General features: G+C 35.8%; 5 protein-coding genes across 9 annotated transcripts; 3 read left to right on the top strand and 2 right to left on the bottom strand.

The window, feature by feature from the left end:
• The first annotated feature begins 24,731 nt into the window (after window positions 1–24,731).
• LOC136202697 (probable lactoylglutathione lyase, chloroplastic) lies at window positions 24,732–31,075 on the top strand. The gene is made up of 9 exons (XM_065993472.1): window positions 24,732–25,145; window positions 25,749–25,953; window positions 26,054–26,178; window positions 26,384–26,448; window positions 26,614–26,826; window positions 26,980–27,027; window positions 29,159–29,266; window positions 29,433–29,573; window positions 30,869–31,075. The coding sequence occupies exons 1-9, from the start codon at window positions 25,010–25,012 to the stop codon at window positions 30,908–30,910; spliced, it is 1,083 nt and encodes a 360-aa protein (XP_065849544.1). The 5' UTR covers window positions 24,732–25,009; the 3' UTR covers window positions 30,911–31,075.
• A 1,676-nt stretch (window positions 31,076–32,751) lies between these two features.
• LOC136202467 (probable RNA methyltransferase At5g51130) lies at window positions 32,752–37,273 on the top strand. The gene is made up of 8 exons (XM_065993107.1): window positions 32,752–33,282; window positions 33,360–33,474; window positions 34,263–34,310; window positions 34,861–35,068; window positions 35,591–35,678; window positions 35,761–35,826; window positions 36,658–36,726; window positions 36,797–37,273. Exons 1-8 carry the CDS (start codon window positions 32,941–32,943, stop codon window positions 36,884–36,886), a joined length of 1,026 nt encoding a protein of 341 aa, XP_065849179.1. The 5' UTR covers window positions 32,752–32,940; the 3' UTR covers window positions 36,887–37,273.
• Window positions 37,274–37,467: 194 nt separating this feature from the next.
• Window positions 37,468–44,484, bottom strand: LOC136202465 (casein kinase 1-like protein 3). Of its 5 annotated transcripts, none has more exons than XR_010674444.1 (17): window positions 44,169–44,484; window positions 44,036–44,076; window positions 43,761–43,830; window positions 43,523–43,671; window positions 43,333–43,428; window positions 43,158–43,228; window positions 42,923–42,984; window positions 42,698–42,761; window positions 42,446–42,530; window positions 42,238–42,364; window positions 41,780–41,862; window positions 41,548–41,605; window positions 41,043–41,158; window positions 40,692–40,879; window positions 40,402–40,583; window positions 38,504–39,136; window positions 37,468–38,134 (listed from the first exon to the last, which is right to left on the bottom strand). XR_010674444.1 is itself a non-coding variant. In XM_065993106.1 (15 exons), exons 1-14 carry the CDS (start codon window positions 44,242–44,244, stop codon window positions 40,700–40,702), a joined length of 1,278 nt encoding a protein of 425 aa, XP_065849178.1. In that variant the 5' UTR covers window positions 44,245–44,484; the 3' UTR covers window positions 40,163–40,583; window positions 40,692–40,699. The 5 variants fall into 5 exon arrangements, 1 of the variants encoding a protein (XP_065849178.1); XR_010674446.1 differs by having other exon boundaries at window positions 37,468–38,933; window positions 39,075–39,136; XR_010674443.1 differs by having other exon boundaries at window positions 37,468–39,136.
• A 3,480-nt stretch (window positions 44,485–47,964) lies between these two features.
• LOC136203713 (uncharacterized) lies at window positions 47,965–48,606 on the top strand. Its single transcript, XM_065994924.1, has one exon. It carries the CDS (start codon window positions 48,105–48,107, stop codon window positions 48,519–48,521), a length of 417 nt encoding a protein of 138 aa, XP_065850996.1. The 5' UTR covers window positions 47,965–48,104; the 3' UTR covers window positions 48,522–48,606.
• Window positions 48,607–50,224: 1,618 nt separating this feature from the next.
• Window positions 50,225–54,181, bottom strand: LOC136203712 (probable xyloglucan endotransglucosylase/hydrolase protein 26). The gene is made up of 4 exons (XM_065994923.1): window positions 54,010–54,181; window positions 53,244–53,344; window positions 52,457–52,650; window positions 50,225–51,258 (listed from the first exon to the last, which is right to left on the bottom strand). Exons 1-4 carry the CDS (start codon window positions 54,179–54,181, stop codon window positions 50,850–50,852), a joined length of 876 nt encoding a protein of 291 aa, XP_065850995.1. The 3' UTR covers window positions 50,225–50,849.
• Window positions 54,182–71,893: the final 17,712 nt, after the last annotated feature.

Genomic DNA, 71,893 nt, shown 5'->3' with positions numbered 1-71,893 from the left:
TGCTGATTGACTTTAGACTCCTTAACTTTGCTTGTGCCTTCATAGGTTACTTCAAGCTTCTTACAAATCTCCTGTGCTGACTCACAACCTGAAATCTTATTGTATTCTGCAGCATCTAAAGCACAGTGAAGCATATTTATAGCCGAAGCATTATTTTGTAATTTTCTGAGGTCATCCTCTGTCCAGTCAGCTTCACTTTTAACAATTTTCTCATTGTTAACAGTTTTGTATGGCACATGTGGACCTTGAACAATTGCAAGCCATGCACTCATGTTTGTGGCTTGAATAAAGTTCTTCATCCTATTCTTCCAGAATGTATAATTTGACCCAAAGAATAGGGGAGGTCTAGTGATTGATAATCCCTCAGGGAGTATCTGTGTTGTTTGGTTCCCGGGAAGGAAACGAGTGCTATTCTCACCCATTTTTCGGGATCAGCTCAAGATTGTTAGATCTTTGAGTAGTGAGCTTAAGCTCTGATACCACTTGTTGGTCCCGTGTGATTAGTTCCAAGGGGGGGGGTTAGGAACTAATATAACTTTTTCGTTTTTAATTTGATAAGCTGACTTATAAATTTTTATGAGTTGGTAAACTCAGCTTTTGGTCAGCTTGGTGAGATATGTTTCAAGACAGCTTTAGTCAGATGTTGACTAAGATTGTTTTCTTGTAAGTTAGGAATTGACACTCTTGGAGGTCAGCTTCTAACTTGGCACCACTATTTACTTAGGGTCAGCTTAGGCAATTTATATGCTGAGTAAATAGAACAAACAACACATGCAATTTATATATATATTAAGAGAGAGTTTATAGATTACTCAGTATCACTTATCCTGGTTCGGCCTCTCTGCCTACGTCCAGTCCCCAGAGTCCTCCGGGCTTTTTGAATCCAATACTGAGCTCTTTAACGGTAGAGCACAAACCGAGTACAAGGCAGTTGAATATGCAAGAGTACCTTCTTCTATTCGTCTACTCAACTCTTACTAAGTGCTACAACCCAGCACCTAGATTTCTCTACCACTGAATGCTTACAACCAAGCACTCAGCACAACACTCTCAATATTACAATTGATAAACACTTATTCTCTTTTCAATAAAGAACACTTTAGAAGATTACAAAGAATCACTCTAGCATTTACACAGGGAATAGAAAGTTTGGTGTAAGATCTTTCTTGTATTTGAGTGCTTTGAAATTGTTTCTTTCTCTCTTGTATTTTTCTTTTTGTAAATCAGCAATGATCCAAGGATTTTGATTGTCCTTATATAGGAGAAAATCTGGAATTGGATCATTTTGAAATGATGTAGCCGTTAAGGTTAAAACGGCTCTTTTAGGGGACAGGTTCTGGTCAGCTTCAGACTGTTCCGGCCATTCCCTTCCTTTGCATTTCCTCAGACGTCAGGTTTGTCTTCTTACGTTTGGCTTGTCTTTTTGTGTCAGTTGTCCTTTACCAATAATCCATTGACCCATACATCTTGGAATGTGTCTTCTGCGTATTTCCAAGGATTCAATTATTGGTCCAGAGGGGCGGTAGTCGTTGTCTTTTAGCAAACGTCTTTTTCATGCTGTCCTGAAGAATCACTCAACTTCTGTTTCATAAAACCTTGTTATTTGTAATTTCCAAGCTGAGTATTAGTTTAGTCAGCTCAGCTTCGTGAGACAGTTGTTGTGGGCGTGTATATCTTTGTCTTTTGATGCTAAGTTTGATTCCACCCAGCTTGATACTTTGGGCTTCTATGCTGACCTCTTCCTGTCTTACTTTTTATATTTATCTTTATTTATATTTATACTCAACATTGAACAAACGGATTAGTACAATTAAAATAAAGCACATAAATTTAATTGTCTCTTAATCATGGATGATTTTGTCAAACCAAAATCTTGTGGAAAGGTGTTTCAACAGAAGTTATGTCAGAAAATGGATTTTATTGATTGTGTTGAATGACTAGTACTACATGATATTTGTTTTCAGGTATAAGATGCAAAAATACTCCTAACATCTAAAATGGTACAATTTTACTCCTAACATCTAAAATGATGCAATTTTACTCCTAACATCTAAAATGGTGCAATTTTACCCCAAAAGTTTGCATCCCAAAGGTAAAAATGCTCTTGGCTACCATCGGTAGAGGAACAATTGCTCTTGGCTACCAACATTAGGAGTAAAATTGCACCAATTTAGACTTTAAGGGTAAAATTGTCCCTTCTTGTAAACGTTGGAGGTGTTTTTACACATTTTTTTTATATATATTTACTTTGTGAACAATAACTTTTTATATTTTTCTTAATTGCATTATTTTTGTAGTTTTTTTTTCTGGTTTTTTATTTTAATAATAATTGAACTTTTGATATTATTTTAACAATAATCCCAACAGCTTATATATTCATTTACGTTACATATTGTTAAATAGTGATATTGGTCTATGTGTATAATATTATTCTGTTATTAGTGATATTATTAAATAGCACTTGACTTCTTAATCCTATATTTTTCAAGTAACTATTTATATCTCAAAATGCTATATCATGTCATCCTAAATATGATCAGAGTTCTTACATTTTTTTTATTATTATTGGTTGAGTATTATATATGTTTTTACTTATTAATAGATTCTTTTGAGGTGTGTAAGCATATTTATTTAATTGGGATGTCTTGTTACATGTTTTAAATTTTAGCTAGTTAGTTTGGTAAGTTTAAGTTTGTGATACTTGATTGTATTAATTTAAACCATATAGGTTTAATACAATGGCATCTAGAGATAGAATGTGGATGTATAAGAGACAAGTGGCTAATGGACTACTTGATCAACAGTTTATTAGTGGGGTGGAAGAATTTGTTAGTTTTGCAATTACTAAACATGTTTTCATGAACGGGAATGAGATCAAATGTCCATGTAGAAAATGCAGTAATCGTCTATTTAAACATGTGGATGATGTTAGGCTCCATTTGTACAAGTGGGGGATTGTTAAAAGTTATTTTGAGTGGATTCATCATGGGGAACCTAATTTTAGTAGTAGCTCCAGATGACCAAATGAGCATGCGTATTATGAGAACCACGATCACCATGAAGAACCAATGAGTCCTCTCCATCAAATGATCCATGATGCTGCTGGGCCCAATTTTGCTATAGAAATAGCAGAAGAAGACCCCAATCCGAAGTCAAAATCTTTCTTTGACCTCCTACACTCATCGAATGAGGAACTATGGGTTGGGTGCGAGAACCATTCTGTTTTGTCGATGATGGCACGCCTGTTGAATATAAAATCTGAGAATCATTTATCTGAAAAGTGTTTTGACTCCATTGTAGAAGCAATGAAGGAAGCGCTACCACCTGATAATAAATTATCAGGGAGTTTCTATGAGACCAAAAAACTAGTTAGGGGACTTGGTTTATCGGTTGAAAAAATAGACTGTTGTCCAGAAGGATGTATGTTATTTTGGCGGGAGGATAAAGAGTTAACTATGTGTAAGTTTTGTGGTCTTTCGCGGTACAAACCGAGAAGAGTTTCAGGTAAGAATAAGTTAGTTCCATATAGAAGGATGTTTTACTTCCTTTTAACTCCAAGGCTTAAAATATTGTATGCCTCTAAAGCGACTGCTGCTGATATGAGATGGCACCACGAGTGTCATCCATGTGATTCAGAGGCATGGAAGCATTTCAATGAAATAAATGAATCATTTGCTGTAGAGCCTCATAATGTGAGATTGGGATTATCTACTGATGGCTTTCAACCATTTGGGCAATCCGGTCAACAATACTCTTATTGGCCGGTAATAGTGACTCCTTACAATTTACCCCCATGGATGTGCATGAAAGAGCATTTTATGTTTTTTACTGCACTTGTTCCAGGTCCGAATAATCCAAAGGAAAAAATAGACGTGTTTTTACGAATTAATGAATTAATCCTTGATCTTTATATTGGATAACTGAACTTGATCAATTTTTCATAATGTACTTGAATCATTTGCGTGAATTACATCCTCATTCAAGTAATTCGGCAATTGAATTGGAAATGGAAAAAATTTTCTATTCGTGGTTTATGAATTATGTAAGTTTGAACTCAATCGCATGTAATTTCAATAATTAATTCCTTCATACGTGACCAATCTTGTTATGTTTCTTAATATGGTCAAAACAATCTTATTGAGAACAAGTGCGTCTATGATTTGACATACGGTCCTTTGAAAGCAGTAAAGTCATTCAATGTTTATTTTGCCAATGGATATAGATTTCACACTACAAGTCATGCTAGAAATCGGTCGTCTTCGAATAGTGGAGTTTGCGTAGTAGGAGATGGATATGAATATTATGGAAGTATCGAAGAGATTATAGAAGTTGAATACCCTGGTTTACTATTAAAAACAATAGTGTTGTTTAAATGCAATTGGTATAATCCTTCACGAACATCGGTGTAAGGATTCATCCACGTTACAATATTGTGGATGTGAACATAAAGCGAAAATTCAATAATTTTGAACCCTTTTGTCTAGCTTTTCAAGCCAAACAGGTTTATTACGTTCCCTATCCAAGTTTGACACGTGATAAAATTGATTGGAAAGTTGCATGTACTGTAAAAGCTAGAGGGATATTTGACATACCGAATAACAAGAAGGTAGTAGGCCAAGAATATGGGGCATTCCAATAGGATAATGTGCAATTAGTTGCAGTTGAAGTGTTTGATGTAGATGATCTTCAACATCTTCATGATCCAACTAATGAGTTTGTAGAGTTGGAAGATCAAGAAAATGACGAAAAAGAGGATTTTGAATTCAACTCCAGTTTTAAGGATGACTTGGATGACAATGAGGACCTTCTCGAATATATTGATTTTGATTAGTTTTTTTTTTCTTTTTGAAGTGTTTTTTTATCATTTTTATTATGAAGAATGAGTGGTTTTTATTATGTTATCACTTTTAATGCATTGTTGTATTTTTAGATTTCCATTAATATTCTTTTATTGGAATTTTAACTTCATTGATGAAAGTAGTTATGTTCATATATACTTGTGTTGTGGAAGTATGGTATTAACTGTCTATACAGGATGTCAGATCATGGATCTTCACATTCTAATCAAAGCCCAAATGAACATAGCCCTGGATCATCTTGTAGATTTGATAGATCACACTTACCGCCTTTGTATCGTCAAATGGCTCTACCCGACTGGTTGACATAAGGTGTAGAGACTATATTGGATAGTGGTAGGGATGTTCCTACAAGTTCTCCAAGAGCATGCAAGTATTGTTATTTGGATAATTTTTCAAAATTTTTATTTTCTTTTAATCATTATCAAATTGCACTTATTATTGTAAAATTGACGTGTGATATGTAATTAGCTCAAAGCCCATCTTCTAGTTCTGGCCCTTCATCAATTAGAGCTCGAGCTGCTTCTGCTTCTAGTTCAGGTATTTGCTTTCTTTCATTTGGAAATTCTTATATTATTTTAGGGTTGCTATGATATGTTATATGAGTTTGGTGTTTATTAATATAGAAACGAGTTCTACTGATTTATATTCTGCATGTTCAGAAACATGTCACTTAGGACAAGAATAGATATAACACAAACCAAGTGTACAATGCTTTTAGAAAGAGGCTTCAAAAGAGACATGGTGATGTTTTGTGTGAAAATCGGCTGAAAAGAAAGAAACCTGGTTTTGTGAGTGATGCAATATGGGAAGCATGGACTAGTGCAAGGGATTCTCCAGAATTTAAACAGAAGGGTATGCAGAATGCACTAAATAGACGTGGGGGTGATGACACACAACCTGCTGGAGCCACACATACAGGAGGATCAATCTCACATTCTGAAACGTTGTAGCGTATAGGGCAGCTCGCTTCTTGTTCAATCGGTAACAACATGGGGTTGTCTATAAAAACAAATTCTTATTCATGATTCATATTACAGGAGCCTATTGATAATACTTCTTCAATGTTTGAATGTTCCAGCTATTGTCAAAGACCAAACCGTCTAAAGAGGCTATTTTATAGGCTCCATTGTGGAGGACAGTATCGATCTTGTACGGCCCTTCCCATGACTGTCTGAGCTTGCCATGAGCTAGCAGGGATTGGGCAGCAGCGGCGTCTCTGAGCATAAGATCTCCGACTTGAAAAGTGCGGGGACGAACCCGCCTACCGTGGTATCACGCTATACTCTGCTTATGGGTCGTGATGTACAACAAGGCAGTAAGGCGCTCTTCCTCTAAACGCTCACTTGCTTTCTTCAGCTCCGCATTATTGTCAGCCTCTTCGAAGGTGGTCTGTCGAGGAGAGCGAAGGATGACCTCAGATGGTGCCATTGCTTCTGCCCCATAAGTGAGGAAAAAAGGAGTGCGCCCTGTGCCGGAGTGCGGGGTTGTGCGGTATGACCACAATATCGCCGGGATATGGTCAGGCCATGCTTGACCCTAGTCGGACAGGCGCGTTTTAATTCCTCGCAGGATTGTTCGGTTGCTTACTTCAGTAAGGCCGTTGCTCTGAGGGTGTGCTACCGAGGTGTATCGCCCTTTGATGCCCCACTCTGCGCAAAACTCGCGGAATTGACTGCAGTCGAACTGCCTCCCGTTATCGGTGATGAAAGAGTGAGGGACTCCGAATCGGTATATGACTGTTCGCTTGAGGAAGCTGATTACGTTGTTGGCGGTTATCTTGGCGATTGCTTCAGCCTCGATCCATTTGGTAAAGTGATCGACTGCCACCACTACAAAGCGCTTCTGTGCTAAAGCCATCAGAAATGGGCCGAGCAGGTCAATGCCCCATATTGCAAATGGCCAAGGTGTGATAATGCCTTTGAGTGGAGCCGCCGGTGCATGATGAGTATTGGCGTGTAGTTGACAAGCCTGACAGCTACGAACCAGACGCATTACATCGAAATCCATGGTTTGCCAATAAAGCCCCTGGAGCCGGGCTTTCTTCGCAATCGTCCGAGCGCCCTGGTGCGAGCTGCAAACGCCCTGATGTATTTCCTTTAGATAGTGATCCCCTTCCTCTTTGGATATACAGCGCAACCAAGGGTGTGTAGCGGACTTCCGATAGAGTAAGCCATCATGCATTGCATATCGCCAGGAACACCGAACCACGAGGGATGCCTGCGTCCGATCTTCCGGCAGTATTCCATCTTGTAGGTACCTGATTATCGGACTTCTCCACCCGCTTGCTGCTGCGTCCTCTGTGTCGATCTGTAGCGAGCACTCTGTGTGAATGGCTGGGGCCACAGCAGTGTCGATGAGGGTATGCGGATCACTGGATTGCGCGCCCGCTGTGAGAGCGGCAATGGCATCCTCCTCTTCAGTCTCTTCACGTGGGACAAGTATAAGGTCAAAGGTTACTCCTTTGTCTTCGAGATCCTTCAGCAAGGATTTGGCGAGGGCCAAATATTGACACATCATCGGGTCCTTCGCCTTGTAAGCGCCACTGACGTGGCTAACGACTAGCTTAGAGTCTGAATATACCGTCAGATGTCCGTTTACAATTGTTTTGGATAACCGAAGAGCTGCGACCATGGCCTCATACTCTGCTTGATTGTTCATGGTCGGGAAGTCGAGATGGATGGCATACTGTATTCAGAGATTATTAGGTCCCTGAATTGCAATGCCTGCGCCTGCCTGTCCTGGGCCGCAGGATCCGTCCACACTCATGGTCCATATGTCGCCGTTGTAAGCTTTTATCAGCGTGGGGCTGCTGGTTGATGACCCGGTAAACTCCATAATGAAATCGGACAGCACTTGAGCTTTGATCACTGTGCGAGGTTCAAAACGTATGTCAAACTGGGATAGCCGGACCGACCAGTTGGTGATCCGATCGGAGACTTCTGGTTTCTGGACTGCCTTTTTGAGAGGGTAATTGGTCCTGACCACGATCGTATGCACTTGGAAATATGGTCGAAGGCGCTCGGACGCCTATGTGATGGCGAACAGAGCTTTCTCAACCTCGGAGTATCGGATCTCAGCACCCTTCAGGACCTTGCTCAAGAAGTAAATCGGGTAGAGCTCTGGTTCCTCTTCTTGAGTTAAAACGACTGATACCATTTCATCGGCGATAGTGAAGTATAAAATAATGTCCCGTCCCTGCTTTGGTACTGACAGTAGGGGGTGGCGAGGAATGTTTTGATGGCGCTGAACGCCGCCTGGCAATCCGTAGACCATATGAAAGGATGCTCCTTCTTGATTGCTCTGTAAAAAGGTAAACATCGCTGCGCCGAGCAGGAAATGAACCGTCCCAAGGCGATAATCCTTCCGTTGAGCCTTTGAACTCCCTGTAAGTTGCGCGGTGCTTCCATTGCTAAGATTGCCTCGATCTTTGCGGGGTTGGGTTCGATACCCTTCTCAGACACCACGCAACTAAGGAATTTACCGCTACGAATTCTGAAGAAACATTTCTCCGGGTTCAGCTTGAGGTTGTAATAACGAAAAATTTTAAACACTTCCGCCAAGTCACGCGGGTGGTCGCTTTCAACAGTGCTTAGGACAACCATGTCATCGATGTATACTTGCACAGTATTACCGATGAGGTGAGCGAACATCTTATCTATCAGTCGCTGGTAGGTGGCCCCCGCGTTCTTCAAACCAAAAGGCATGACGTTGTAGCAATAAGTGCCTTCATGCGTAATGAAGGAGGTTTTCTCGGCATCGGCCGGGTCCAGAGGGATCTGCTGAAAACCAGCGATGGCGTCAAACTGAGATAAGATTTTCCGACCAGCTATCTGGTCGAGAAGCTGATCTATGTTAGGCAGCGGGTAAGAATCCTTGGGGCATGCTTTATTAACATTCGTAAAATCTACACACATGCAGTACTTTCCGCTGGCTTTCTTTACAAGTACGACGTTAGAAAGCCAATCCGGATAGTGGACCTCGCGAATAAATTTTACAGCTAGTAGCTTCTCGATTTCTGCCTTGACTGCAGCTTGTTTGTCCTTCACTTGCACTCTCATCTTCTGCTTTAGGGGCTCCACGGAGGGGTCGATGCTCAATCTGTGCGTTGCTTGCTCGGGTGAGACTCCCGTGATATCCTCGGTGCACTAAGAGAACACGTCTGAATGCTCCGATAGAACGGCCTTGATTTCGTCGGCCAAATGGGGCGTGAGCTTGGTCCCAATTTTCACTGTCTTGGTGTCCGTGATGGCGCAATCGCTGACCGGTTCAATTGGTATGGGATTGTATCCCCTCATGTCCATCAGACCGTCTTCCAGGTAAAGCGATGTCCGAGGTTGACTAGCCTCCCACTGCAATTTTTTGGCTAGGATGCGATCTCCTTGGATGGTGATTCTGTCATGCTAGACCGGCAAGGTCAAGCATAATTCGGAGATATCAACCGTGGCCTTTAGGTTAGCCAGCAGAGGTCTTCCGATAATGGCATTATAGGCCAAGGGGATATCGACCACCACCCATTCTGCGGTGTCCTCTACTTCTTTATCGCCTTCGGCAAAGACTATTGACAGAGAGATGACTCCCTTTACTGGGACTTCAATTTCCGACAGGCCAACCAGGGGGAAAGTTCCGGCTCGGAGGGCTGTGTGAGCATTCCTCATGGCGCGGAGCGCCTTCCATGAGCAAGTTCACCGAGCTTCCTGTATCCACCAGCACTCGATGCGTCTTAAAACCGGCGATGTTGATGGGGACAACGAGGGCCTCCGAATGGCTGGTCCGGAGTGGTGGCTGCAACGTCAGGGTCTAATCAACTGCTTTTCTCTTTCGGGAGCTCTTCGGAGGCGTACAAAGTGCCGGTGCTCCCTCCCTTATGACGTGGATCTCCCCGTGGTACCTTGGTCGCTTTGGTTCATCTGCACGGCCGGCGTCCCGCTGCTTCGGGCTCTGCTCCCTCTGCCTAATTGCCTTCGGTGGCGCGCCTTGCTCAGTTATCCGCTCAATCTCTTTTTGGAGTTGGTAGCAGTTCTCCGTGGAGTGCCCGGAGGATTTGTGATACTTGCAGTACTCCTTCTCTACACGGGCTTTGACTTTATCGACCGGTGGAGCCGGGTGTGCAAATTGGCGAGGCTGGCTCTGAGCAGTATAATGCACCTCCTTCCCGCGGGATCGGTCCCCTCTGCGCTCAATATTAGCTCGCTCGACTCGAGCTGGGAAAGGCATCAGGGCCTCCTTGCGTGCCCGGCCTTCGTCACGTGCCTCTACGGTCGGTCTTCTATTTTCCTGTTTGTGCGTGTCGCCTCTGGCCTTGTGTCTTTCTAACTCTTCGTACCCTGCGGGCCGGTCGCAGTCGTCATACCGGATGAAGGTTTGTGCCATGGTCATGAGCTTTTCGAAAGATCTCGGCATCTTTCGGATACACTTCTGCTTTAGGAGCTCGCATGAGGTTCCTTTAGCCAAAGCATCATGAGCCACTTCGAGGTTGAGGCCCTTGACCTGTGAGGCCATATGGTGAAACCTGGAAAGAAAGTTGCGCAGTGGCTCAGTTGCTCGCTGCTTGAGCCCGTTGAGGTCTGAGCTGATCTTCCTTACTTTAGCTGCCGCGACGAAGTGGGAGAGGAAAAGGTCCTTTAGGAGATCGAATGAGTCAATTGATTCCGGAGCGAGTCCTCGATACCACTCTTGCGCACTAGATGAGAGTGTGGTGGGAAAAACTTTGCACATGATGTCCTCGTCTTTTGAATACAAGTTGATGGTACTCATGAAAGATGCCTCGTGGTCGTTCGAGTCTTTGGTTCCCGAATACTGCGATAGCCGAGGAGCCTTCTAGTCTCGTGGGAACCTTGTCTCGATGATCCTTTGTACTAGCGGTGTTTTACTGGAGGTGATGCTTCCTCCCATGATGCCCCCGAGGGCCCTCTTGTCTATAAAACGCTGGATCTTCAGTTCCAACATGTCTTCGTTACTCGCGGCCGCTGTCTCGTCGCGTCGCGCACCGCTCTCTCCGGCCGTGGCAGCTCCGGCGCCTCTCCCTGCGGGGACTCCAGGTCCTGAGGGCTCCCTCGGAAGCATGCCTTCTCTTTGTATTTCCGCTGCTTCTTTGAGGTATTGCCAGATTTTGGCGTTCTCCTCCTGCAAGCTTCTCTGTTGATCTATGATCTTCACCTGAGCCGCCGTATGAATAGCCTGAGTGGTTTGAAAACCTTGTATCGCACTGAGGAGCTGTGTGGTATTGTAAGTTTCTTCTTCTTCAGGGCTCACCTCCTCCATCAGTGGTCTCAGGTTTCTAGGGGAAATTGGGATGGTCGGTATGGAACGCTCGACGTTAGACATGGAGCTAGTTGCTCCCACTTCCGGCGCTTTCGTCGGAACAGACTCAGTTGGGGTTTGCATTTTGCTGGACGCTCCGAGGTCACTTGTAGTCCACGATCACCGCACCAAATAATCAGGATACGTGGAATAGTGATCCGGCTCTCTTCGGGAAAGATTCTTGTGCTCTCCGATGATCGTCTCTGTGCGGGGAGCGGTTCCTGCGTATACTCCGACGATCAAGACAATTAGTCGCTCTAGAGAATTATATATTTGCTGAAAGAACGAGTTAGATAGTATGTTACCCGGCTCCTTGTCTTGGTTCTCTCCTCCTTATTTATAGTGAGTCCATTTGGGCCCTGCTGGGCCTAATTGGCCAGTTGGGCCCTCAGTTGATCTTCCGAATCAATATATATAGTTTTATCATATATAGCTTTATCTTAGATCGGACATAATATAGTTACATTTAGATTTTAGTATAATGTGGTAGGATTTTAAATATTTTTTTTATCTAGATCGAATATACAGTTTTGTGAATTTTTTTTATACACTGTTTTATGGATATTATTTAGTGGATTTCTTTTTGATACACTGATTTGTGGATTTTTTTAAAACGGTTTTGTCAATTATGGTTATTTTCATTCTGAATATATATAATAATATTAATATTGACAATAATATTAATATTAATTTATCATATTATAAAAAAAATAAAATTTCAAATGGAATTTCATCAGTAAATAGTCGTCGGTAATATTATTTGTAATTAAATAATAAAAAGTATAACATTATCAGCGGTTTCCGTTGGTAAATATCCGTCGGAAAATATTTTTACCAGCCAAAATCCATCACAACTACATGGTCGGTATTCGAAATTTAGCAACAGAATTTACCGATCGAAAATTAAGCTGGAATAAATCTCCGACGGAACTAAATTTGTCGTTGGTATGCTGTACCAACGACTCTTTTACCAGTGGAATTGAGTCCGCTGTAATCCATCGGAAATGACCTTTACCAACGGAAATTGCTGAATCACCGACGGATGTTTCTGTTGTAAAACACGTTTTTCTTGTAGTGTTATAAACATTTTTAGAAGCCTTTGAATGCCATTTTTTTAAAGATACTGTTCAAAAGCTTGGTCTACTCAATTTACTTCGAGTTTGAGAGAGAATTGTGTAAATTTTCTTTTTTCTTTTTTAATGATTTTATCAATGAGAATGATGAAAATTCATTTTTTTGGTTCCTTAGTGTTTAATTCTGTTAAGATAATTCAAAAAAAATATAAAATGATAAAAGTAAAAATTGGTATTATTCACGGTACTTTATCCATTCCCAATCCTACTTATAAATTTTGTTAAGGCTTAATACATCATTTGTCTTCTGAACTTGTCCAAAAAGCTTGATTGGTCCCCTAAATTTTTAAAGTGTTCCGATAGCTCTCTGAACTTACATAAAATATTCAGTTAGCCCCCTGAACTTGCATAAAATATAATCAATTGATCATTCGGTTGCAAAAAAGTAAGTTAAGTGCGGAAGATGTATTCCACGTGTCTTAGAATGTTGTTACATAATTAAAAAATAGAGTAAAAATGAAGTTATCATTTGCTCAACTGTAAACCTTGTTTTCTCTAATATTACAACTGCAATATCCCGATCTTGATTATTTTACTTTTTTTAAGACGTATACAATATATTTTCCGCATTTAACTTAATTTTTTGCAACTGAGTGATCAATTGATTACATTTTATGCAAGTTCAGGGGGCTAACTGAACATTTTATGCAAGTTCAAGGGGTTGTCGGAACACTTTGAAAGTTCAGGGGGCCAATCAAGCTTTTTGGACAAGTTCAAGAAGCAAATGATGTATTAAGCCTTTTGTTAAAGAAAAAACTTCTTCTAACATGGTAAAATGATATAAAAAAAATCAAGAATAAAAGCACAATTCATGAAAGCAAAGAAAATTTATCACAATAAAACTTGAACTACTATAATTAAAGGTTGTACTGTAAATGAAATATAGTACTTTTCTTGTGTTTCTCTCTTGAAAAAAAAAAATTACTAGCTTTTGGTTTGAGAAGGAAGAAGTAAGTCCTTTCATATATTCTACCCCCATATATTTGGTTTTAATTTTTGTTAGGTGATTTCAGTTTATATTTCTTCATATTTATTTATTTTTGTCTAATTTGCATATGTTATCTATTTATATATTTTTCGGATTCACCACGAGCGAAAGCGTTTTATCTTATATGTATATTACTAGATCTACATTGTTGCAGTAGGAAGGACTTAGACCCGATCTACAAAATGATTTAAATGATGAAGATTGTAATGCAACTATATTTTTATGCGAATTTAGATTTGTAAAAACTATGTTATTTATAGTTTTTTTTTTTTTTTTTTGCTTTAAATGTTTCTTTTATAGTGTTTTTTTTTACCTTGTGATCTTCCTTTGCTAGATCTTATATCGATCTTTTCCTTCCCTGGATCTTATATCAATCTTAACCCGAATTTGTGAGTCTTATTTGTCTACTTTTTTTTAATGTATATTGCATTTAATAGAATAATATACGTTTACAAAGAAAATAAATGTTACTATCAATAGGGCTAGTCCTGACAATTTAAGAGCTCTAGGCAAAATAAGTAATAAAAGTCTCTTTAATATAAAATTTACTAGTTAAATTGTAAAGGTCGAACATCCATTTTATTTTTTTTATCAATGAACTTTTAGAAAGAATTAAGCCTTCCCGTATGATTTTATCACTATTAATATTAAAAAAAATAACTGTTATATGTATGTAACACTAATTTTTTTTCTAGCCTCTCCAGCCTTGAGTCCTAGGTCGGTGCACCCCAAACCTAGGCCCAGGACCGGTCCTGTTTATCAATAAGAGTTGATCCAAATGATAAAGAGTTGAACTTCTGTTATAATTTAGCCTTTATTAATAAATAATTTATAAATTTTAGGGATAAGGTACCAAAATAGGCCTAAAATATAGCATCAATTTAGGCATCACGTATAAAATAGTATCAATATAGGCTTAACGTTTACAAAATAATACGAATTTAAGCTTAACGTTTTAAAAATATATACAATTTAAGTTAAACGTCATAATTAAATTAATCATATTATATTCTTTCCCTATATAAATGTTATCTTTTTATTTAGTTCTATATTCTTATTTATTATAATACAATTAATTAGTATTCTTGCCCATTAAAATCTTATATTCGTTTTTCATGACTACTAAATTTCATTGCTCATGTAATATATGCAAACTAAAAGTAATTGAATATCCACAATATTTCGAACACTGACATATATCAATATTATTTTAACAAGTGTTCAAAATATTGTGGATATTCAATTACTTTTACTTTGCATATATTACATGAGCCATGGAATTTAGAAGTCATGAAATTGTTGATGAAAAACAAATATAAGGTTTTAATGGGCAAGAAAACTAATTAATTGTATTATAATAAATAAGAAAATAGAACTAAATAAAAGATAACATATAAAGTTAATAGGAAAAGAATATAATATGATTAATTTAATTGTGACGTTTAACTTAAATTGGATATATTTTATAAACGTTAAGTTTAAATTCGTATTATTTTGTAAACGTTAAGCCTATATTAGTGCTATTTTGTACGTGAGGCCTAAATTGATGCTATATTGTAAGCCTAAATTGATATTATGTTGTAAACGTTAAACCTATATTGGTGCTATCTTGAACGTTGAGTCTAAATTGGTACTTCCCCAAAAACCTTAGGTCTATTTTGATACCTTATCCCTAAATTTTATGGTTTGACTGACTTTGAGAGTGTAGATACCTATACTCGAAAGGAAAAAAAAAAATTACATACAAAATGAAATTTACCAGATAGATTGAATCACCTTCTTTCTCAAATTTCAATTGATACCCACCCCGACAAACTAATATATTTATTCAACTTTCAATTTATAGTTTATAAGTAGTATTTAATATTTATATGTGGTTCATCATGATTTACAAGTTGATGTTTCATTGCTTTCCATTTGACCGACAAATTTTATAGATCTATTTTTTAAATAATTTAAGTTGTTATTTTTGTTTTTGTTTTTAGAATAGCTCCAAAGTATAACTTAATTATAAATTGCATAAATTATTATAATTTTCTATTTATATTACATGGATAACGGAGTAGGTAAGATAAGGACTCCAAATGTCTACAACTTCAACGGAGTGGCCCAACATTAATCAAATAAATCAAGCTCTTAATAGAAACTGTGTGGGTTTTTTTTTTTTTTTTTACTATATTAGTGATATCTTAAAATCAGCGACGGAACCAATATTTAAGACTTGGAGACTAATTTTAGTTTGGTAGTTTATGGTAATTTTTTTAAGGTCCTCTCCATTAAGATTGGGTAAATTTTTTTTAGTCTCCAATATGATAAACTGTTTCGTTTTGGTATGGTGACTAAAAATTAAAAGTGTCTAACGTGAAAAGCGTAGACATATTTAATTTTCTATATGTTCAACGCTGATTTCCTAAATTAAAACATTTAAATTTTCGTCGTTTTGGTATATTGAATGTTAAAAAATTAAAAATGCTAAACCTAAAAAAATTAAATATATTTAATGTTTTATAGATCCAATATTAATTTCTAAAAAAATTATATTTGGAAAAAAAATAGTTCAAAAGAATTGTTGGGGAAAAAATCAATTAGATAAATAAAAACATAAAAAATGAGGTTGAAAAGGTTAAAAAATCCATGACCTTTTTATATCAAAACACATTTTTAACCAATCCAGTGATCTTAACATTTTGAAATAATACTACAACCACGTCTTAGAGGGTATTTGGTTACCTATTTTTCAACTCCTGTTTGCCTTTTCACTTTAAAATAAAGAGTTTGTGGTGTTTGGTTAACACATCCTGTTCGTCTTTTACCACTAAAAAGTAGTTTTTTACAAAGCAGGAAATTCATGTTTTTTGAAAAAACAGCATTTTCCAAAGGCAAACAACAAACAGGAGCAGGAACCAGCAAGTAATCAAACAGGCCGTTAATATACTAAAATTAGGGAGGGGGGAGGGGGGGCTATCACCTACTGAACCGATTTTACTCAAGGATGGAGCTAGCGGCCAGGGGGGAGGGAGCTCCTCGAGCCCTGGGCTGCTCCGCTACTGCTTAAAATTAAATAGGCTTAAAGCACTTTTTGGCTCCTGACCTATCCAAAATTTGTGCATTTGGCCCATGACCTATTATTTGGTCACATTTGGCCCCTAACTTATCAAATTAGATAAAATCCAACCCATATTGAATAAAAATTAACTGTGTTGGAAAATTAACGGCAGTAACCAATATAAAAATGACACATGACACATAAATAAAATTAATTTTCACTCTATCGAAACACTAGAAAAAGGTTTTAGGATTTTTTTTACTGTGTAAAATAGTTACTATTGTCATCTCTAGTTGAAAATTAATTTTATTTACGTGTCATGTGTCGTTTTTGTATTGGTGACTTCTGTTAATTTTCCAACAAAGTTAATTTTCCATTTAATATGGGTTAAATTTTATCTAATTTGATAGGTCAAGGGCCAAATGTGACCAAATAATAGATCAGGGACCAAATGCATAAATTTTGGATAGGTCAGGGACCAAAAAATGCTTTAAGCCAATTAAATATAATTGATAATTGGAAGGTCCAATATAACAATTAAATAACAAGTCAAATAAATAATAAACAAGCCTGTTAAAAACATTTGGTAGGCATGCATGATTTTGCATAAAAATATTAAGGGTGTAATGGAATGGAATGAAATAATTCCATTACCATGTTTGGTTAACAAATAAAAAAATATGATGAAATTACAATACTTATGTTTGCTTAGTTAAATGTAATCGTAAAAATTTATTTACATAATTAAAATAAAAAAAATGAAAAAACGTGAAATTAGTATATAGTTTTTCATGTTTTCATAGTATTTTTTTTTACATTTTTTCTGGTTTTTTCGTTTTCCATTTTCACCGTTTTTTTCTATTTTCTCATTTTTTTATTTTTCTCATTTTTTTTCGTTTTCAGTTTTTCTACTTTTTGCATTTTTTGAGAATGATGATAAGTGAGATTTGACAAATGAGAGATTAGATGGAACTTTAAAGATAGAAATTAGGATTACATGCTTTGGATGTAATGAGAATTCAAACCATTTTTTTATATGTATTACAAGAATTGTTAAACAAAATTTAATCTATGGATTTCTCATTCCATTACGACAAAATTTTAATATGGAACCAAATATGATAACGATCTTTCAATATAATGGGCATTCTATAACAAAGACTATTATATCTTACCAAACGGGTTCTAAGAAATTTTTTTTGGGGAGTTTAATACATTAAGGTTAAATTTAGAGTTGCTTATGATATGGGTAAATTTGAAATTGATCTCAATTACATTAGTTGAAGTAGAAAAAGGGAGAGTAGAATTTGATGAAAGAGGACTAACACAAGGCCCAGCGAGTGCATGGGCTTCAACATTTACTAGGTGCCGCATGAGCCGAGTTCGGCAAAAACACTACTATGAATAGGGATGTAAACGGATGAGGCGATGCGAGGAATGCATTTTCTATCCTCGTTTTTTTGATTAGTTAGGGATTTCTTATTCTCGTTCCTGCGAGTTAGATGGGGAAACATTTGTCTCTATCCCCGTCCTTGTGGGGATTCATTCTCTATTTACACATGTTTCAAAAACCTTATTTCCATTTTCCATTCTCTCTTCCCGTGGGAAATCACAGTTTATGTTTCAAAAAAAATCAGTAAAGCCTAAAACTTATAAAAGCTATATTATTTTTCCATTTACATCTCTAACTATGAGATTCAAGTATTCTAAGAACTATATTAATAGAAAATCTCTCTTCAAATGTGCAATTGAAGTAGTTGACAAAGATTAGTTAAGTGAAACTAAATACTCTAATTTTCTATCATATTTGAATTTCTAACATTGTTTTCAAGTGAAGAAATCACGTGTGTTGAGCTGTTGATTTGGATCATCTTTGCTAAAAAGTGTGGATTTATTCGTATTATTATTGTCTTTGATTCTCAATTTGCTCTGAATGAAATTCTACATGTTAAAGTGTTAACAACAATATATCCAAAAGAAAAATGATCAGAAACATAAAAATTAATCTAATATTAATAATTTGAAATTATAATTTTTTTTATAGAATCCTAAAAAACAACAAATATTAAGATATGCACTCTACAACCTTTTAAGATAAAATTTATTCATCACCGCAGAAATCATCTTCTAGGATACAACAACAATATGCGTGGTACTCTACCGTATAAATAAGTCATCACCGAAATAAAAGGAACAAAAAGTGTAGAAAACATAAAGAAATTTTGCACAATACTGATTAACTATAAGTTTCTTTATCATTCGAAAACCAAAAGAGGAACCATTCAAATAGGGGTTGTGGAAAAGGTTAGACAAGTTAATTTCGAAAATGATCATGCAATTAAATTTATTGAATGATCATCAAGTTCTTTGTAACCACTAGTGGTTTTAGAATTAGTAGACTGTTTGAGAAAATAAAAGGTTATAGACCTAGGACAAAAGGACATTGGCTTGAAAGGGCCCTTTGCATCACTGACATGTGGGTGCGTCCCTAAGCACATTGTGGTTTGATTTGCACCCCTACGCATGAGAAATCCCTCTGGTTGGTTATTAGTTAAGACCTTGTAAAAGACCTTAACTTATAAACCATTTGCTCCTCTTATAAGAAAGAGATGTGGAATTGATTTTTCAATTTTCTCAACAATACCATTCCACGTGGCTTACTTTGAGCATCAATTTATCATTCATTATTTATCTGTTTTGAGCTTATAATATACTGTTGGAAAGATCTTGGATAGTAAAATACCAAGACATGTTACTTGTTATTTAAACCTGCATCTATCCGTTATATTTTTAAGCCCCGAGCTAACAAATAATCACATTATAAAAAGTCAAATTTCTCAATATCCCCCGTATGAATGAAATTGAAAGCGAAAAGAATTTAATGTGGTGATAACACTCTATAGTATAAGATATGTATGAATCAACCCTTGAATATACATGATCTCCTTGCACTATTTTGTTATTTGTGTAAACGATTATGTACCACACATAAATACCAATATAACACAAGTTTGGTTCTTATGGTTATATTCATCATGGTCGTGCACATCTGTTGAAACACCTTTCCACATGATTTTGATTTGACAAAATAATCCATGATTTTGATTTAATTGTACTAATATGTTTGTTCAATGTTGAGTATAAATATATATCAAAAAGTAAGACAGAACAAAGACAGCATGATATCATAGCACAAGCTGAGTAGAGTGTAACTCAGCACAATAGAAGAAAAGTAATCTTCAGGAGAAACGCACGAAGATGAAGCTGAGTGAAACACAACTTAGTATCAAGATAAGAAATGTCTTCTAAAAGCTTGCAGAGAAGCTGACCACAGAAGCTGAGTAAAGAACACAACTCAGGAATAAAGAACTAAAAGCAACGTCAAAGCAGTCAAGCTGAGTGTTCGTCAGGACAACACGAAAGATCTGTTTGCTAGAAGACAAGATCCGACAACTGTCTGCACCAATAATAGGAACCTCGGAATTACACACAGAGATGATTTTGAGATGCATGGGTCAAATGTCCATTAGCTAAAAGACGAAGTGCACTAGAAGACGAACCTGCAGGAACAAGACAACCCTGACGACTGTGAATTTCAGACGACAGGATTGGCCTGTAAAAACTGAAGCTGACCAGAGCCTTGTCTCAAAAAGGAGCCGTTTGGATTCAACGGACAAATTCAAGACTCAAATCATTTCTGCTTCAGACCTTAACTATAAAAGGACAGGATAATTCTTGGATCAAATACCGCTTTACAACAAGAGAGAAAAATATACAAACAAAGCACATCAAAATAAAAAGAGATCTTACACCAATTTTCTACACTTGTGTAAAAGCTAGATTGATTTTATAATCATCTAAGGTGTTCTTCATCTGAAAATAACAAACTTGTATCAATTGTAAATTGAGAGTGTTGTGCTGAGTATTTGGTTTTAAATACTCAGTGATAGAGAAATCTAAGTGTTCAGTTATAGCACTTAGTAGGAGTTGAGTAGACGAATAGAGGAAGATACTCTTGCATATTCAACTGCCTTGTAAACTGTTTGTGCTCTACCTTTAAAGAGCTCGGTATTGGATTTAAAAAGCCCGGAGGGACTCTGGGGACTGGACGTAGGCGGAGAGGCCGAACCAGTAAGTCGTGCTGAGTAATCTCTAACTCTCTCTCAATATATATATATATATATATATATATATATATATATATCTGTATGTGTTGCTTGTTATATTTACTCAGCATATAAATTGTTTAAACTGACACTGAGTAAATAAGAGTGCTGAGTTGAAAGCTGACCACAAAAGTGTCAATTCTCAACTCATATGTAAAATAGTTATAGTCAACATCTAACTAGAACTCTCTTACTCTACAATCGGCCGTGCTGACCAAAGCTGAGTCAATAAACTCAAGAAATTATATTAAGTCAGCATAATTAAATTTTAAAAAGTTATATTAGTTCTTAACCCTCATTGGAACTAATCATACGGGACCAACAACATCTCCTATTTCTATAAGCTTTTTAGAGAACTTAGCCCCATCATTCTCGTGAAGCGACCTACCGCACTCTCACATAAGTAATTTATTTTTCTCAGATGCATAAGGAGTCATTAAAAGTATAACCTAACCTTTTCCGTTTTTGTATGGTTGTTTACATTACATGAGTGGTCAATAATTTGACCCCTACAGTGAACTAATAAGATTTATGCAATTAGGTTGTCTCTTTAAACCTATATCTTAGGATCTTCATTCAACAATGTTGAGTGTTTCGTTATATAAGACCTTAAATTCTAATGAGATTCAATCTTATTCATCTAAATATCTTTTCAACTTAATCTCGATTTAACCATTTGGGTAGCTGATCTCGGTTCAATACCTTCATGATTTTGAATATCATTTCATCATTCTATTTAAATAAAAGATGTCACACCCGACCCTAGACGACCTCAATCGGCATCGGGCGTGAAATAAAAAGATTATAATCAACACTTAGGAGTCTCCAATTTATCCCAATATCATAATATCATATTATATTACAATTGAAATACCAAAGTTCTAACCATAATTCTAACAATAAGCAGTCAACGTCCAAACCTCGCCTAAACGGTCGGTAACCTTCTCTATATCCTGTACTTTCCCACCTAAAAACATTAAAACATGTAAAAACGTGAGACAATAATCTCAGTAAGAAAACTATCAGCTATAAAAACCAACTTTACTTAACATAGCTACATATATACCTTTAGAAAGAGATTTAATCAAAACCTTATAAAATATACTCAAAACCAAAGTTTATATAATTTTATCAAACCAATTCATAATCAAATAAATGTTTTATCAAACCAAATCGTATTCAATCAAATATAAAACCTTATATCAAAATCAATCATAACCGATAACATAATCCAAATGAACTTAAAACATTGTATCCATCCTCGAGTTTCTCCCCTTAAGTATCAATCCATAACCACATATATAGTCGAGACGTTTCTTAACATTGCCTATCCCATATGGTCTTACCCAACACTTCGCTGCCATACCCAATAGGTCTTAAGACTGTGTACACAGGCCATGTCCCTCACTGAACATGGTCTTCAAACGTGACAAAAGATTTTGTGAAAATTCACCATTAATTAAACTTTGGACATATTCCTGTTCATCGAATTTTAGTTCTTAAATCAAAGTCAAATTAACTTGTCATGTTTGCAACTTGTTTGAACGAATATGAGAATTTGGAAAGTCCCAAATAACCACTTGCTAATCTATCGCTTCAGCATAAATAACAATAATTTAAGGTTGAATGTGAAGTAGAAATCTCATGAAATGAACTGATTAAGAGATAAAAAAAAGGGCGGCTCGGTCGCACTATGCGTCCCCGCTGAGCGAGGGTCCGGGGAGGGGTCCCACTATAAGGGTGTACTGGGGGTAAGCCTTCCCTTGCCAATTTATTTGGCAAGAGGTCGCTCCTAAGACTCGAACCCGTGACCTCTTGGTCACAAGACAACAACGTTTACCGTTGCGCCAAGGCTCACCCTCGAACTGATTAAGAGATATTTAAGAAAAAATTGGATACGGTAAAGTAGGTATAATAGTCCATGAACTCCATATTTGAAGGGTATGATAGTCCTATTACGGTGTCTGTTGTATCTATTATTTATCGGTGAGTAGAAAACAACCTGTGTGGCGACTCTCATTATCCTTCGGGGATGTGTGTTTGCCCCGTTCATAAAAGAACCCAACTAGAAAAGAAAAGGAGATTGTATCGAAAGGATCCGTCCCTTTCAAAGTCGCGTAACATATTTCTAATATGAACGACAAATATGAGGGAACCACTAAAAGGGAACTCAGGGAGTGAACGAATCTGATTCACAAAATCTCCCCGCGCACCCATGGTGGAAAAATCCCCTTCGGCGTGTACTTTTCAGACCACTCGCTCACATGTGTGTCGCTAATTCCACTTGGTATTAGTTGTTCGAGATCAAATTTTAGGGCTTTAAAGGCTTTTCTTGTGATGAACTTTACTAAACTGCATGTATCTGCAACTATTCTCCAAACTTTGAAGTCCTCAATTAATATTTGAATAATTAGGGCATCTTCATGAGACTATCTTGGAAGGTTTTACATGCCTCTCGATGAGAATTCGGAGCTATACTCTTACAACAAGTCTTTGTTTTTAAAAATCCTCTTTCACTTGACGGGTCTACTTTTTTTTGTGACCCTTCAACGATGACATTTATGAATCCCTTAAACGCGTGTTTGGTCGAGCATTTGTATCATTACTAAAGTGATTTCTCATAGTTCTTCAATAATTTATCCAACTTGCCTTGCTTAGCCATTTTGTTGAGTTTTATGGCCAGCTGTCAACAATTTTCGGTGTCATGGCCTTCACTTTTATGAAACTCATACTACGTCATATTATGGCGACGACCGGAGGTTTTAAGCTTGAGTGAATTTGTTGTTTATTCTTTTCAACCCAATCTAGTATTTCTTTTCGGGGAGGTTTAGTGGTGCGAAGTAATGTTCGACCTTCTCTTGTGGTCTCCTTCGGACTTTGTCTCTCTCGTTTTTGGATAAATTACATTTATAACTCTCAACTTTGACCTTACTTTTTTTGGTCCTTAAACTTTTCGAGCATAAAAGTCTTTGAACTTTACCATTTACGTACTAATATAAATATTCTTTAACCTTTGATCGCCTCCATTAAATATATGATGGAAATGATAATTAAACATTTTTAGCAACTTTAATATTAAACATTTTAGTTTTGAGATAATTTTATGTATTGTTTGGTTTAAAGATAGAAAGTGAATATTTAAAAAGAGAAATCTCCATAAATAATGATTTAGAAAATCGAAAATGTAGTTCTATAAAAAATATAATACTAAACAACTTTAGTTTTTAGATTTTTTTTTTAAGATCGTAAATTTTTTTATATTAGGAAAAGTTACGATTCATATTTTTGGACGTCTAATTAACTAAAGAAAATAAAGCCAAATTTGATGGGCCATTGGCATAATTTACCCAATTGTATTGAAATATTGACTTTTCATATAATTTCTACATAATGTCAAGACATTAGGCCCAACTTAGTAGAATTTGAATGGGCTAAATCAAAATAGGAAATACATAAGCAGACAAAAGAATAGTATTTTCAGAATAGTATTAAGAAAAGAAAGATTTTTTTTTGGGAGAAAAGATAAGCTGCAAAAATATCTTAATATATATATATATATTTTTTTATCTAAAAGCCATTATTATATTCTTCACGTTTATGAGTTATATTAAAAATATCTTAATATTTCATTATATTACTCAGCAGTAAGAGATCAAGCTACATGTAATAATAAAATAGTTAAGAATATTTCATATACGTGTTTTTAATCCGTTGAAGAACACGAAACAATACGTTTTCTATTTTTTTTATATGTACACGTATTTTTGATATGTTATTCATGGGTAGATAATGACGGATTCTTGATTCACTGATAAGAAGTGTTTATGACGGTCTCTCATAATTTATGGAGACTGAATTATATTTTTTTTTAGATATTTTTATCTAAAAAATTAGAGCAGTGCAAACAATTTATATGCATTTTTTAACATTTTTCCGGAACCAGTGGATGCTCAAGTCCCATCTATCCGTCTCGATGATTGGAGATAATGAGATTTATAATTCGAGATAATGAGATTTAGAATTGTGTAAAGATGTTTCGTTAATAATGACCGAACATTAATTTCGATCGTTAGAGTAAAACTGTCCTGATCTGTAAAATGTTAAAAAAATATAATGAGATAATGTTAAAGGTAAAATTGATTTTTTAGCCCCAACATTTGGGTATTATTGCATTTTATGCCTTAATTCGCAGTAAAGATAAGAAAAGAGCAGAGAACAAAGGCTGGCAAATGGCAATTAGGCATTGGGTCCTGCAGTAGAGAGAGTGAAGACAGATGTAAGACTCGTGATCCTCGTCCTACCCTGCGGATCGTTCTTTTCGAATATCTTTTTACTCATCTTCACTCCACAGCTTCGAACAAAATTACAAAACAAACCGTCAAAAAGCATTAATTCCAATTCCATTCTTCTCACCCCCTTTCTTCTTTCTTCTTCCCGATAACCATAACAGACTCACCAGCTGACGTTCTTTTAGATTTTTGTTTTTTTTCTTCTTTTTTATCAGGTTTTAGTTGTAAATGGTGAGGATAATACCTATGGCATCTTCAATTCGACCGTCTCTTTTTTCCTTCAGACTCTGTAATACCACTTGTCGTTCTTCTGTTTCCGTCTTTCCGTTTAATTCTTCTCGGAGATTCGCTTATCTCGGCAGTGGTATGCTCTCGATTTCTGATGTAAATTTTAATTTTATTATTTCCTTTACATGTAATTTAGGCTATGGATGTGCTCTTTATTGTTTTCGTTTTTGGAATTTCTACCTACTGAGTATGGATTTTATTATGTATGTTGTTTTGTTCGTAATTAGAACTTGTACGGACCTTTTGTAGTGATTTTTTTAGCAAATTATCTGTGAAATGAAATGGTGCGCACACCGACTAGCTAATTGTTGTCGCATTGTGCTGTTTGGAATTGATTTGAATCTGTTTTATTTTTAGCTAATATGGATATGAGTTCTGGCGTCTCTTACCATCACTATGGATAAGCCACTTATTTTGTTTTGGAACTTCGATTTCTTTGTATTATAGGTGTTTGGATCCATAGAAAGAAAAGGTGTTTGGAGAATTTATTGGCCTTTTGGTTAGTCATCTGCATTATGCTTCCTTCTCTAACTTTCTTCATCTTGGACCCTTGGTGTTTTTTTCATTTCTTGTGTCTGATGCTTGCTAGTTAGGGTAGTAATTCATGTTATGTGATGGTTAATGCCATAAGTAATGGTTGAGATAGTTTCACAAGCTGTATATTTTTTACATCTTGCAGCTGCTCCCCAATCACAGTTCTTTGGTTTGAAAGCTTCTAAACCTTGGAGAAGAGAGAATAGCAACCTTGGGGTGGCTGCAGCTGGAAACATGGCACAAGCAAGCACAATTGCTTCACAAGAAAATGCTCTTGAGTGGGTCAAAACTGACAAGCGAAGACTCTTACACGTTGTTTATCGTGTTGGCGATTTGGACAGGACCATCAAGTATATAATATCAAACTCAATTGCACAGACTTTCTTATCTTCTGTATTTCCTTTGTCTCTCGATGGAAATTAACTTGGTTAAGCACAAATGGTACTGTAGATTCTATACCGAGTGTCTGGGAATGAAGCTTCTTAGGAAACGAGACATACCAGAGGAGAGATATACGAATGCCTTTCTGGGATATGGACCAGAAGATTCTCACTTTGTCATAGAACTCACATACAGTAAGCCATAAGAACTATAAAATAGTTTCAATCTCCAGTTTTTATTTTACAAAAAATATCAGGGAACCTCTTAAGGTAACTGACACATCAGAACCAGTAAAATATACTTTCTTTTTCATCAATCACATAATTTAGTCATCTCGGAAGATGCATTTTGTCTCTTGTATATTTTAATATTTATGGTTGAATTGTTTGACGCTGACAGATTATGGAGTTGACAAGTATGATATTGGTACTGCATTTGGACATTTTGGTATTGCAGTTGAGGATGTAAGCTTTTCCTCTACAAGTTTCATTGTCATATTGAAGTTTTCTAATGTGCTATATATTTCCTATCATTATTCTTAATTGTCTTTGTTCTTTGCTCATTTTCCTTAGACCATTTTGTGAACATAACCAAAATGAAATGGGATTCATTGGTTTTTCTTTGATTAGGTTGCCAAGACTGTGGAGCTCATAAAGGCTAAGGGTGGCAAAGTAACTAGAGAACCCGGTCCTGTGAAAGGTGGAAAAACAGTGATTGCATTCGTTGAAGATCCTGATGGTTATAAATTTGAACTTTTGGAAAGGGGCCCTACACCTGAGCCACTTTGTCAGGTCATGATCCGTGTTGGAGATCTTGAACGTTCTATAAATTTTTATGAGAAGGTGAGAGTAATTATGTATTGGAGCAGACACTATCGAAGCTATTAACGGCTGATGGTTATGAAGTTTTGTTCTTTGATTTTTATTATTATTATAATTATTGTTATATGATAAATCAGACTTAGTTTCCATCTTTGTTTGTAATTTGTAATCTAGGCTTTCGGCATGGAGCTCCTTCGCAAACGGGATAATCCAGAGTACAAGGTAATTTGTCTTCTTCTGCAAATAGCCAAATAAACATAGCATAGAGAATATATTATCATGTGGACAGTATATGTGAACTTAGCTTATTATAATTGATGTTTCTGTGGTGCATCTTCTTTTGTCAATTTATATTGGATACTTATTTTGCAAAAATTGAAGAAGAGAACTGCTTTTTGCCTAATGTATATCAAAAAATTGAGGTACAGAAGAAAACATCCATTATTTTTTAGTGTAAGAACACTCCCTAAGACTAAGAGACAATAAGCTCCATTCTATACCTTTTGAGGGCAGAATACATGCGGATGCACCATGGGCATCAATATTGTTTGTTTATTCTTTCTCTAGAGAACACTTGCACGCACTTTCCAAATGCCAAATACAGTTCATTCTTGGAAATGAATTTCTGATTGGTCACTTGTTTCTCATTGAAACTAGAAACAAAACATTGCACAAGATTATCAACTTCTTGATCTTTTTGATAGATATTCATTGAATTTTCCACCTGCTTGGTGATGAAGTAACGGTTCCTTGATTAACTTTTGTTGGTTCATGAGAATTTGATCTGTTCACTCTCCATTAAATTTATGTTCTAGTGAATCAACTATAACTTTGTGAATTTACATGTGAATTCTTAGTTAATGTCTAGGATTTCCTGACTTAGTGTTGAAGTATTGAATCTGTAATTGTTGGCCATAGATATTTGAGTTCTTTGTCATGCTCCTCTTTTCTTTCCTTCTCATTTTTTCTATTCATATACATAACCTTACATGAGTTGTAGGTTTATGCCGTGTATTATATATGTGAACATTGTAAACAAGGAAGAAACAAAATGTCATGATAATTGGAAAACGTTAGAGAAATAGGTTCCTTGTACAGTGGGTTCTTTGTGTGAGAGTATTTTCTTAAGTGAAAAAAAAAGTTTTCCTTCATTGACTTTGGGTGGCATTTTGGGCCTTATGAGTGAGAGTGACCTTCATTACTGAAGGATTAAAAGAAAATTTATGAGAGTATGTTGGCCGAGTTTCTAGTATCTTTATGTTGTCGTGCAACATCCCTGTTTCAGGCAAAGCTCCTTAATTGATTTCCTCGGTGAGAAATTCACATCTCTATTATATGCCAGCAGCCCATGAAAATTAATTAATTATTATTAGTTTGTCTTCCTACGTGTCCAAAGTTTATATGTCTGTCCAAATGTCATAAGTATTTTATTTGTAATAAAACTGTCTGTCCTCTTGTACTGTATTAGGCAGCAGTGACAGTTACAGTTACAGGACCTATGTACTATTTATGCTGGAAAACATAAAGAGAGACAAGCAAGTATTTTCAGCAATTATTTCCAAAAGTTTGAAGGGTTCTCTCTAAAGAGCCCCTGCATTTTAGTCACTACAGGTTCATAGGGAAGAAGAAAAGCAAACAAATCGAATAATATAATCTTTCCCATAGGCCATAACCAGATCCGAGGCCTATAACAATCTCACATGAGAGCAAGGTCCTCAAAAGGGAGAAACAAGAGAAAAAAGCGTTTTCTGGAAAGAGTTTCTCCAAGGCCCCTGTCTAGTATATTCAACTTCCGCTTACCAAATCAAATGTAAAAAGAGAGCTGAATGTAAGTTCGGGGGAAATTTAAGAGCTGTTTGGTTTCCACTGGATATCTTCCTGAAAGCTCACTATAAAGAACTCTGTTTTATATCAGAATGCTCTCTATCTTCTGTGAGCACGGATTATAGGTAGCTGCATTTGGAATTTTCCTTTTACTTCCACACCTTTTAACAAACTACTCACTGTAGTTGCATTTTAATTTTAATAGAATATGCATGCTTGTAGCTTGAGGGCGAGCCTTGGCGCAACGGTAAACGTTGTTGTCGTATGACTGAGAGGTCACGGGTTCGAGTCTTAGGAGCGGTCTCTTGCCAAAAAATTGGCAGGGGAAGGCTTGCCCCCAGTACACCCTTGTGGTGGGACTCCTTCCCGGACCCTCGCTTAAGCGGGGATGCGTAGTGCACCGGGCCGCCTTTTTTTTTATGCATGCTTGTAGCTTGCATTTCTGGATTTATTTTAGTCTTAAAAAATTGTACCATGTGATTCTTATCTCAAGCAGTGACTGATTTATTTTATTTTTTCTGATAATCAGTACACCATAGCAATGATGGGTTATGGACCTGAAGATAAAAATGCTGTGCTGGAGTTGACATACAACTACGGGGTCACTGAATATGATAAAGGAAATGCTTATGCTCAGGTGGAATCTTTCCCTTTCAGCAATATTTTTTTCCTCACTCAAACTTCAAACAGTTCTTTACTTTGTTTTTATCCACTCTCTCGTCCTTTGAAATTCCTCAACATGTTTGTGGTAACGGCAAAATGATAATTTTATCTCATTGGACTGACTTCTTTTATTCTACCAGATAGCAGTAGGCACAGATGATGTCTATAGAACTGCAGAAGCAATTAAACTGTTTGGTGGGAAGGTTACCCGGGAACCTGGGCCATTACCTGGCCTCAACACTAAGATTACTGCATGCATGGATCCTGATGGCTGGAAGGCGGTAGGCTTCAATTATGTTGCGTCTATATGTTTATTCAGAATCACTTTTCCTCATTAATACGGGTGATGCTAGAATGCTGCTTTAAATAGATTGCCTAATATGTGATGCAAAATGTGTTGATGTGGCTGTTAGAACTTAGACATAGTAGTCGTGGGTTCTGTCCATTCATTCAACTTTAGGTGCAATACCTCTTAGTTAACCAAAGATCCTTTTGGAGGGAGGGTGTACTAACAAATATGCCTGGTAGGACTTGCTTGATTTGGATTTTGCCAGATTAAAAGCCTAGAATCCTGCGACGGAAACTGCTTATGACACAGAAATTGACCAGTGTTTTCAATTGGCATCTCTTATTGTCATGTTAGTCTTTTGCATGTCATGTAGTAAAAAACCTCGGCAAAAACATCCGAAGGCTCTGATCATTTTGATTTTGGTAGATGAGTCCCTGATCTTTTGTTCGACATATTAGACCCCTGATCATTTTGTTACATTAAGCCTCTGGTTGCCAAATTAGTTCGCTGTAAGAGTTTTACTCATTTCATCCGCGTCTGAGATTATATTTTTATAGTTTTAAATAAGGTCTTTACAATTTCTTTATATATAAATCAAACATGAAAAAAACTTACTTTTGAACTGTTAACATAGTTTTATGATCAAAGATGACTTTTATGGTCATAAAGGGTTTAATTGACTGAAAATGTAATATCATTAATGTGTTGAAATAAAAAGTCAGAAGTTCAATCCACCAAAATCAGAATGATCAGGCGCATTAAGATTTTTTTTTTTAATTTTTTTTTTTTTGCAAAGATCTCCGGCTAGGTAGATTCATGGTGATTAAGGAAATTTCTTTCATGATGATTTTTTTGGAAGTCTTTCATGATGAATTTAAATACCTACTTAAGAGGCATAATTTGGTTTGCATATGTTGTTCTCTTTCTCCTTTTCAAGCTCACCATTTGAATGAAAAAATCACAACTTGGTTTCATATCATGTTGTCCAAGAGAAATTTTACAATACTTCCGATTCCGAAGCAATAGATCAAACCAATAAATTAATGTACACATTTATTTCTTAAGATCAATCATTTCCCATGAAATGGTATGAATCCTTCTTGTGATTGATCAAGTGTATTATTACTTGAGGAGTATTATAGAAATTGGAGTATTATAGAATTTCTCGTCATCCAAATGTAACTTTATGTTTGACTAGTTAGGTATTTCAGTTTGTTATGCAAAAAACAGATATCTCTTGTCTAGTTTCTTTAGCTGTACTTACAGCTTTGGTTTTGTATTTTGCAGGTTTTTGTAGACAATATTGATTTCCTTAAGGAATTGGAGTGAGCAGAGAAGATGAGCTGCAGTCTCTAGAATTAGAATGTTGAATCTTGGGCGAAAAGGATTGCGAAAACCTGTGACATAAATTGATTAAATCCCATTTTGTAGATAAAAAAAGTTATAGTCTATTTCACAGTGACAAAAGCAATAAACAACTCACTTGAAGCTTTCTTTTTTTTGCAATAGTGAAGGAGGTCAGATATTAAAGTACTAAAATAGGTTTATAATTTTTGGGAAGTATCAATTTAGGCAATACGTGCAAAATAACATCAATATAACTTTTAACCTTTAAAAAAGGGTACCTGTCTCGATAACGGAATGTGACACGTCGTTTATATCACTCCATTAAGTTTGGTCAATTGTACCTACGTGAAGAGAGAAATCAGAACATAACGGAGTAATATGAATAACGTGTCATGTTTCGTTATCAAGACCTAAATTGATACATTTTTTACACGTTAAGCCTATATTGGTACTATTTTGTATGTAGAGCCTAAATTGATATTTTTCCAAAAAATCATAAATTTATTTTGGTACTTTGTCCGTTTATCCCTTCTATTATCTGTTTAATTATCTTACCTCCACCATTTCTCTAGTGAGCTTATTATTTTTCCCTTAAAAAAAAGATAAGAAGAAAAGAAAACCACTCCATGTGTTTGAGGAGAAAGCGTAAAAATGCATAAAGAAGGTATGAATTTCAGAGTTATTGTTGTTTATAATAGTTTAATCAATTAGAGGTTTGTTAGATACCATTTAGCTGGATGTGTATATTAGGATTCAAATTCGAGATCTTTAGTTAAGCAATTTGACAATTTTAAACACTCGAGTCAATCCTAGTTGAAATAGGAAATGTTGATAAAAAATGTTGGAAGAAATCACAAAATCATTAGTCTTTTGGCAGTGAGAAGTTGCTTCCAGAAAAAGGGCAATTTGTAGTGTTGTTTTTGTAAGGTTCAACTTTACCGAAACTTAAGAGAGTGTTGAACCAATTAATCTGATGAATTAATTAAAAAAACTTAATATATCATTTGCGTTTTGAACTTTAAAAAAAAAACTCGATTGACTTTCTAAACTTTCAAAGTGTTCTGATAGTCTTCTAAATTTACATAAAATATTCAGTTAATCTCCTAAAGCCACTCGGTATCCTAATCGTATTGAATACATGCCTTTCTTATCGAAATGTCACATCAGGGAATCCGCATCAGTCAGACCAGCGGGTATCATAAAAATATTTAGTTAATAGTGAGAAACAAATGCTTACACTATTTCTAAAAAAAATTAATTAACTTTTATTATTTACAATAGATAATAACATCAAAATAGTTCAACCAAACAAGTATTTATTTGGAGTGTACACATTTTTATATTTTTAACCATTCTTCTTCCTTATTTAGATAGAATAATAACTTTTTAAAATTATTAATAATTTTTTTTAAGTTCAAAACATTATTTGACCTCTAACCAAAATTTATCATTTGCGTTATTATATCATTTTGCAGTGAGGTATTCTTATAGGTACCCGTTGATCTTTTTGGATGAAAAATTATCCGATTTATTAAATTTTATATGACACAATTTTAACACGATATATATATACATACCAATTTTTTTTTTTTTATATATAAACTTAATATGTTGACAAATAAGGAAATATTTTTTCTTATCTTTTCACATATAAATAAAAAATAATGAAAACAATTACTGTATGTACGTGTCAAAATTTGTTTCATATACATTAACAAACTATAATAATAAAATTTTGGAAACTATATGAAACAAATAAGCCTTTATCCCGGGAATTATATCCATTTTGATAGAAAAATAAGGGTAAAATTAATGGAAACATAAGGGTAACATTAATAGTGATTTAAGCCCAATAGGTATCCTGGGAACCTTTCTAAGCAAGCCCTAATTGTTTCGTCTTCCCTATCTGCATTTCCCTTCTCTTCAAGTAGAAATGACATAAAGCCATAACAGATTTTCTGCAAATCCAATTGGTCTCTTTATCTTCCCTCTCTAACTTAGATTTGACAAAAATGAAAGAAGAAAACGGATTCAAGAATAAAAATAAAGAAAACACGGACAAGAAGTGGAAGAAGAAGAAGAACAAGCAGCAGCAGGAGCAGAAGCAGAAGCAGAAGCAGAAGCAGCAACAGCAGGAGGAGGAGAAGGAGGAGAAGGAGCAGCAGGAACAAAATCTATTAGATAAGGAAAAGGAAAACGAAAGTGAAGAGAAGAAGAACCTATTGAAGGAGGATGAAAAGGAGAAATCGCATAGTAAGCAAGACACTGAACAAGTAAATAACGACAACAAGAAAAAGAGAAAACGCAAAGAAGTTTTTCCCTTCGGCAATTACAGAAGCTACTATGGATATCGAGTAATCTATTTTCCCTAATTTTTCTTTCTTTATGCATTATTCAATTATTTTGATTCTGATCGAAGTTAATGTTTCAGATTGGCCAAGACATGGAAGAAGATCCTCGTCTTAGGGTTTTAGATAGGAATTGGTTTGAAGGCAAGAACTGCCTAGACATTGGCTGCAATAGCGGCATACTTACTATCCAGATTGGTAATCCTTCTATTGTTTTTCAGTCTTCTTTATAATTCCCTAGCTGATTATCTTTCTTTCACCTATTTTGCTTTACTTGTCGTTGCTTTTCTCGTCTGTCTTCTTATGTCCTTTTAGATACTATCGATTATTTATTAGTGATAAGAAATGATATAGTAGGAACTAATACAGAGATCCTTTTGAAGTTGTAAGAAATTTTGTAGTTTAAGCATCAAACCAGCTGTTATCCTTCTATCATGGTGAATGCAGTAACTACTAAGTGTCTAAGGGTGAGGTTTATTTTAATTCTGTTTGTTGAGGAATGAAATAATTAGGACGAAAGTAGGGGTTACATAACGAGGGAAAGGGATGCAATGGTGAGAGGCACTTGATGCACCGGTTAGAAGGACTGAAGAGTGGCAAAGGGATGCAATGGTGAGAGGCAGGTGAAGGCCTAAGCAAACTTGGAAGAGGGTGATTGAGAGTGATATGAGTTTATTGGAGGTTGAGGAAAATATGGCAGTGAATAGTACGGAGTGGAGGGAGAGAATTTATGTTGCTGACATGACTTGATTTTACGGTTTCGGCTAACGGTTCATGTTAGCCGACCCCGAATCATTTCGGGACTAAGGCTTTGTTGCTGTTGAAGTTGTCGTGTTTGCTTTCGACAAACATAAATAATTTACTTGTAGAAGCTCACATTTTTTCTTCAATCAAAAGTTGGTGTTTGGTGTTTAAATTGATTACTTATTCAACTTACACATCAAGCTCTGATTTGTAACTCATCAGTCATCTTCTTTATTCTGCAGCAAAGAAGTTTCATTGCCGGAAAATCCTTGGGATTGATATTGACTCTGGTAAGATTATTGTTGCAGAAATTTATTGAATAAATTTCACTTTGTGAGGATTCAATGAGCATATTTCTCTTTGCTATGTGCTTTTGCTGGTTCCTATGGTTGGCATTTGAGGGAAAGCAAACATTGTTTTGGTTCTGCTTACGAAATTTGGGAAAGGGAAATGGCATTACTCCTATGCTTTGAGTAATTGTTGTCTTGTGTATGACTGACTTGCAAGAATTTTTTAAGGATGAATTATGCGCACACATAGCAGACAACATTCAATTGTCTATAATATAATTTTATGGGACTTCACTGTATATTAAAATTTTCTGGGATTTACTTTTGAGCCTTCCAGATTGACACAACTTATGTGCATGTTAACATCTTCTATTTATTTTTTTATTGTTTATTTCGCTCTTGTTTTATGGCTGAGTACATATAGTTGCTGATGAGTCAAGAACGAGACATATTTGGAATTTGACAAACATTCAGTTGGAAATTGCGCTGCTGCATACACATATTTATCTTTGTATTTGATTTGACACTGACAATCTTCTTTGTCTTCCAGATCGAATTAAAGATGCATACTGGCACTTGCGGAAATCTATGAGGGAGATTGGGAAGATTAGTACAAAAGCATCTGAATTAAATGTGACAAAGGATATGAAAGGTTCACACCCTGATGCGATAGATCTATTTGATATAGTGTCCTTCAGAAAAGAGAATTTTGTTCAAAGTCAGTTACGTGAAGAAGAGCAATATGATACAATTCTTTGGTGAGAATCCTCTTTTTAGTTGCCTTGTATGGAAAACGCAAACTTATTTGAGAAAATAAATTTAGGAAAATGACATAATGAAAAGGTCTTTTCATCCTTGTCCATAGATTTCATGGTATAAAGCTCATTTGAAGACAGGACAAATAGTTCCATAAAAAAAAAAAAGACAGAGTACCAGTAGTCTTCTTATCCACCTTTTGTATATTGAGGAAAAAATGGTAGAGATCGTCTGTAAGTATAATCTCTAAGTTAAAGAAAGTCTTCAACAATAACTTATGATTTGTTAAGTCTGGTTAATCAACGTGCTTGAAACCACATTGGTACCTCTCATTTTTTAATTCATGGTTTTTAATTTCATGGAGCAAACTTTGTTCTCCCTAAATAATGGCTGAGCTGCCACAATAAATTTACTTACTTTCAAACTGAACCACATGCCATTCTTCAGTTTTTATGTTCGGCAATTAATTGATTTTATAATTGCAAACGTAACATGTAATGTAACGTGCTTCCCTTGAATTGCAGTATGAGCGTGACAAAGTGGATTCATTTGAACTGGGGTGATGAAGGGTTAATTACTACATTCTCAAAAATATGGAGGCTTCTTCGACCGGTGATAATCACAGGAATATGTTATCTTTTGCTACATATTCTCCAAGCAATTTTTTTAATCATACAATTCTTACTTTGAACAGGGTGGGATTCTAGTGCTGGAACCTCAACCTTGGAAGTCATATGAAAGCAATCGTCTTGTTTCCGAGGTATTAATTAATTTATCTTATAATATTGTAGTTTGGTGAAACACTTATCTTCCCTGTTAATTCTGATGCTAATTAATATAATTGTGAAGGATGCTTGCATGTTGGTTGTCATTTTACAACCATCTGAAAGAAGTTTTACAATAAGAAATACTAATGTTGTAGTTGGCCACATACTGGCTAGTATACTTATGTTATTTGGTGAATAAAAAAGGAGAAAAAGCATATGAGACCCTTGATCTTTTCGACTTTTGTTGACTTTGATTTTTTTAATTTGAAATATTGTGGTGGGACCCCTCCCCGGACCCTCGCTCAGCGGGGACGCATAGTGCGACCGGGCCGCCCTTTTTTTTTATTGAGCTTTCGATCAATTATAACCACATTCATTGAGCTCCTAGATAGTGGAACGAACATAATAGTGCGTGACAAGTTTTGTCTGCGCGTAACATGGTATCTTTTACCATTTTAATGGATAAAAAAGTGCATGACATGACATTTTTACTATTCAAAGGTAGATTGTTATATGTTCAACGGCTATAGGGAAAAGATGTCAAGCCTGAGAAATGACCTGTCAATTGTCATTTCGGGCGTAGATAAAACAGGTCACATGCTTTTAAATGAGTCTGATGTTCAAGGACTTTATCAATAAAATTACCAAGTTCATAGACTCTCGGGATAGTTTTTTTTTTTTGGTGAAATTCTCGACGAAGGATGGATTGGAATTCATTTTACCAGTTCTCTATGTTTCTCTTATACTTTTTAAAGCCCCCTTCTGTTGTTCAGAAAATTTGCTAAAGTTCTTTTTTTTTTTTTATTCCTTTTTGCTGCGTGCAGACAATAACAATGAATTATCGAAATATTATATTCCGTCCAGAGCATTTTGAGGAGATACTCCTAGATAAGGTAATTTTGGCTAAAACATTTACCATCTTTATGGATGGATGTATATTTATGTCATGTTGAATGTATGCAGATTGGATTTAGAAAGGTTGAGGACGTCACTTCAGCCTTATCAGACACCAAAGCTGGTTTTAATAGGCCCATTTTTGCATACCATAAATGACTTGCCGTGTGAAAAGTTGCTTTGTAATCAAGTAAAGAATGACCTTCATTATGAACAGGGATTCTTTCTCCTTGGAGCTAGTTGGAGAGAATTATCCATCACAGAACGCTCAACTTTTCAATGAGGATGCAATTGCACACAAAAGCTCCTTCGGAAACAATAGTTCGTACATGGTTCATAAATTTTGTTTTTTGGTTTTTCTTTTTATTTGTCGGAGTAGCTTTGTACTTTCAGCAGTTGTGGGCTTATTTACCAATTTTTGTGCTCTTGTATATATTACACATTAGCAAATCAGAGTTCATCTGCCAAATTTTGTATGGCAAATCAGAGGTATTGTCGGTAAGCATGGAACTAGTTCTCATAATGTCATGGCGTGCTATCTGCAAATGTGCTCGGAATTGTTCACGTAGTGTTATGGTGCATGCACAGACTATGGATGAATTAAAATGTTATCGGCAAGGCATTTACAAATAGACATCAAGTGCAGTTTGCAATTAATTATCATGTTATTTATCTGCTACTTTTGGTGAATGCAATTTTTAGCGTCTATAAAAACAGTAAAGATAATCAGGTAAGTATGATAACATAAAATAACACTTTTTTGCAGAATTCAAGATGCTCATAATCACTTTTTTACACATCCCTAATTCTTAATTCCATTCATGTGGTGAGGGGTGCAGAATTCACTGACAACTGGTGATCTATGGATACTTGATTTTTCCTTCTGAGTGTTCTTTGTAGAAAAAAAATAAAGCTTTATACACAAGTTCCATGAAGTTTTTTGACAACTAATATATGCTCATTCCCAAACCCCATCTTAGATCCGTCCTTGCACCCAACTCCAAGCCTGATCAAGTTCTGTTTGCTGCGGGATTGATAAAATGCCGAACACCTAATAGTCTCCCCCTCAAAAGTAAAATAACCACTCATTTACTAGGTCCCTATGTGCTAAGCCTTGCATGTTCCCACTTATGGCTATCGCACATTAATATTCTCAACGCCTAAATTCATCTTAAAACTCAACACACTTTCATTATATACAAAAATATACACCTAGTAAAGTGAATAAAAAATAATTGTAAAACTTAAATATAATATTTGAATATGATGGGAAAAAAAATCATTCTGATATGAAATCAGAGAGAATTGTGATATTTTGGAAGGAGAACCTGAAATTTACGGTCATCAAATATGAACTAGTGACAAGTTCAAGGGCAATGGAAGAAAGTTCACCCTTTCAGACTATGACTGCAGCCATCACATTCAAAATAAAACACATTCAATATGCACCATTAGAATTTTATAAGGAAATATATCACAAAAGAGCTAATACTGCTAGAAGTTTCAAAATTTCAAGGACGAGACCAAAAAAGTGACAAGCAGCTATGGATTCCACAGTACCATCTCACCAAATGATATGTCATGCTTGGACATCTCATAACAGAATTAGAGGAGAAGTGTATAAACAAAAGCACAACCAGGAAAAACAATAGAAATTCCAGAATACCATCCTTTCTGAAGCCAAAATATAGAGAGAAGTGTATAAACAAAAGCACAACCAGGAAAAACAAAAGAAATTCCAGAATACCATCCTTTCTGAAGCCAAATATCACTCACCTGATAAAGTAGATATGGAATAGCCTTGTCCGAGAGCAATTCACTGTCATATGATAAACTAGTAACTAGACCAAGCTGGAGACCTTCCAAAAATGTAAATATCTGCAGAATGATATATCATCCAGTGGAAAGTAAATTTGGAATACATGACCGATAATCCAAATAAATAAGAAAACATCCCACTACTCGATCACCGTGTAGGATTTTTGTCAAGAAGCTGCAATCGAAATCACAGAAAAGATAATGTTGCTGATCCCAATCATGCAGCATTGTCCGACAAGCCAGCTTGATCAGTGATCCTTACAGCTCACGTAATTGGCTGTACCATCAGCTGGGCTTACTTCTACTTGATAAGAGTGTAACCAATTCCCAAGTCCCAATTCATTTGAACTGGCATGCAACAAACTATGCATACATGCTATAAACAAACCTGCAGAGCAGAGTTTTAGATGAACGCGAACCAGAGCACCACAATATATATCATTTTAACATCTTCCTCAGTTGACCTTTAGATAATTTCTTCCTAGATGAGCCGCAGTAAGAACCCAGAACGATATCTTTTATAACTAACCTTCAATCCAACCCTGCAGGATAGCCCATTCCTTCAGACAATGCTTCAGGAGAAAAAAAATCCTGCAAGTTGTAAATTATGAACAGAAAATTGATAGTGTTATCTAGAATGCTATGTGACATGATTTTAGTATGCTATGAGCTGTTCTAGAGTTGCATGCTTATGTGACATAATACTAAGAAACCTCAAAATCTTATACAGTGATTATTTCTCCATGTCAAAACATGCAGAAATGTTTATCTCTGAATTTCATAAGAAACATGAATGCAAAGCTATAAAAAGAAAGTCCAAGATCCTTGGCATTCTTTCGTGGATCTGCAAATGTGCAGTTAGACATGCATATCTTACTTCTGGACTTCCTACAATAGAAAAAGATCAAAGAATATTGCAGGCAAAAGATCCCATTAAATTATCTGTTGTATTGCTATAATAGTTTAAGCAAGACTTTTATGTAGAAAAAAGCCGGGGAATGAGGTAGCAACCTTATCCCGCATGAAAGCACTCCAAAAGCCAGATTCAGAGAAAATTTCTTTTTGTTAGCTCACCACATTCAGTGAACAGCCCAGTGACAAAAGAGATGAGCAGAGCACATTTACAAGTAGTGTAATCAAATGAAATTTCATTTAGAAAACAGATGACAATTCAAAGAATTATGGGTGTCATATGTATAATAGGTCGTGCAACATGTATCTCTATGTGCACAATATATGTTCACCCTTCAGTGATAACTTTTATGTGAATTAAATTTCTGAAACAATATTTAGTACATGATGAACTGATGAAAAACTGCGATTAAATATATGATATTACCGAATCTCCTAGGTCAAGAAGTATTAATATACAACAGTAGCAACCGAGCTTTGTTCCCAACTAGTTGGGGTCGGCTATCTAGATTCTTTCTTTTCCATTCATTTACATCAACCCAAGCCCAAATTCATAAAATTCTCCTGCAGCAAAGGTAACTGCAGGGCTCTTATATGTGTAACCATAGATTATAAGCATCTTAAATGTTTTCATGCAAAGAGTTGGAGATTTGAGAGAAAACACTCCTTGGGAGTTATCAAGACCAAACACCATGACATCAAAAATGGAAAAGTACACCATGAACTGAGAACTTTAATCAAGCAAATATTTTTAAAAATTCCATCAACCACCACCGTTTGGTAAAGCAGAACAATATCACCCAGTGAGAAGTCGGGAAGAGGGGGCAAAAGCTTCACATTACATTAAACTAAAAATACAGTGTGACTTTCATTCATGACATCTATGTACAGCTCAGTGATATAGGTAGACGGCATTCCATATCGACCAATGTGAATATAGTCACCTTAAGGAAAAAATAACCAAGCTGATTTTCACAGTGGAAGAAAGCACATTGGAGCCCCGTCAAATGCATCACCAGAAACCTCTTTAATAGAAAAGTAGCTGAAAGTGTGGCATGAGACATCAAATATATTTGCTGCCTCCAATAGATGGTATTCACTAGAATCATCCTCACCAGATCCAAAGCTAAAACATAATGCATAACAATTTGTCAACCATAATTTTGAACATCACAGTAAGCTTTCCCAATAAAAAACTACTTCAAATACTACTAATGTATGACAGCAAAATTACCATGTTCATCACTTGGTAGAATGAATGCGTTGCAATGATGAAATCCAGCTATTTGAAGGCCCAACTTTGTTGCTGTTTCTTTGACCAGGATTAGCAGGCTCAGTAGGCAAAACAGGTTTTGCAGCAGTTCTCCTTGAGGTCCCAGCAAATGGAAGTGAAGTGGATGGGATGTGCCCATCACTTGCAATCTAAAAAAAAAAAAATTGGTCATTAATTATCACAATTTTTTGAAATTTTGTTCAAGAAAAATCAACTCCAAATGAAATTGCATTCAAAACAAAAAAAGTGCAGCTCTTAAAATCTTTCATTTCTACAGAAAACACTTGCATTTGCAATGAAGTCTATGCTTACATTCCTATCAAGATGATTATCAGAGCTCAAATTCTTGCCCATAGACTTGAATTGCATGCGCACAGCAGGACCAGCAGTTCGTGTGAGCTCCGAAGAATAGGGAGCATTACTGCTTCCTGCCATTTAAAATGAATCAAAGTGTTATTTTAAGATTAAGTCACCAATAGCTTAAGTGAAAGAGTTCAAATAATCTTAACATTGATAACCAAAACTTCGCCTAAAAGTGAGACATTTTCTTGTCCTTCACTTTACCGCATTAATAATAAGGATAAGAAACTTAAATATAAGTAGACTTCTGAAAATTTTTCTCCAAATACCAGTTGTTTGCAGCTAACAAATTTGGTACCAGTATCATGAGCCAAATTAGCAATGGCTGATATCCATGATAAATTGAATACACAAAGACTGAAATTAAAATTTCAAATACAGTCAACCTATATTACTACTTTAGAACTTGCACTTCACAAGATCCAGTCATAGAAATGCACTTGAACAATCAGCTAACCTTGATGATTCTCCAAATCTGTTGGCACTATGTGACTGCTGCTTGCTCCAGGAACCGGCTGTAACATGAAAGGTTGAACCTTGTCATGCATAAGAATAAATATTCGAATCTCTAACTATAAAAAATGCAAAATCTTTTGCAAGACAATCTTGAAGTGACTGAACATATGATATAAGCTGCCAGGAAGACAGAAGTAGAGAAAAAAAATATATCAAGAAGCAAAAGTACTAACAGATAGACGAGGTTGAGTTCTATTCTTTTGTGCCTGTTGGTACTTTATGATGGTCCAGTCGAAAACATAATCAAATTCATATCCTGCCAGAAAGAAATTAAACATAAAGTACATTAAAATTAAGAATTCCTGGCATTAACAAGATATTACCATGATGATCAAGTTCCAAGAACTGACAAAACTGTCTATGTTATCCTTTTTCTAATATGTACAGATTCCGTTCTACCAAAGGAGAAACATTGTCTTCATCAATTCCAATGCACTTTAAAACTATTGTTTATTAACATACAATTCTATTTAAAAAAATGCTAAATATATGATGAATTTATCTCAAGTATTAATTAAAAAAAAAAAGTTGGTTGCATGGTATCATGGTTAAGGAAGTAGTTCTATAACTTAAAGGATATGAAGTTGTACACTGACATGCTATTTGATAGGTAGAATTAGTGGACCAGTACCTTCACGGGTAAACAGATCTCGAAAGAGACGCTTTAAGAATCCATAATCAGGTCGTTGATCAAATGTCAGCGAGTGGCAGTAATGTAGGTATGATGCAAACTCAACGGCCTGTGATTTGCAGAGAACCTACAAAGTAAGAGAAGCACTTTATCAATGTACACCCAGAGTTTCACCTTTTCAATTCATGCATTAATGCTGGACACTCACCTCAATAGGAGTTGATAATTTCTTCTCACATATTTTGTCGTATTTCTGCTTCTTTGTTGCGGCTTTCAAACCTTGCCATGGAAGGCTGGATATAGATATATGGAGTTAGATGATAAATCCCACACATCCCAACACATAAAACTAAGGGAAAACTCATTACTTTGACTACCACAGCACTTCATTAGAAAAATCATTTCAATTTCAAAGCTAAGAGAAATGTATAACTTCACTTCAATACATCCAGCGAAATACCTTCCTCTCAGAAAATATAGAAGAACATAACCAAGTGACTCCAGATCATCTCGCCGGCTTTGCTCTGCACCAAAGAGAACAAATGAGACAAGACAAAGGCATCCTAACCAAAATTGAGAACTTTATGTATAAATTTAAATACACAGACTGATACATATATAAATTTTGATGAAAGGATGGAAAGATAGATAGCAGCAATCCAAACATAACATTTTCTTTGCTTACCAATTCCAAGATGAGTATTGCAACTTGCATATCGTGCAGTTCCTGTCAAGTTCTTATTCTCCCTGTAAAGAATATTATTAGCAGACTGATATATCATTAAAATTAAAGCAACAGATATGTTATCAGACACAGGTAATAGCCAAAAAATGCATTTAGAGCAAAAAATTGACCAACCTCGTATGAGAGAAGAAAATTCAATGACAAGTAAATTTATTAAATCAAACTGCAAGCTTACCTGTACTGAATATGGCGATTGGTTGTGGCATCTCGATATCGTTTAGCAAGGCCAAAATCAATTATATAAACCTGATACGCAAAACAAGCATGAGATAATTGATACTCTACAACAGAGACGGCACAAAATCAAAGCCCATTGACGTTACTGAAAGAAAACAGGACATAACCATTACCTGATTTGCTTTCCGACCAAGGCCCATAAGGAAGTTATCAGGCTTGATGTCTCTATGGAGAAATCCTTTAGAGTGCACGTATTCTATCCTTGTTATCTGGAGGAATAACAAGAAGTTGAGAAAGAGAGGAAAAACTAACCAACCATTGAGCAACAAGGGAGACTAGAAAACACTCAAGCCATAATATTACCATTTGATCAGCTAACATCAACACTGTCTTAAGCGAGAACTTCCTCCCACAATACACAAATAAGTCCTCAAGGCTCGGTCCAAGCAAATCGAGGACCAGTACATTGTCTTCCGCGTCAACACCAGACCACTTTATGCTAGGAATACCACCTGCAATATCGTAGATAGAATTAGCAAACTCACTTCTAAAAAATGCTAGAAAACAAGAAAATATCACAGTAAAAAGTTGTAGTACGCACTGCCTCCTTGAAGAATATTGTATAACTTAGCTTCGTAAAGCAATTGCGGGTGCTTTGTTTTGTTGTTCTCCTGTGAATCAAATAAACAAACAAATTCAATTATAGAACAATATAAGTAAGCCTCAGCTTAAAATTAGGAGCATCAACTGCTCAAGCCACGTAAAGCATCAACTGCTACAGTTGCTCAACTGACCAGATCATGATTTCTGTAAAACAACCTAAAATAGAAACAAATAAAAATTCAAATTACATAAAAAAAATTCAATGAAACTTACGATCTTAGCAGCAACAATCTCAAATGTATCGATATGTGTAGCTGCAAAGAAAAATTAAATAAATAAATTCACAATCATCGATCAGTAACAATTAAACGCAGAAGAAGATACGCAATCAACGCTCCAAGTATACCTAGATAGATTTCACCGAAGGATCCACTGCCGATCTTCCGGCCAAGCTTGTACTTGCCACCGACGATCCGTTCCATGAGCTCTTAATCAACTAGTTCAAAAGTCGATACAGGGAACGGAATACAACAAGCATGAAAAACACACCGAGAGAGTGATTGATAGAGAGAGTCCTTGAGTAACTTCTTTTAAAAGATAAACTAGAAATGGGAGATAAAACAGAAAGGGAGTTTGGCTGTCAAGAAAATCTATGAGCAACTGAAACCACACAGAAAGAAGAAATCGGCAACAGACGACAGAGAGAAAAAGGGGACGTGGCTAAGGATCAGTTTTCGTGAGGATAAAAGAGGGAAGTTTTTAGGGGTGGTTTCGGGATTTCGAGTCCGTTGACGACTTGACGTGTTGACTGTCAGGCTAAAATAGCTTATTGGTGGCATTATAAACGGGACGGAATATTAATTCATATGGGAATTAGGTTTAATGGTTGTATTGGAGGATTATAGTAGAATTTCTTTAGCTTTGTTTTTGTTTGGGAGTGGGTGGGAACTCGAGGAGATAATGAAATGAGAGGGTAACGGATGAAAATTTCATTATCTCCGTTAATTCTCATTTCGGAGTTTAAGATATAGAGTTAATGAAAGTGTCCGTTAATCTTTATTTACTCTTAACTAGGGGACATTAACATATTTGTTACACTTTCTTTACATTTTACCAAATTAGAAACTTTTATCAATTCTGGACAAAAATATCCTAACTTCAATTCACGCTTTTTCTTCATTGTGAAACGTCTTCTGTGTTTCATATTCATCTCCTTCGTTCTTTATGCGATTCATCTTCATCTATTTCATTATGCGTTTCATCTTCATCTTCTTCGTTGCATTTCGATATGGCAGGAAAAAGAAAGACAATCGAAAAGGAAGCACAAACGAAACTTAAGGTAAGTAGTTTACGACTGTTAGATGTGAAATGACATTGATTATACATTTCTAGTAGTCGCACTTAGGTGAACGACCGTTAGATGCGACATCAATGGAAGTTCAAATTTCAAATTAGAGTTGTTATTGTAGCATTTACGATAGTTTCTAGTATAAATGCAACAACAACTGGCTAGGTTTTAAGGCAGGGTTAAAATATGTTATTATTGTCACATTTACGACAACTTCTGCGTAAATGCGACAATAGTTGGAGCTGTTATCGTAAATGTTACAAGCCTCACTTATCTAAAATCCTTGTCACATCTAGTGATGAATTTGCTTGGATGCGACAAGGATTTGAGATAAGTTTATTTTCCGTGTCTTATCTTCCGTCGTAAATGCGATTAAATGCCAGTATCCTTGTCGCATCCGGTGATGAATGCGCTTGGATGAGATAAGGTTTATTGTTAAGTTTAATGTTTTTTTTATATATGTGTTGATTGTATTACTTTGCTGAATGATCTTAAGGAATCCAAAAAGAGCAAAATGACACGCAATTACAAATATGCTGAGACCATTAATTCGGATGCACGAGCAACAGTCCGATTTAATTTGGATTCTGGGAAGGTGATCAAGTCCAAGTTGAATGATAATCAGATAAAAATGTATAGAAAAACATGCTTTGGACAGTACTTGGATATGGTGATGGTAGTTTTTCTAGAGCTATAGCCCATCATGTATTAACGATATGTATTAACGATAGAGATTGAGCATGAAAATAGTAAACACATGAAGATATGGTTCAAGGTGAGAGGAGTGGAGTTGAGATTTAGAGATTGGGAGTTTGTACTTATTAGTGCGTTAAAGTTTGGAGTAAACACGAGAGAGTTTATGGGAATGATGAATGAACTCAACATGCCGAAAAGATTGAGAAATAAATATTTCAAGGATTATACGTTAATAACGCATGGTGATATAGAAAATGTTTTCAAAGAGACAGACTGGAAGAAAGAGAAAGGGAAAGACCAAGACGCTATTATTATGGCCAAGTTGTACTTTGTTCATGGCAATATCCTAGATAACACACGTTTGACATGTCAAGGATTGAGTAATTGAACTTGCAGATTTTCCAGCATTGTTCAATAAGTTCTCATGGGGTGTGTTGGCTTGGGATGAGAGTTATAAGTCATTTGATATGGCTATTGAGAGAAGAAAGAATAATTTGGTTGATAATTAAAAGGGAACTAAGAAACGTGTTCCATATCAAATTATAGATTTGCAAACGTATTCTAGGTATGATGATATATAAATATATATTGTATTTATATAATGTATGTATTAGTCAAAGTGCTAACCAAGCTTTTTCATTTCAGACTTGGATACTTGAACTGTGGAGTGCGACTCATACCTATTATAGTAGGAGAGAGAGCAATATACTTCCATGTGTACTGTGATGGAGTCAGAAAGCAACCCCATTATTCTAAACAGTTAAAGAGACATTTAGTGTAAGTATAATGGGATTTGTTTGCAATGTGTAAATTATTTGCTTTTTAACTCGTGTTTATTTTCCAATACGTATTTGTTTGCAATGTGTAGAAAGCTGCAGCTCCAGCAGCCGAGACACTTGAAGCCGAGGACTGTGAGAAAGAGACTGACTAGTACAAGTATCTGTTGGACCATGGCGATGGGCGTAAGGTTGATCTAAACGATCTATTAAGGAACTAAAGAAGCAACTAAAGAAGAGGAAAAAGAGGAAGCAAAGGAAGAAGAGCAAAAAAGACATGCAGGAATTGAAGAGGGAGAGGAAAAAGAAGAGGAAGATGAAGATAAAGATAAGGTTGATAATTTTATAGTAGCACCAAGAACGGACGGTATAGAGGCATTAAGAAGAGAGTTAGTAGATATGCTTGTTAGGCATCAGGAGTGGTGCAAGGACAAACTAGCAAATGTTGATAATAAATTGAGGGGTTTTGGAGCGACTATCATTGGTTGAGCCTTTGGCTGATTCTCTTTGTTGGGGTTGGTTCGCCAGGTTCAGAGTGTCCAGGTGGAGACCCAAATCCATGTTCTGCAACTAAGTTCGTTGTTTGGCTCAATTTTCTTTTCATATTCGCGTGTTCAATCAACGCTCAATGCACCAATATTTGGGTATTCCCGAAACTAGCTAATCTCCATTTTGCTCCAGTTTCGTTCCTATGTCGGAGTGGGCCCATGTATAAGCTTCGAAGATTAAATTAGTTTATGTAAGGTTGTATAAGTTGTTAATAAGATTATTACATGTCTATATTAGTAGGTTGGTTCTCTTTTATATAAGCTTTTGAGATGGCTGAAGTGACAATTTTGTCCTTCTTAGTGGGTTTGAGCCTTTTAATCTCGTTTGAGCTTCCAAAACTTCTAACTACGATAATGGACCTTATGTACTCGGGTTTTAGGTTCAGGCTCATTTATTAGCTCTATTGGCGCATTCCATAACACAAAGTAATAAGTCATAGTCGAAGACCATCACTTTTAATTAACGATGAATTTGATCTTTGAAGTTGATTAATATGATTAATTTAGATCTTGTTTGATAAAGCACTTAATTACTTAAATTAAAATGTTAAACACTTATTTAATTTAAGTGCATTTGATAATAGCTGTTTCTCTACCACTTAAATTAGTTAATTAAGTTAAAAATCACTTATTTTAATAAATCAAAATATTTAACTCAAATATTATTAACTAATATTTTTATAAAAGTTACGACATTCAATACTTTCATCACTTATAATAATAATATTCAGCATTTATTTTTTCAATTTTATCAAACACCACCTTATGTATAATTAATTTGGATTTCAAGTTACTCAAACTCTCAAATTAGTTCAAAATAAACTCAAACTTAATTTTGCACTAAATTTATCCTAATAGCCAACTTAAAGTCACAAATTGATCCTTAATTCCCAACATTTTGGTGGTATTGTTTCATACTTACCGTCTTGAGCCTCTCCAAGCGACAGCCATTTCTGTAGTCACCACAAGCAACGATGATAGCAAGAGATATAGAGAAGATGGTAGCAGTAGGCCTAGTCTGGGGTGCCACCAACGCCTTGATTCGGCGTGGGGCCCTGATCTGGGACCAGAGATCCAGCAAAATTTCCTCATCTTCCTCATCCAGCCCACCGAATCTCCGCCAGAGATTAATTTCTTCGGTTAAGGACTTGCTTGCTCTTCTCTTATTTTGGCAATATTCTGTTCCGTTCTTGCTCAATCTCTCAGCCTCTGCTACTTTCTTTGCTCTTCTAAGCGATGCGCCGATATCTCTTGCTGTTCCCGTCACCAATGCGACAACATTCGCTGCTACTGCTGTGTTCGGGATGCTTTTAGGAGAAAATACCAGGATCGGATTCGCCTTGTTGGGTACGGGCTTTATTGTGGCTGGTATTTGGCTTTGTATTTCGTAATTGAATTGTTCAATTATTGGTACCTGTTTTAATTTCTTTTATTAGAGTTTGAATTTCGCCTAATTAAAGCTGCTTCTGTTGATCACTTCTCATTGCTTACTCCTTATTTATATGGTTGCTTCAAATAAAATGCTTGAGTTATCGGATTTCAGGAATACTTTGAAGTTTCTTGATGTCTTTGATATATGCTTTAGAAGTTTGTCATATAGAGCAATGCTGTTTAATAAAGCCCTTGGTAATTAACACATTTGTGGTCAATCCTTAAACTATTTCCTATGTTGCACGAAACTATTGTTCGGTTTCAGTTTCCGTGCAACATTTACTATTTCTCTATTTATGATGGATTTAAAACTATTTCTGATTTAATGGTATTTTTAGTTCACTCCGCTAGTCATAATGAGATTTGAAAGATTTTTTTTCACACATTCAAAGCAGTCCGCATGTATATCAGGTGAATTACTTTCTCTGATAGTCCACCTGTCCGAGACTGGTGCTGAGTTGCTCAAAAGCATGAGAATCTTGCACCAGGCATCAGTTTGCTTGTGTGACATGTAGACACCATTCCGCCTCTCAGGCTGACGGACTGCTTTGAATGACTAACAAGAATCTTTGGCACGCTGATGGTTTTGGCACACCATTGTAATTAGCCCAGTGAACTAAAAACACCACAAAACCAGAAATAGTTTCAAACCAACAATAATAGAGAAATAGTTTAGAAATTGACCACAAACGTGTCAATATCCCTGCTGTTTACATTTCCACATATATTATGGTTTGGTGGAATTATCTGTTTTAGGAGCTGGTAATGATGACAACTGTGTTCTGGTCTTAGGATGTGTTTGGTAGAAGTTGGGGGGAATGAAAGGAAATAATGGAAGATTAGTGCTGATTTCGAATCTAGATTATCAATGTCTAATGCATACATCCAAATTCATACTTCATTCCTTTCATTCCATTCTCCTCTCTAGCGAAACACACCATTAATGTTGGCACAGGACTCCTGATTTGCTTAATATGTCATTTTCACCTGAATTGAGAATTAGCATTCTATTTTCTTAACATCTGTTGCCCTGTGCTGGATTTGACTTTCCCTAATCAAGTTAAAGACAAAAGTGTTTGGGTTTGGGATTGGGATTCACTTTGTGCAATGAAATCAAAACAAGAAGACGGTAAAACCAAAAGAGGAAGGGAAATATTGAAAATCAAAATGATTACGATACAAAGAACATCCATTACAGAATATATTTCTCAGTTGGTAAAACTTTGTTTTGGTCTTAATATTGACACAAAACCTCTGATTTACTTAGTATGTTATTGTCACCTCAAATGAGACTTAGCATTCTATTTTCTAATGTTTGTTGCCTGTTTGAAGGATTTGAGTTTCCCTAATCAAGTTGAAGACAGGAATGATTATGTCGTTTGATGTATCCTTCTTGGAAGGTGGATCTTATTAATCCGTTCGAGGTTGATTAACACCCTTTAGTCATCGGTTCCCAGTTAAGGTCAGTTGCATACACTAGAATTGAATTCGAGACTTAACTTGAGCGATTAGAGGGCCTCGTTATTTGATATACTTAGCAATGGGTCAAATGCACCCATGGCACTAAAGTTTAAGGTTTGTACCTCGACAGTCACTAAAGTTTGTTTTGTGACAATAAAGTTACCAAACTTTAAGTTTTGTGCCAATAAAGTCACTGCCGCCGGTTCTGATGTTAAAGACTATTGGAAAGATGATGTGGCAAGTCAAATGAAAATCTGACTCGCCATGCTGGACCTTAAACTTAAATTGGAGACAAACTTGACTATAAAATATGTAAAATCCGTAAAAGCCGGAGAATCAAGGCTATTAATTGAGCTTGGCTATGGTGGTGGCGGCGGCGGCAGCACTGCTGCTACTCCCATTATCAGAGTCCGTACCTGAAATTGAAATCTCTAATACACATCTTGGCAGTTTATTTGACTTGCCATATCATATTTCTAGTAATAACGGATCTGGCTGTAGTAACTTTGTTGACACAAAACTCAAACTTTGGTGACTTTATTGGCACAAAAAAAACTTTAGTGACTGCCAGTGCACAAACCTTAAATTTTAGTGACCTTGGGTGCGTTTTACCCACTTAGAATCCACATTCATTCACTTTACTTGTCTCTATTGATGTAATGAAATGAAAACAAGATGGTATAACCAAAGAGAGGAAGGAAAATAATCAAAATCAACATGGTTAAAACACATAGATTTCTAAGTTCTATGCTGGTACTAGTAGAAAAACTGTGCCCCTGCATTATTTGTCTCTTTGGATACCATACCACATTAGCACTTCCATCTCATCAGAACTGTGGTTTCGAACATTCTGCTGGCATCTGCCCATTGTACCTCTTTGTATCCTTACAATAGTCATATATCATGAAATTGTCTCTTACCCATTTCATCTGACCGGCTTTCGCATAACCTAAATGGCTGTATGTCGGTGATGTCCACCAGTTGGCTGTAGTGTTTGAAGCACATTGACTGCTACTAACTGGTCCATTCCATTTGCAGGCTCTCGCTCTGAAAGTGCGGTATCGTGCTATGAAAGGCGAACCGCTCCAATCGATCTTAACTTGGCCTCCTTGAGTTGCCCATTGATCAGCATTCCATAGTGTGGAGTAAACTCTCATCCCATGTTTGTTTGGGTAAGGGACGCCTTCATTTTGGTAGTTCCGAAATACTCGGATTGGTATACTGTCAACATACCACCTGAAATTTGCAGTGATGAATATGCAAAGGTTAGTGTCGTTGGTGTCTAGATTCATCAGGTTTTAGGTGCCAACATAACAAATTGGTAAAAACTTTAGGAGAATCCTCAGAAAGGGAGGGATTTATTTAGATAGCTAGCTAACCATAATAAGGACATGAACTGTTTATAACTTTTTCTTAGGATGCAGCTTTGTTTTTATTCGAAATCTATCAGAAATTACATATTGGATTGGAATTATATCAGTACTTTTTGTCAGCATGGCTGGCAAACCGTTTATATTAAGGGGGGAAAATTGTATTATCGGGTTAGTGTCGTGTCAATTATTGCGTTAGTGTCGTGTCAATTATGGTGTTAGTGTCAAATGAGTAACCTAAATCCAACCCAGCAAATATTGTCATAATCGTGCCAACCAAAACTAATTAGTGTTTGGTTTCGTGTCGTATTTGCGTGTCACTTGTAATTTTACTAGCAATTTTAATTGTGACATTAAAAAATACAGGAGGATATAATAATACTTCTGTTATATCAATTTTGGATTAGCAGTTTAACTAGACCATCCAAAAGTTTGATCTAACATCTATTGTAAGATACAAATTTAGCCTTATGGTTATTAGGGGAGAGCGAATTTAGAGTTCATGTACAAAATAATGTAACCTTGAGTCTAAACTTTACCAAATCGTGCAATTTCAACATTAAAAGCTTTGCGATTTCAAGTGTTATTGGGTTGTCAAAATGTTGGAGGTTGGAGAGTATTCAGAACGTGAAATTGCTCATGAAAAAACTCACTCTTTCGTTAGAGAGGCCACTTTCTTCTCAAAACTATATGGTTAAATTTGTACCTTATCCCAAATCTATTTAATAAACCCTTGATCCGAAATATTTCGTGTATTGTGTTTATAAGTCACATGTAATTTTACTATTTTTGGTGATTATTGTATTTTTATTACATTTATTAACGAAGGGGACGTGTAAAAATATGAGAATGTATAATAATCGTAAATATTTGTGTTATTTTGTAATCAGTATCTCAACCCAAAAATTTACATGTTGATTTTGTGTCAATTAAAAAATGACAGTATATGTTTAACCGCTTAAGTTCGTTCGATTTTATATCGTGTTTTCGGGTCACGGGTCGCGTATATAATTGTCATGTTTTATATTTAGTGATGAAGTTAAAGAGTGTGTGTGGTAACTTACACAACCATGGAAGGATTCCAATGAATGGTGTAGTTGTGAAACTGAGCAGTTGGATCAAACCAGGGATAGAACTGCTGTTCCTTGTCTCCACTTCCTTGAGCATAAATGTTTGTGTGGATAATGTACGGTTGTCCCGAGACATTACCCAAAAACTCAAAGTCTATTTCGTCCTGTCTGTTTCCATTAGAGGATACCTGCATAAATCAAGATTGGTAAATTGATATGGATCCGTCATTTTCTGGAAAATAATTGCTTTTAAAGGTTCAAATTTGTCCCATTTATTTTTAGAGAAACACATGGTAAAAATTTGCATATAATATCAATTGTATCCATATTTAACAATTTAATCAAATGAATGGATTACTTTGACCGTTGTTTGAATGTCATGTCGGACATTCTAAACATACATTATGTCTAAAATGTTTAATTTGTTACTAACATTTATAAATAATTTACCAAAATGTATGAAACTAATTCAGTTTATCGGTAAACTTGTTTGGAAGATCCGATATTTCAATCAAATAACTATCAAATCAACCTATTGATATTGTTTTATTAAAAATATTAGGAGGCATATTAGAGATAGATGTTTGCTTATCCAAAAATGAGAGATGAATGTTCGCTTATCCAAAAGTGAAATCTATGATAACTTTTAACAATGGATTTTAAAATCATAAATAAAATTTATATATTTTGCTTCTAATTAGTTATGTAATATAATAAAATTTAGTACCATTAAGACAAAAACAGATGAATGTCTTAGAGAGACTATAACTATTGCTCTTACATAGTAGGCAGTGACAGTTCCAGCTGAATTTCCAGGAACCAACTTCATTAGCATTTGAATGCTCCCAAACATGAATGCTGCTTTTGATTTTATACCTGACCCTGAATTTCCAAAGTAATTACTACTACTATTTATTAGTGAACCAAATAATTGGTCTTTACTTCATCAAAATCATGAAGACACCAGAGCGGGTCCTGACAATTTAGGACCCATTTAATATAAAATTTACTAATGAAAGTGTAAATGTTGGACAGATCTTTTAATTTTTTTTATCAATGAGTTTTCAGAAAGAATTAGACCCTACTGTATAATTTGAAGCTCTTATATTTTTACATGTCATTTTTAATAAAAATAGTAAATTATTTATCAATTATAAATATATTATACAAATCCAACATTATTTGTCAATTATAAACACATTATACAAATCCAATATGCCATTAGTAGATTTCTGGATGGTCAGTACATGTTAACATACAAATCCAAAAATGACATAAAATATTTAGTATTATTACCATATTCTCCTATATTTTCAAATGCCACCATTAATACAGATGTATTGTAAAATTACATGTGATCCGAAATTGACACTAACTTGATTAGGTACATACGAATATGATACTAAATATTTTTGGATTGATTTGGGTTGAGGTTAACTCATTTCACACTAATATGATAATTAACACAACATGAACACGATCCCTACTATATACTACAACGTGGAATCAATTAATCAGATTTACAATTTTTTTTAATGATTAATTACCTGATGTTTCATCCAATACAAGTTGAAGCTCATCACCATTACCCAGAAATGCAGAATGATGACCACCCCAGAAGAAGTACATGCTCTTGGGGAAATTTGCATCAACAGAACTCAGATCAAATACTCCTATAAATATGAACAAACCAACCAAAAATGTTGGGAAACTTCCCATTTCAACCAAATTAAAATTTTCTTTGCTTCCACCTCAACTTTGGTGTTGAAATTAAGACAACATTTAATATGTATTCTATAATTTTCTTAGCATCTAGCAAAACATCTAAATGGTATAAACTTCACACTAATTATATTGAGAAAAAAACATATAATTGCAAAATTGGAAGAAGGAATACTAAATTAAATTATGCTCTCCTCTCAGTGAGTTTATATGATTGTTGAAATAATTTATGAAACCTTTTTATGCATTTTCTTACATCAGAAAAAGCTATATAAGTATGCATTATATTATTATTACATGTTTGTTGAGAATTGGATGGCAAAAGACCAGGATTATAGAAAGAAAAGTTAATTCAAATAAATAAAAAATTTACTCAATTCTTTTCATATTTTTTTACTCAATTAATTATTTAGAATATTTAAACTTTATCTAGAAGATTTTCCCACACATGTTAACAGATTAGCTAAAAAAAAAAAATTATGGGCTTAATAATACATCATCCGCCTTTTAAATTTGTTCAAAAAATTTGATCGGGTCTCAAATTTTTAAAGTGTTCTGATAGTCTCTTCAACTTATTTAAAATATTTTGATAGCCGCTTCAACTTGCTTAAAATGCAGTTAATTAATCATTCGGTCACAAAGAAGTAAGCTGCACATGGAAAATGTGTTGCACGTGCCTTGGAAAATTAAAATGACCAATATCGGAATATGAGGTTCTAAAAGCATCTCCAAGAGACTCTTAGTTTACTCTCTAAAAATAATATAAATAATTGACTCTTAGTGAACTCCGCCCAAGTTCTGTCTCGTCACAATTTCTATAAAAAAAAGAGTGATTAAGACATATCATCTCCAACAATACTCTTTATATTCCCTCTTTATTTATTATTTTAGGGCCAGGCTATGCTTACTTTGTTTTTACCACCATTGGATGAACTTACTTTGTTAAAGTCCAGCATCATCCAATGGTGAAAAAAACAAAGTAAGCTTTACTTTGTTAAAAACAAAGTAACCATAGAAGACACCCTATTAAAATTATTAAGGATTGTTATATGTACCAATTGTGAAAGGAGATAAACTTTTTAATAAAGTTAGGAGGCATTAAGAGGTTGAGAGAGACTCTCTATTAATAGAGAGGATTGAGAGGCTCTTAGTGATTTGAGGAGCCACTAAAAGGTTGTTGGAGCTCATTTTTCATTCCCACTCCTCAAATTTTAACTTAAGAGCCAAACTAAGAGGCTCTTGGAGATGCTCTAATATCATAGAGTAAATGTTTTACAGTTGAGCAAGTAAGACCTTTTTTTATTAATATGTTTTGATATGTTCCTTGAATTATGTAATAACATTTCAAGCATGTGCAACACACCTTAGGCATGTAGTTTACTTTTTTTTGCAATCGAGTGATTGATTGACCGCATTTTAAGCAAGTTGAGGGAGCTTTTGAGACATTTTAAACAAATTGATGAAGTTATTGGAATATTTTAAAAGTTCAAGGAGCCAATCATACTTTTTTATACAACTTCAAAAATTCAATGCCAAATGTATTAACCCAAAATTATCAATGTTGTGAAACCAGATTGGCTGGTTCGACCACGAACTGGTCAAGTCTCCGATCTTGTTGATGTTTGGGTTTTTGGATATCCATCAAACTATACTGAAGTTCAGGTCAGATTAACCGTGAATCATTCCAGTTAAGCAGTTCGGTCTGATTAATATTTTACTCATATTTAATTAAAAAATATCTATGTAGAGGTAGAGGTTCAAACTTGAGTCACCAAGCGACTATTATACATGTATTAGCACTAATCTAACTTTCAACTTTTGACTATTACCAACCATATAAGTTTATATATTATACTAATATTTAAACATTTAAAATTAAAATATTATTTAATATTTTTTTATATATATTTTGATAAATATTTTTTAAAAGTTAATTTATCTTTACAATATAATCAAAGTTTACTTAGTATTTAAATTTTAAATATACACAAAATAAAATTTAAAAAGTCTAGTAGATTTTATAATTTAAATTAAATTAAAAAGATATAGGAGATCCAAAAAGCAAACAGATCAAAACTATGCTCCCTTTAATGTTACTAGAAAGGAAATTTTATATTGGATGGAATTAAATAAGCAACACATTAAGTATCCACTAAAGCTGAAAGCATCAGACAGAAGGCACAACGGTCTATATTGTGAGTTTCACAAGAGTAATGGTTATGATTATGATATCGTGAGTTTCACAAGAGTAATATTGTTAACACATTTGCAAGGAGATGTGAGGAGTGTCAACTATGATTGCTTCTCACACATTATTGTTTCTACGAGTAAAATGTTAGGAAAAATTATAAAATTGAGTCAAATAGGAGACCAATTTACATATTTAACCCATTTACTCAACCTACTACAAATCTAGACTGTTTTTGTGTAACTTTTCCAAAATACCCTCAATATGTACTTCGCAGATTCTAGCATATGCGAAGCCTGCGAAGCTAATGTTTGGCTGTTGATGATTTTAATTAGCATACGCAAAGCCTGGATGTGTTTTTAACAAAATTCGCTAAGTGGTATATAACAAAAAATTGCCAAACAACAACGGATTCTAACATTAAAATAATAACATTATCAAAATTTACAACAAGATTGCCACAATAAACTCCTAACGAATCATTTCAAAGTGAACGTGACGAATGTGGATGGAATTTTCTCCCTGTATTGGAAGTCCAGACCTTTTGGGATGGATGTCTCATGGTACAGAACAAGATTGGCACAATAACTCTTGACTAATCACTTTAAAGTTGAATGTGACCAATCTTGATGGAAATTTCTCCATGTATCAAAAGGAAAGTCATCCCATCTGCATTTGAGGACGCCGCCTTCTTGCGGGATGTTATGTATTCAACCACCTTCAGAAAAATTTAATCGTGTTAGTCAGAAAAAAGGAAGATTTGGCTTCGCGAAACGAGGATTCACTAAGTGTGCGAAAATAAATGTGCAAGGAAGAGGGTGATTTTACTTAGCGAAACGATGATTTCGCGATGTCTGTGAGAAGAAATGTGACGCTTTGACTTCGCCAAATGATGATTACACAGAGTCTGCGGGAGAAATTTATCCAATTACGTTGCAAACTTTGCGTAATCATCGTTTCGCGAAGTTAAATCGATAAATTTCTCCTCGCAGACTTGGCAAAAACAGCATATGCTAAGTGAATTTCTGGAAAAAAACGCAGAGAAAACAGTATATACTTACATTTTTCGATAAAAATAATATGATAAACTGGAAAAAATGATAAAAATAACGTAGAATCACCATTTCTTTGATGGTCATAAGAAGAAAGAAACCAAGAAACGAGTAGAAAATGGAAGATGAAGAACCACGACTTCATTTTCTAGGATTAGAAAGATGAAGAATCAAGAGATGAAGAGAGAAAAAAGAGAAATACATGGTGATTTGGAGAAATGGTGCAGATTTCGTGCAATTTAAAGGAAGATAGGAAGATCAAAAGTTTGAGAATCATTAATGAAAGAGTAACCAACCGTTCGCGTAACCACCAAGGAGAATGGGAAAGAGGAAATGTTAGGGGTATTATGGAAAAGTTACACAAAAATAGTCTAAATATATAGTAGGTTGACTAAATGAGTTAAATATGTAAATGAGTCTCCCATTTGATCCAATTTTATAATTTTCCCAAAATGTTATTATATGCCCGACATACAATCTTATCTGCGCACTATATATTTATTTGATGTCAAATTACACCTTAAATAATAAAATATTAATATTGTGTAATTAATTAAATGGTTTTTAATTAATTATACATATAAATTGTAAACCTAAAATATTAACTCTAGACCCTAAATACAAACCTATATTGTTAATTCTAAACTCTAAAATAGATAATATGACATCGAATTATTAGTCCCGTGAAATGGATTACATGGTGCGCTCAACATATAAACTTTTTTCTCAATAAAAATACTCGTAGTTCACACCAAAACCCATCAGGTAACACTTGATATTCTGCCTAAGGAGAAGGTTAGTCAGGCTTAAGAATAACTTTTATTATTTTCCCTCCACACTCCGTGGAAAATGCAGAACTGTATAGATTTATCTTATTATATGTTGAAAATTTTAATCAATAAATGAGTTTGTCAAAATTTGAACACATGATCATTTAGTCGACTAAGAGATTTGATACCACGTCAAGGAACCATTTGATCCAAAATTTTACAATGATAGGTATAAGATCAAAAAATAAATATGTTTTTATTATTATCAGATAAAGTTTTAAGTTGATATGAAGGATAATAGGCAAACGTTTGGCAGCGAAAATATAAAATTTTTAATCTATTTCCTTTAAACAAGATCCGTTAATCGTTATTTCATATAAAGAGGGATAGAAGGAAATACCTTTCTGAAGAACTATTTACTGTTGCTAGCGAAGTGCCCTCAACTCTAGATCCGAGTTCATGAGCACAAGACAAAACACAAGATCAAATTAATTAGAGTTCAACCAAAGTATAGCAACCAAAATAGATTGCCTCTAATTAATCAACACAAGATCAAGGATAAAGAGATAAAATCAATTGAATGGAAGCAAGCGGTGGAAATCTCGTCCTCAACAGTGGGGGTCGAAATTTCTCTCTCTTTGGAAGGACTAGGGTTGGCCGAAATTCTCAGTAGCAAGGGGTATTTATAGCCTCTCATATCTAAACCCTAGTTAGATAGAATTAGGTTATTGAATAAGAGTTGTATTCAGAATAATACTCTTGTTATTATTATCTACAATTATATCTAAATATAAAGATAATAATAACTTATTGATAGTATAATAATTAGGAGCAATTTAATCTCAATAAACCTTCTAATTTATTTATCCTATAATTAATTTAATTCATAATCATAATCTAATTATAATTGTCTGAATTTAAATTAATTCCTTATGTGTCCCTACACATAAAAATCGCCCCCTCTTATTATTGGGCCTTAGTGGACTTAGTTGGGCTTCCGTCAATTAATTAATATCTGTTTCTCTTTTGAGTTCCAAGTTTTATGTGTGACCCATTAGGTTCTTATTGCTTCTAGCTGTATACAACCATTAAATTAATTTCTCAAAATTACATTCAATCTTTGTATAACAGAATGGGTACTCGAACTGTGATTGGCAGATCCGAAACATTCCCCCAGAGCTATAAGAAGACAGGTTGATTCCGTCGTTGACCTTTCCGTATTAGTTACAGTACAATTCGATCCTTTGATAACTACATCCTTGAACAGAATCTTATGACTATGGATTATGTCAGTCACATATAGCGAGACGTTCGTTTTACTTGTACAGGCCGAGTTAACTCCAATTAGGTAGGTTAAGTGAAATCTTCATTTCAAGTCTTAAGCTATCACCTTGCAAGGATTTAGAGTCAAGTATTCCACAAATGATCCTTGGACGTATCTCCCATTTATCAGGAGTGACAAATGCTCAATCCAATGTTAACTATCCTGTAATCACTTCCTGTGATACCCAACGTCTGCCGTACACACCCTAGAGTCATCCCTGTTACGGATCATGTTACAACATGATCAAAGCATCACATTCCATAATCCAGAATCACTAATTAACATTCCTTTGAGTCTTAGGATTACTTATACCTATTAATACCAATGAGATTAACAAGTGACAAGGATAAATCTACCCATCCTGTTATCTCAAGTCGGGCCCCAATCCTAATGAACCCTTTCATTGGATCCATGTAACTGTCCAGATATCTACATATCTGAAGCTAATGAGATCAGCTCTCTGTCTCGACAGAAAACATTGTTACATGCAAGTCTTAACAGTGTTATGTCAATCCCTATTCAAAACATATCACTTGACTTGGGGTGGTTTTAAGTTTATTAGCTTATTATAATGTTTTGTCTCACTTCATGCTTGCATGAACACTTTATAATCACTTTAAATAAACTTAGGAATTTCCTTTTATTTAGACTTATTTAGTTCTTTAAAAGTGGTTGCTTTTATACAGTTATGAAACCATATCTTATTAAAACAAATGACATAAAGAACAATTCATTTACAGTAGGTTTATATCCTGGAACAATTGTCTATAGAACACTAAACCCCAACATGATATTATAAGCAGCAAATTTTAAGTTGGTTTTCACCAGAGTGTTCATATGAAATTATGGCAGTAAAATTGGCGAAGAACAAAATAAGGCAAGTACACTCATTAACAGCAATGCCCAAAAATTCTACTAAAAATTTCTGTGAATTTTTTGTCATTTTGCTTGCTAATAAATTAGCAGGATGTTTCTTGTTATATAAAGAAAAATAAAAAGTCAACTCTCACAACTCTAACATGATTATATAAACACCTTAGCATACTCTCTGCAAGTTCAATTAGCTTTGGCATACTTTAAGTTTCTGGTTAGCATAATTCTTCTTTAAGTTTTTAGTTTCAATGGCTTCAATTACGTTAGAGGAGCTTCATAACTATCATGTTATTGATCCAGATGTATTCTCTCGAATGGTGATTCATTTGATTCGAGAACCCACAGAGTCTCTACTAATCATGGCTATATGGCTATGGCTAGAAGCAAAAAGCTGTCCAGACATTATTAGGAAGCTCGCCCGCCTCTCCGATGTTTGTCTGAATGCCCTTGCAGATGAGGCGGCTTTATGCTTGAAATGTCTTGAATCAAACACAATACCTTTCCTCCCCCACGCAGAAATGTTTCACCTTAACAAATATTCCGCGATAAGTGGAGTGAAGAATTTCCTGAACACCATTTATTCTCGGATTTTTATTGATATATTGCAACTTATTTTACCCAAGGAAAATTCAGGATCGTCAAGCCCAAGCCAGCTGCTAGCAATTCCAGGTTTTCCTCACCTAGTGTTCGGGAGTGTGAGCTTTAGGGCAAGACCAATGGATTTTGACGTCCCTATAGGCGGATTATGGGGCTGGAATCCTTTTACTGTCTCTAAAGATGATCGTACCATGTTTCTAACATTTTCAAGGGGTTTTCCAGTGACGAAAGAGGAAGTTGCAGATTTTTTTACTAAGTTAAATGGTGAGTCGGTTGTTGATGTTAAGATGCAAGAAGAAGTGCCAGAAAATAGACAAACTCTGTTTGCAAAAATGATTCTAGATTCTACCGGATCAGTTGATAAAATCATGAATGGAAAAAGTATAGTAGAGTTTCAGATCAATGGGAAGCCTATTTGGATTAGCAAGTATGAATGAAGTGTAAGATTGTTATGGTCACAACCAGTTGATTAAGTTATTTTTTCCTTTGCCTTCTTCTTGATAGAAATAATAATAATGTTGTTGATTGTAAAAAGAAACTTAGAAATAATAATGTTGTTGTTGTTTTTTTGATGAAATAATAATGTTGTTAATGATTGAGTAAAGCCTTGTTTTATTCGACAGTATTTAACCTAATTACAAAATTGATACCATATATATGTTTTGTTGAAGATGATTTTAAGGATTAATTGAGTGTAATTATTTATTTTTTTAACGGTATCATTCGCTATGTCGTCAGTGGAAGTTTCAATACTGTATAAAAGATTAAATAATATGAACTTAATTCTTAAAACAATGAATTTTTTATGTCATAATTGGTTGGGATGACTTCGTTAAAAAAAGTTTAATGACTTTATTAAAACAAAATGAAGTTCTATGACTTTTTTAAAACTAATCTCAAACTTCAATGATTTGTGGTACTATATATCTATAAATACTAGCTTTGTACCCGTGCTATGCACGAGATATATATAAAAAATTTATAAAAAATTTGCCAATATTTAAATATTATTATATATAAATTAAATTAAATAAGATAATTGAATTTAATAAAATAATTATACAATATTATTAAAAGAGACGAGATACATTAAAAAATAAAAAGAGTTTGTAAAAAGCTCTGATGACAAAAGAACGCGATAAAGGGCGACTTAGGGTGAAGGAGTTGGTGGGCGGCCGGACGTTGCAGGGGCTGGGGATGCGGGCGGCTGGGACGGCGCAGGGTGCCGATCTTGGGCATGGTGGGGGTTTGACGGGGGGCGATGGAAGTTTGATGGAGCCAGGCGATGAGAGACGGAGGGATCGGTCTCGGGATCGTGGCCGGCCGGCGATTAAGGAGGGGTAGGGGCCGGATCCGGCTCCTGGTTCGGGTTGCGCAGGTGAGGGAAGGGTGGAGAAAACGAGGGAGTGGTGGGATCTGGATGACGAGATCCGATCGACAGGGGAAGGGAAGGAGATGGAGCGTGGGATGCCGGGGAGTGTCGAGGGAGGATTGGCGAGGGGCGTGGGTGATGGGTGTGAGCGGTGCCTAGATACTGAGGGAGACGCGGCCCGCGCTGCGTAGGGCTGTGGGCAGGAGGGCATTGTGGCTAAGGGCTGTCCTGCCGCGGTTGTGCACTCTACGGGGGCTGCTGCCCAGGTAGAGATTTCGGTAGTGGCCCCTGGCTCTAGGGCAGAATGTGAGGCGGAGGCTGTCCCGGGGGCCGGACCGCTGGCCCAGGGGGCTGCGGACCAATATACCACATACCCTAATACTAATCCGGGTTCATGGAAACCGGTGGATAAGGTGAATAATCTCACTGTGGAAAACGATATGGGGAAAGTTTCCTGGAGAGATAAGGTGTTAGGGGTAGTCGAGGAGGAACCCATGTTGGAGGATGATATTATCGAGGATAAGTCTGAGGAACTCTTCTCCGACTCTGATGTTGAAGATGGAGATCAAGCGGACCCGCTGTGCCCGGTGATCCGTCTTTCCTCTGAAGATAAACGAATCCTTAGATCGAAGTGGAAGTTATCCTTAATTGTCACGGTCCTTGGGAAAAGGATTAGCTTCAATTACTTTGCCCAGAGGATCCAGGCACAATGGGCAAAGAAAGGAAAGGTTACCATTACAGACCTTGAAAATGACTATTATGTCATTAAATTTACAAGGGCTGAAGATTTCAATGCTGTTGTTAATGGTGGACCTTATATTTTCTCCAATCATGTTTTGGCGCTGAGGCCATGGGTCCCAAATTTCAATCCTCATGATTGCTCTGTGAACAGGATCCTTACTTGGGTTAGATTCCCAGGTCTACCTATTGAATACTACAATGAAAGATTCTTGAATAAGATTGGTGGCCTTGTTGGGAAAGTTCACCATGTTGATAAGACTACCGTTGGGGCAGTGAGGGGCAAGTTTGCCAGGGTTTGTATTGACATTGATCTCGCTAAGCCTCTTCTGTCCAAATTCTGTGTTCAGAATAAGGTCTTTCACATTGAATATGAAGGTCTACACAATATCTGCTATGAGTGTGGCATGTTTGGCCATACCTATGATGGATGTCCTAAAAAGAGGAAGGTGGTGGAGGAGATGGTGGCACCTATCATAGGTAGACCTGAGAAGAGTCGAGGTGAAGGAAGGAATTTTGGCCCATGGATGCTTGCCAAAAGGTCGGTTAGAAGGAAGCCACGAGCTAATGCTGCTAGGAATCATTCTCCAGATATCAGTAAAGAGATGACCTCTCTCCATATTGCTCATGAGATCAAGTTTAGGCCCCCTGACATCAAGAGGGGTGGTGATGCTGGTGTGGATTCAGCATCCAGTTCGGGGTCAAGGTTTGGTGTCCTGACTATTAAGGAGGGACAGGACTCAGATCCTTCTAATGAGCATATGGAGTTAAGCATGCCAGGCCTTGAATCGGCCGAGCCAGCCTCCATCCTAGGTGAATCTATTAATCCTCTTTTTGTCTCTAAAGCTGATGCCAAAGGGAGTTCCCAGACCTTTCTCTCAACAGGAAAAGTGATGAATAATGAGGTTAGTAATTTGAATCCTCTTGTTGATGTTCCAATTGGAAAACCTATGGGAGTCAATAAGTTGAATATGAAGAAACCTAAAGCTAACCCTAAAAAGAACCATAGTGTGTTGAATTCTTGGGATAAAAGGGGCCCTTCTGGCACCTCTTCTAGGCTCTTCGGAGCCCCGAATAAATACCTGATCTAGGGTATGGGCTTGGGTCAGTAGTCTTCCTTTCTGATGGACTTTTTTTGTGTGGAATGTTAGAGGTGCGGCGAGCAAAGCAACCCGCATCCATGTTAATGATCTTATTAAGCAATTTAATCCTTCTTGTTTTGCTCTCCTGGAGACCAAGGTTAGTGGTTCCAAAGCAGATGAAGTGGTTAGAAAGTTTAAGAATTGGAGTTGTGTCAGATCAAAGGCTACTGGTCGGGCAGGGGGGATTTGGCTCTTTTGGAAGCCAAGTCAAGTTAATATTGACATTATTAGTATGGATAGTCAATTCATCCATAGCAAGGTGTGTTACCCTGGTAATAAACCTTTCTTTGTCACCTTTGTTTATGCCGATCCTGTTTTGACTAACCGGAGAAGGCTGTGGGAGATCCTGTACTCTATTAGTACTAGCATGGTGGATGCTTGGTTGGTGGCTGGGGACTTTAATGACATTGCCCTTATGAGTGATCAGAGAGGAGGGGGTAATTATTATGTGAACCGGTGCCTTAATCACAAGCAGAGTATGGATTTATGTGGGCTGTCGGACCTGGGAGCCGCTGGTCATAAGTTTACCTGGAAAAGGAATAGTGTGTTTGTTCGTTTAGACAAAGTTTACGCTAATGTTGCTGCAATTTATAGATTTCCTAAGGTCAACGTGCTTAATCTCCCTTTTCGTCATTCTGACCATTGCCCTATCCTCATTAAGCTGGTTAAATGTAATCGGCTTAAAGGGAATAGACCTTTTAGGTATCTTGTTGCTTGGGATTCACATCCTGAGTTTAAGAATTTTGTTAAAAACAATTGGCAACCTCACTCTAATGTTCTCCTTGCCGCTGAGGGGTTCAAGAGGAATGTGGTGGGATGGAATAAAAACATATTTGGCCACATTATCAGAAGGAAAAACAAACTTTTAAAAAGGATGGAAGGCATTCAACGTTGTTTGGAGATCCGCTTCGATCACAGTCTGAATTGTCATCTTAGATCTCTCCAAAACGAGTTGGAAGCAGTGCTTAGACAGGAAGAGCTTCTTTGGTTCCAGAAATCTAGGAAGGCTTGGATTAAGGACGGGGACCGGAATACCAGGTTTTTCCACCTTTCAAAGATTATTAGGAGGCAGAGGAATAGGATCGATGCTATCAAAGACTCCAATGGTGATTGGGCCTTTGAGGAGGAAGATATTCGACGTCTTGCCCTTGATTTCTATAAAGACCTTTTTAAAGAGGAAGAGGTGGACTTGAATAGTGCCCAATCAGGGATTTCCTTTCCTAGGTTGGGGGAGGATGCTATTAAGGAAGCCTTCCATCCTATTGACTAGAAAGAAATTGATCTGGCTTTCTCCAGTATCGGAGCTACTAAGGCTCCAGGGATCGATGATATTCCTGCTAGTTTCTACCATAAACACTGGGATACTGTGAAGGAGGGCATTTACAGTTTTGTTTTAGGTGTTTTTGGTGGTTCCAACGATATTAGGCTGGTTAATAAAACCCTCCTGGTTCTGATCCCAAAAGTTGATAAACCTTCCTCCTTTCTTCAGATGAGGCCAATCAGTCTTTGCAATGTGTTATATAAAGCTATCACTAAGATTGTGGCTAATAGAATCCGGCGGATCCTTCCGGAGATTATAAGCCAGAATCAAGGGAGTTTTGTTCCTGGCAGGCAAATGATGGATAATGTAGTTATTGCCCAGGAGGTGGTCCATTCCATGAAGATGAAGAAAGGTAGGAAAGGGATCGTGGCTTTCAAACTGGATCTGGAGAAAGCTTATGATCGATTAAACTGGAGCTTTCTTTTGGATAGTTTGGAAAAAGCTGGTATCCCGGAGAGCTGGAGGAAATTGATTGAGGATTGCATTTCCTCTCCTGTTTTCCAGGTTATGATCAATGGAGATATGTCTGATGAGTTCTCTCCCTCCAGGGGAATTCGTCAAAGAGATCCTATGAGCCCCTTCCTTTTTGTTATTGCTATGGAAAGATTGTCGCACCTGATCCAAGAGGCTGTGAGCAAGGGGATTCTCCATCCTGTGTCCATCAACAAATATTGCCCTCCTATTACCCATTTGTTCTTCGCTGATGATGTGATGCTCTTCGTTGAAGGGAATGAGGAGCAAATTAGTGTGGTGATGGATATCCTTAATTGCTTCTGTGCTGCTTCTGGCCAGAAGATTAATATCCAAAAATCTCGGATGCTTTGCTCTAAGAACATGGACAAAGGCATGTGCAAAAGGCTGAGTGATCTTTCCGGCATTCCCCTGACTCACTCTTTAGGGAAGTATCTTGGGGTCCCTCTCCACAGCGACAGAGTCTCCAAAGCCTCTTTTAAAGAAACTATGGACAAAACTAACAGTTTGTGTGCTAATTGGAAAGCTAATTCTCTTTCCCTTGCAGGCCATCTTTCTTTAATCTAGTCTGTCAATTGCGCGGCTCCTAATCATATCATGTAAGCCTGTAGACTACCTGAGCCGGTCCTCAACGAGCTTGACAAAATTAATCGGCGTTTCCTTTGGGGAGAGTCTGGAGAAGGGAAAAAGATTCACCTTGTCCCTTGGAAGGAGGTCTGCCAGCCGAAAAGCAGGGGGGGTCTTGGTATTAGACAAGCTAAGGACAACAACAAAGTCCTTTTAATGAAGCTACTCTGGAGAATGTGGCAATGCCCATCCTCTCTCTGGGTTCGTCTTCTCTGTGGTAAGTATCGGAAAGACAAAATCTTTGGTGGCCCTAAGGAGAGAGTTGTCAGTTGTTCCTTCCTCTGGAAAGGGCTTAGCGCTGTGTTTGCAGAGTTCTGCTCGGGGGTTAGCCTGGAGGTGGGTAATGGTAAGTCCATCAGTTTCTGGTATGATACATGGATTGGTGACAAACCTCTTATAGAGGTGTGTAGCTCCCCCCCGCCTAGTATCATCCGTAACTGGAGAGTTGCCGATGTGGTGGACTCGGATGGAGACTGAATCTGGTCAAAGTTTGATACCTTCTTTAGCCTGGAGACCCTCCTTAGAATTAGAGGAGTTAAGATTAGTAATCATGAGGAAGACAAGGACATGCATTGCTGGGCCCTGACTAACAATGTCGCTTATTCTTGCAAGTCAGCCTTTAAAGCTTTTACCCCTAACAGGGCCGATCCTCTCTCGGATACTTGGAAATACATTTGGGCCCTTAAAATCCCTTACCTAGGAGTTTCATGTGGCTGGGAGTCAAGAACAGGTTGCTTACTAATTCGGATAGGCACAGACGGCACTTGGCGGATTCAGGAGCTTGCAGTAGATGCAGAGGCCATGATGAAACTTTGTGCCATGCTCTGAGGGATTGCTCTAAGAGTAAAGAGGTTTGGAAGAAGATTATCCCTCACCACATTCTTCCTTCCTTCATGGCCCACTCTGAGTATGACTGGTTCTCTGATGGTGTTAGTGGGAAATTATTGGCTAACATGGAGCATGGTGACATTTTCTTTGCTATCATCTGTCACCAAATTTGGAAGTGGATGAACGAGGAGATTTTTGCTGATAAAACTGTCCTTATTCCTGACTTACTTGATTTCTTCTCGAAAAAACTCTCTATTATTACAGAGAGCTTCAAAGGGGATCCCCTTGCCAGGTCTACCCAGAAAAGAGAGGTCCACCTCGTTGGATAGAGCAAGCCTAGAGAAGGGGTAGTAAAGCTGAATACGGATGGCTCCTGCCTTTGCAATGGCAAGATTGCTGCCGGAGGAGTTCTTCGTGATGCGGGTGGCGCCTGGCTGGCTGGGTTTACCTAGAACCTGGGGATGGGTTCTTCCTTTTCGGCGGAACTTTGGGGTATTCTCTCGGGTATCAAGCTTGCCATTAGCCTAGGGGTTAAGAGGTTATCTGTGGAATCTGATAACATGGAGGCAATCAACAGGATTTCTGATAACCAGGCTATTTGTCTTAATAGCCAAAATCTTATCAAAGCTATTTTAAGGCTTCGCCCTTCCTTTGAGTTCTTAAAGTTCAGCCACATTTATAGGGAACAGAACCGGGTTGCGGATCGCTTGGCGGCAGCTGGGCATGAGGGGATGTTAGGTGTTTCTACCCTTTCTGATCCTCCCATCTTTCTTTCGTCTCTTCTTTTAGAGGATAGGATTGGGGTTAGCCTTCATAGGCTGATCCCGGGTTAGTTTTCTTTGTTTGTTTGTTTTCCTTTCCTGTTTCTACCAAAAAAAAAGAGACGAGATACCAAAATATTACTAAAAAAAATATTATTAACAGTTGAACATAAAATCCCACCCATCCAACATAGCTTAACAAATTAGAACATCGGCTCCTTCTCCAATAGTTACAGGCTAAACCACACCGTTGTAATTTAACTGAAATTTCCCAAAATTTCTTTTAGTGCTGAGAAAGTTAAAAAGAATAAACTAAATGAACGAGATTACCATTTGTGAATAGACAATTAGAACCATCTCAGAATCAAAACAGTTAATCTCCATTAAGAGATTTTTTTTCCTTTCTTGGGGGAGAACAAAGGTGCCGAAGCTAATATTTATAGGCGTATCCTCGTGAGTGGGGTTTAGAGTTTTGGCGTGTCTGCTCACCTACACCATGATTCGGTGGAACCATATCCTCTTTCTGCTCAACCGTTTTGGTTAGTTCATGCTTATCTCCAAAACTGTCGGGATAAGCACCCAGTGAAAAGAACACATCTTCAATGTTTATCACTTTGAATTTCTTAGTAATTGAAAAATAAGTTAATTTAGAAAATAAGTAATTTTTAGTATTTTTTTGTACACGGAACAATAACTTTTTGTTAAAATAGTAATTCTATATAAATTTCAATATAATACTTAAGCAAGGTATGTCAAATTGTGGATTCTTTATCATTTGAGATGTATATATAATTTCAGTTAATAAATTTCAAATGATGATGGAATGGAATATTAAAATCAACAACAAAAATTAGGAGTTAGACATGTTTTAAATTATATATAGAAACAATTTGTAATATTTTTATCACATCATATTTTATGGATATTACCACTATAAATTTACATTAAAATTAGCTGATTTTTCATCACATATTAAATCATATTTTATAGATTTATGGATTACTGGAAATTGTTTGGTATATGTTAGAATATTTATCACATTAAATTGGCTTGGATTGATCACATATTAAATTATATTTTATGGATTCATGAATTATTGGAAATTTGTTTGATATATGTTACAGTTAGAATATTTATCACATTAAATCCTTTTTTTAAGAACATGATATTCAGTAGATTTAACAACACCGTAAAGCGTCCCTGTGAGGCGCCGTTGGGATCGGCCGGGGGCACTCCGATGCCTAAGTCAGTAAATGTCACATCCGTATCTAAATTTTTAAAATTTATATTTTGATATTAGTATATCTTATAATTATTAGGTGTGTGTTTAGGTGAGAAAGTACAAGTATAGAGAAGATTACCGATCGATTAGGCGAGGATTGGAAGTTGTTGCTTATCGTTAGAATTATGGTTAGAACTTTGGTATTTCAATTGTAATATAATGGAGTTGGGAAATATATGTTGAGGTCCTCGAATGACTAATGTAGTAGGAATATGAATTATTTTAGAATATATATTGAAGAGAAGTTTTGATTATGATCTTTCTATTTCACGCCCGATGCCGATTGAGGTCGTCTAGGGTCGGGTGTGACAGTAAACTTCTTAAGAGAATAAACTGTAATGAAAAAGCAGGGACAGAAGAGTGTGTAAGTGTACCTTCGTTGTCAGGGGGCAGAGGTATTTATATAGGTTAGAGTGATAACCGTAATAACCTACTCTTAATCCCTTTTTAATGAGAAGTAATGCTCTTTTAATGTAGCTTAACTCTAGCCTCTAACCTCCGAACTCTTACAGGTTTTAGGATATCATTAATTCTGGGTTAATGTTAGTGAGTTATGCCGTATAGCTACTTGCTCCTTCATAAAGACGGATCGCCGTATGAGGCGGATCCTGGATCTTAGTAAGAATCCATGGCACGACACCATATTTCCAATTATGTACTGCTTGGCGGATCATAAGAGGGACTTATGAGACGACACCATATTTCCATCTGTACGCCATATACGCCCAAGAGGCGGGTCTTGATCTTGCCTTTTCCCCTTCAAGCCCTCTCTACGAAGGAATATCTTCAGTTTAGTCCTCCATGTTTTATGGCGGGTGTTATCAAAACATTAAATCATATTTTTAATCTATAAATCCAATCCAATTTTAACATTGTAATTATCCATAAACCCATTAAAGCATATTAAATCAAAAAATTGGATTCACGTTGAAATTGAATTTATGGATAATCAATAACTAATTTAGAAGAGTTTAGAAAATTAGAAATTAATAATAATTCTATAATTATGACACATCAGCTACTTTTCCATTATGGTGCCATGTGGACAATTGAATCTCTATCTTTTTGACAAATATAACTTTTGTTCCATATATAATAATAGATATCTTATGAAACTATAAAACCTGCCATCTCCTCTCCACTCTTACCAATTATAAACTTAATATATATAATCTATATATAATACAAAACAGTAACGATGGAGCTGAGGTGTCACTTCCTCATTTTTTACTGATAAAAAATATAGTATAATATATAATATAATATATTAATTTTAATTATATTATTATATTTATGTATAAAAAGATTATTTTATCCGTACTATATCTAAGAGTTCTACAGAATTTAAATTAATCCCTAAAATCTCTCTAATTCTCTGCATATCTATCTATATATAGTATAAAATAGTAACGATGGAGCTGTGATGTCACTTCCTTATTTTTTACTGATAAAAATATAATATAATATAATATATTAATTTTAATTATATTATTATATTTATCTATAAAAAGATTATTTAAAGTAAATGTGAAAATAAAATAATAATATTTAATTTATATAGCACCTTTATATCATTAATTGTAATTATTAGATTATATTTTTTTGTTAATATTTATATGTTAAGATGAATCTGTGCATCGTACGGGCCAAAAACTAGTTATATATAATTAATCGACAGTTTAATATTGGTTATATTATCTAAAAAGAATATAAATTAATTTGATGCATATATATATTTGTAACCTATTAAAGATATGAAAACATTAACATTTCAAAAATAATATTGAAACAACTCAAACAAATAAAATAGATTGTTTATAAGTAATATAATTCACTAAAAGCTATGAAACAATATCTTTAAAGTCATAAATCATATTATAAAATATACTTAAACCAAAATATTCGAAAGTAATAAATAAAATTCACGAATAACCATAACATAATGTTCAAAAGCTTATTATAATAAAACAAAAAAATTTATAAAAATGCTTTTGTTCATCGTCTCTTAGACGACCTTATTTTTCAACACTAATATATTTAGGTGGGGCATTCACAATGTATTCATTGATATGCAGACACATGCAAATATAAGTTTGATACCAAACCTTCAAGTAGAAGATAAAAAGTGTCGACTTACAAATTAGAATGACTGGCTCGACGAGTCAAGATTTCTTTAGCAATGAAAAGTATTCTCAAGAAAATCTAATATGTATAATGAATGGTTTCAAAATAAGGCAATTTGTACATAACTTTTTTAGGCTAGTTGTTTGATACATTATCTGGAGCTAATTGCACTAACCTCCCTAAAATGATAGGTTTTGAGCATTAATGACAATGGAACAATTTCAGAAGATGTTAAAGCA

This window comes from Euphorbia lathyris, chromosome 8 (assembly GCF_963576675.1).
Source record: "Euphorbia lathyris chromosome 8, ddEupLath1.1, whole genome shotgun sequence".
Taxonomy (NCBI): Eukaryota; Viridiplantae; Streptophyta; class Magnoliopsida; order Malpighiales; family Euphorbiaceae; genus Euphorbia; species Euphorbia lathyris.
This window is presented reverse-complemented; position numbering and strand designations above follow the sequence as displayed.

Excerpts from the sequence above, each read along its gene's own strand:
- LOC136202467 (XM_065993107.1), top strand. The coding sequence starts at position 32,941 with ATGAAAGAAGAAAACGGATTCAAGAATAAAAATAAAGAAAACACGGAC. Across the intron at positions 34,311-34,860 it reads TGGGATTGATATTGACTCTG|ATCGAATTAAAGATGCATAC; the intron begins GTAAGATTATTG and ends TTTGTCTTCCAG. Across the intron at positions 35,827-36,657 it reads GCAATCGTCTTGTTTCCGAG|ACAATAACAATGAATTATCG; the intron begins GTATTAATTAAT and ends TGCTGCGTGCAG.
- LOC136203712 (XM_065994923.1), bottom strand. The coding sequence starts at position 54,181 with ATGGGAAGTTTCCCAACATTTTTGGTTGGTTTGTTCATATTTATAGGA. Across the intron at positions 53,345-54,009 it reads TGTATTGGATGAAACATCAG|GGTCAGGTATAAAATCAAAA; the intron begins GTAATTAATCAT and ends TTGGAAATTCAG. Across the intron at positions 52,651-53,243 it reads GAACTGTCACTGCCTACTAT|GTATCCTCTAATGGAAACAG; the intron begins GTAAGAGCAATA and ends TGATTTATGCAG.
- LOC136202465 (XM_065993106.1), bottom strand. The coding sequence starts at position 44,244 with ATGGAACGGATCGTCGGTGGCAAGTACAAGCTTGGCCGGAAGATCGGC. Across the intron at positions 43,229-43,332 it reads TTGGTCGGAAAGCAAATCAG|GTTTATATAATTGATTTTGG; the intron begins GTAATGGTTATG and ends TTTGCGTATCAG. Across the intron at positions 41,863-42,237 it reads AGATCTGTTTACCCGTGAAG|GATATGAATTTGATTATGTT; the intron begins GTACTGGTCCAC and ends TCTTTCTGGCAG.
- LOC136203713 (XM_065994924.1), top strand. The coding sequence starts at position 48,105 with ATGATAGCAAGAGATATAGAGAAGATGGTAGCAGTAGGCCTAGTCTGG.
- LOC136202697 (XM_065993472.1), top strand. The coding sequence starts at position 25,010 with ATGGTGAGGATAATACCTATGGCATCTTCAATTCGACCGTCTCTTTTT. Across the intron at positions 27,028-29,158 it reads GGGATAATCCAGAGTACAAG|TACACCATAGCAATGATGGG; the intron begins GTAATTTGTCTT and ends TCTGATAATCAG. Across the intron at positions 29,574-30,868 it reads ATCCTGATGGCTGGAAGGCG|GTTTTTGTAGACAATATTGA; the intron begins GTAGGCTTCAAT and ends TGTATTTTGCAG.